The sequence below is a fragment of the Ambystoma mexicanum genome, chromosome 7p, assembly GCF_040938575.1.
Source record: "Ambystoma mexicanum isolate Mex_15411 chromosome 7p, UKY_AmexF1_1, whole genome shotgun sequence".
Taxonomy (NCBI): Eukaryota; Metazoa; Chordata; class Amphibia; order Caudata; family Ambystomatidae; genus Ambystoma; species Ambystoma mexicanum.
The window spans coordinates 374584868-374656956 of record NC_090939.1 but is presented as its reverse complement, the minus strand read 5'-3'; positions in this window follow the sequence as shown (position 1 = coordinate 374656956).

The window sequence follows — 72089 nt, the reverse complement described above, 5'->3', positions numbered from 1 at the left end:
ATATTTGTAACTGCAATGTTACAATTTAGGTCTATTACTAGTACCTACAATTATTGTCCCAAAGTCGACCGCCAAACTGGAGATCTTTTTGACACTGAGTGTTCCATTATGAAAATAAACAATGGTTTATAACTCTCCAGATTTCGCAAACCCAGTCTGCCATCTGGTACCAATCAGTGGGAAAGCGAAGCGCACCCACAGAACAGGATAATTGAGCATTAGGGTGAGTATGGTCTTATAGTACTGTAGGCTATAGGGATAGCCTTACTGTGTATGCCAATCATCCCTATTTTGAATGATAGACTCTCAATGTGTGCCTCGTCCTCCTACTCAATACGCATTCAATGCAAGTCAAGTGCACATTAGGTTCTCGCAGTTTCACCTACATCTCAACATTTCAAAAAAGTGTTGATGCTTCCGTGCACAAATAAACCTGCATGTTAATCATGTTACTTGTTTGCAGTTCTTTTAGTTACCGGTGTGATATCACTGACTCCTTTCCTAAGGGAGATGATGAGAAAACTGTGACCTAACTCAAATCTCTCCTGTCCTTTCTTCATGGGATCAACGTTACAAACTCAGTCCTCCACTGTTCTCGACTAGTTTCCCGATAGAAATGCAGGACTGCGACGTGAGTCATGGGCTGAGGGTGGGTGGGTGTTGAAGGCTTGGTTTGTCCCGGCGTTTGTCAAGTGTTTCGAAAGTACAGATTTAGACTAGTACTCTGCTTGCCAGCATATTCCATTTCAATCAGTAGATGCGTATCGAGTCCAGGTTTGTGCGGTGCATTCTAGGACTTAGTCTATAGTGGCAAAAAGCCGGCTGGATCTGATTTCATAATGGGAAAGATCATAATGGACCTGCCATTTATGGTATCACCCTCCAAAAGCATTGATTGGTGAGTTTATCACCACAGGAGGTAAAAGAGTAATGACTTGCATTGTGTACACTTTTGATATGCATTGTGTGTCTGTTGTGTGTACATCCAGTAAGTGTGTGTTTCTGTTATTTCTAGTCTGTAAACTATTATCTGGGACATTAACAAAGAGAAGCAGGCGCTGCATACAACGACCTATAACAGTTGCATGCAGTTTGAAAATGCTTGTGCTTCAATGGTGAATATTTAAAGAATATTGCTTGCGTATAAGGAGGTCACTTGGTAAAGAGCCATTGGTAAAGAGGACTGGTCTGGTAGAATACCTAGAGTATAAATTCCATAGAAAGCAGGTCCTGCATCACACACTACAGGCTGATGGAAAAGAAACCTACGGCAGGAGAGACCGATCCTTCAGCAAATAACATATTCATACTGAAGCAGTGGTGTTTTAGAATAGGCAGCCAGATGAGAAGATCAGTTATCCCATGTGTCCATTTAAGACCAGTGGGAAAGTCTTGGAGCCAATGATGTTGATGTTGCAGCATCTTATTTGTCAGTTCCCAGGCGCCTCATAGATCTGGAGAAGGCCTCTGTGGTTTTGGGATCTTCATCTTACAGCTTTGATGTCTTGAGTGTCTGTGCATCCATGAAACTCAAACTCACTTAAAATGTGGTTGATGCTGGTCACAAATAATTCCCACATCCTGCACATCACATTGTATCCCACAGCCACTAATGACCACACATTTACCATGTTATTGTCCTGGTGGCTGATCTCTCAGCTGCATCATCGATAGAAGCGTGAATCTTGAAGGAGAGATGACTAAGAAAATATTGCAAAAGGAAAATGCTTTCCTCCAACTACCTTACACGTAACTGTCCAGGCTCCTTACTTCTCACACTGGGAGGGAGGCAAAGCACGACTCACAACCACTCTACACTCATTTCTGGAGTCAACAAAACAACATGCAGCAGGATGACTCGAAAGACTGCAGACGTTTGATTATGTGACCAAAATCCTGATCAGGCTGAATGTAACTCTTTGTAGGCCTGTGGCATCTTCAGGCCTGCTGCATTACCTGTGCGGCTGTGATGGCAAACCCAGCAGCCTACGTGGTAGAGTTACCCACTTTATTTTGCAGTCAGCGCAAAACAAGGAGCCAATCCATTACTTCATTAACTGCTGGGCTATTATGCATGTCTATGCAAATAGGTCGAGCATACTCATCCTCACCACTTACAAGGTTAAGCAGAGTGCCAAAACTCCAAATGAAATAGCATTTAGAGAATATCCTGTTCTATATTTACATTTACTCTTATTCATGTATGAGCTCTGACTTATTTAATAATCATTTTAATGTTTCTAATTAAATAAAGGAAAACAAATTTTTCATAAATGTTTTTTGTGAATTATGTGCAGTGATCTGAGGAGTTTATAGAGGGACCGCTCCCGACTGCTGGTGGGATTGTGCTTCTTTCAGTAGACTTATTTACATATCCGCTGGCTTGATTTTTGTGCTTTGTTGCTGGTTGCTTCCCCTTTTGCCAGCGGTACCCATCTATTGCATTGTTGTAATCTGCCCTTGAGCACAGGCACCTGTGTATGCCATGTGGTCCCTGCTTTTATGTCCTGTTGTCTAGGCACTGATGGCAACAATTAGGCCGTCACATACCTTCCTTTTTCACAAGCAACATTTAATACATTTTGTAATCTTGTTTCTTGTATGGACGCTTCTTGATTCTCATGCTTCCCTTGGAACTGGTACTGCAACTGGGTTGTGTGCACTTCTTCTCGTTCTCCTGCATGGATCTATGTGATCACGGCGCCACTGAAAATGCCGCCTAAAAAAATGCAGAGTGCAATAACGGCGAGGCGCAGTGATCACATAGATCACCTATTCCCTTATCCCCACACCTGCTTACCATTAGCTTTTCTTGTTCCCTTTCAGCGGCACACTGCTGTGTGTGCCGCTGACTCCCCTCTATCCCTGCAATGTCGAGCTGGTGCTGCAGGGTCCTTCTTTTTCTTTACTTTTGGTTTTTACCCTGTAATGGAGCGGGGGACACCCCCGACTCCCATCACACTGAACAAGGGGAGCGGGGCACACTCCTGCAACCCTTGCTACTCTTGGTGGCTGTAATGGGAGTAGTTTTTAGTTTGGGCTATTAGTGGCGCTGAAAGTGCTACCTTTAAACCGAAACTATTGTCATTAAAATAAGAGCTTCAACTATGGGCTTTGAATAAGGGTCTGTAATGCTTCTCAATGGAGATGACATTTGAGGAGGGATACACAGTGTATTTGGTGTTGTTTGGTTTTGGATGCCCTCCCATTTCCTGCCCCTAGCCATGCTAATCCCTATGGCTAATCCCCCCCATTCCTGCCCATCTCAGAACTCTTTGAGCTCTGAGCACTTCCATTGAGGCAGCCTTCTTGGATGACTGTCTCTAAGGAACCTTCCTGGAAACAAGGCAAAACTAGCAGCCATCTTTGAATGAGAAAGATACCATGCATCTTCCTATACTTTTGTTACTCCTAGGTACCACAACCTGACCTGTGTCTTCCACACAGATCAGAGGGGCGCCTTCTCCCATTTCTTTTTTTTTTTTTAAACTTCCGTTTTTATTGGCATTTTAAATTTTACAAATAAGCAAACAAGGAAAAAGAACAGTGGATCCCCCTCCCGCCCCACCCCTGGATTCCCCCCCCCCCTTCCCCGTGTCCAGTTCAGTGTATTCATCTTGGGAGACTCGCGGAGATGCCTCCGTCTCCCTTGTCATAGAGTTGTTGCGATGCATAACCACTACATCAGTTGGCTGGCTTCTGCCATTCCCTAGGTCCTGGGGCCCCAAGTTTGGTTGACCTTCAAAAGGGGGTCAATCCCCTCATCTCCAGGGTGGGGGGTCTCTCAATGGCTACTGCCACGTGACCCATTACAACATCCTGGGAGCCACCATGCTCCCAGGAGGGGTTACCATGCAACACTGTGCATCTGGACGCTTTGACCCGCAATACTGATTAGATGTGCTGTTAAATGCTCTATTTTCAACTTGTTTTAACACACACGTGGCCTGAAATATGTACTCAGTTTATTACTAAAAGTGATATATTGAAATGTAGAATTGTGGCCTCTTTTGTATTTGTAGGTGGACCTGTTTCATGACCCTGTGTGTGTGCCATGCGTGTTCATTCACCTCGAAGATGGCTTGATGGGTGTGTGTGTGAACGTTGGCTCCTAGGTGACTGCGTGTCACTGGGACACCCTGGCCTTACGTTGCGGCTGATCGTTGACGCTCAAGCTACTTTGGCCAATTTACATTTTTCAGCACTACAATTCCCATACTGCACTGTTCTCTTAAATGCGGCTATGCTGGTGAAGTAAGAGTAACCGGCGCTGCTCACGTGCATTCGGTACCAACTTACTACTCGAGTAAAATAGATGTGGCAGCTGCCTGCTGTCTGTGATGCGCCCAATTTGTGCCCGCCACTTCCCGAATTTCCTGCTGTGTGTACCGTGCAGTTACTTAATCGGAGAATGAGAGCTTGGTAGCTGAATGCACCTGCTGAAGATATACTTTTGTAACGTGAAGGTCAGAGATTCCAATCCTAGTGAAGTAGCTCTGTGTGTAAGTGCGCCTACTGTAAAGGAGTATGTAGTTTGCAAGTGAAAGGCGCTGCTCCGTTAATGCTTCTGCTCCGGAGAAGTGGCGCTTACCTGCAATCAGGTGTTGAATCTTGGCGGGCTAGCTCTTTTCATTAAAAGTAGCCTACTGAAATGGCTAACTTTTGAACTGGGTATGGTAGATGCGAGAGCAGCCTAAGTCTGGTTTTAGAGCCATTTAACTGAGCACTGTGCTATGCCAGGTATTCCATACCAGGTCCTTGATTTGGTCACTCGACTGGGCATGACACTGAGCTGCTACAATTTTGTCTGTGGCACTCAGAAGCCTATCCGCCAATGGTGTGTTGTAGGTTTCTGAACACGGGTCCCCTCGCACCAGTGCATGGGTCGCCTCTATAGACATGTACGTATTCAGAAAGGAGTTTTCTATTTTAATGACCATTAATCCACTGACCAATGTATTGACCTTTAACAAATGAAAGGCTGAGTCAGCACTGCTGGCATCCTATCCGTTGCCCTTCACGTTTCAGGAATGTCTGCCTTTTGGAAGCTCATCAAGTTAGTGCACCTGCAGCAGAGATCTACTTAACTTGCCAGAATCCAGAAGTGAGGTTCTCGTCTTTCCATATGCAGGTGGGCTTGCCGCTTGCATATGAGTACCCTTGAGTTTGCTAATGGTAGCAGTTTTTTTCTGTGACATCAGTTGTCAACCCCAAAACCATGCCCTGTTGTTGGCAATGGTCCCTGGACATGATGCACTCTTCTTTTGTGGCATTGTCTTCTTATACAAAAGAACAAAAAGCGATACATGGAAAAGTTGTTGGCAGCTCAGGGCGATTGTTTCCTGTCCATCGTGTTTTTGTCTGTCCGTGCCATTAAAGACCCAGAACGAAAGTAATCTAGAAAGGAATATAAAACCGTGTTAAACGACTACTGACTGGCAACATGGGGGCAGTTGCTGCCTTACCCTTAACCCACCAGGCTTGGGCACCTTTCAACTGAGGAGGTTGAAAGGCCGGGCCCCTGAAACTGTCCCTGCCCAAAGTTACACCTGCAATTAACTAGGTAGCTTATAGTGTCTGGACACACGCCCAGAAGTAGATTCAATGCCCTATAGATTAACATGGGTGGAAAAGTTAGCCTCTTCAAAGCAGAGATGCATCCCCCCGAAAAATGTTAAAGGTTTAAAAAGACATAATTTGCTATCTGTTTTGTATGGTAGCACATTAAACATATCTAATAAATTCAAGTCACCAACAGTGCTTGGAAGCATTGACATGAATACTTTCTTGATGTAGGCTTCACCAATATATGCCAGTATTACCATATATGAACTTACTCCTGCTGGCTTTGCCAGCCAGTAATACATTCCAGCCACAGAAAGAAAATATATTGAGAATGGCTGCACCAATGCAGTAAAAAAAAACATATGCAGACTGACTGCACCTGTGTAGGCCAATCTAGCCATGTAAGCACACTTATTACATTTCTGTTATCCTTGATGCCCAGTAAAAAATGTGATCCCACGATAAGAAAGTATATGTAGACTGGAGCCACCAATGAAGGACAGGCTAACTGCTTAATCATGCTCATCATGTACGTTATTTCCTTATGCGTAGTAAAAAATACCATGACACAGTAAGAAAGTATATGCAGACTGGCTGTACTAGTGTAGACCAGTCTAGCCATGTAATGACAGTCACACTTCCATTAACCTTGAGGCCAATTACAATATGCCATGCGACAGTAAGAAAGTATATGCATACTGGCACCACCAATATAGGCCAGAATAAACACATAATTTGGAATTGTTACTACTCATTCAAATGACGCTTGCTTACATCATGAATCTTATAACGGCCAAATAGTAAAGCTTAAACGCACAAGGAATCACGACCTAAAAGCACTTACGCGGCTTGACATTTCTCATGAGGAATATTTACTACAGAAACAGCATATTTTGCGTTTTGCCTAAAAAGCGCTCAAATTGGTGAAACATCAAATTCACTGTGCTGAAAACCAGAGAGTACTTAATGTGCTCTGTAAAAGAGATGTGCGTAACATCTGGTCTATTTTTAGAGGGGATGCTTATTCTGGAACAATGGGGCTGAGTACATGAATCTCTGCTGAGAAATGGCAATCCTATATCTCAAACAAATTTCAATTTCCCAATTCTTCTAAAAGGCTCCAATTGCAAATTGAACACACTAGGTACATAGACGATAATGTGTTTTCCATTGAGTACATTGTGTGGGCGATCGGACGTTTGAAATATTCTAAGGCTGCTGGGCCCGATGGTATCCCACCCTGCATTTTTAATTCTGATCCTAATTTTTGGGCTGTGATTCTCTATACCAAATTTGAACATATATTACGTACTAATGACATCCCTTCGTCATGGCGCAATGCAATAATCATCCCCGTATATAAGAACGGTGATCCTCCTGACCCTGCGAATTTTCGTCTGATCGCCCTCATGGATTCTGCAGCAAAAATATTTTCTATTTTACTGCTCAAACAATTGGAAAATCACATTATTGCAAATGACATATATTCAAGATTTCAGGTTGGCTTTAGAAAGCACATGAGTACCGCACTCAATGCTATGGTTATGGCGCATTTGTGTTCACTTTCTCACACTGCTCAACGAGGCCCTGTCTATATGGCAGCTTTAGATATGTCCTCTGCTTTTGATGCAGTGATTAGGGAGACATTGTGGCTGAAAATGTTGAAGATGGGCTTTCCCTGGAGACTGGTGTAGCTCATTTCCCTATTGCACACCAAAACATCCTTCAGGTATGTGTGAATCAGGAAGGAGCTCTTACAGATCTTATTCCTACCTGTATCGTGGTTAAGCGGGCTGCACTTTAGCAGCCACGATGTTCAACTTATATATGTGCAACATTGATGCCCTTTGGACAAATCCTGCCATGTATCCTGTGAGATTAGGCTCTCTTCACCTGCATTGGTTATGCTTTACAGACAACATTATTCTTATGAATAAAACTCCTTATGGGTTACAGCTAAAACTTAACACATTCTCTACTTTTGCATGTGCTCATAATTTACAAGCCAACCCGACGAAATCAAATATCATCATTTTTAATAATAAAAGGCACTGTAAGTGTTACCTTTGGAACATCTCCGGAAAAACGATCCCTCAGGTGAAATCATTGCGCTATTTTGGGGTACCACCTAGCTGATTCTAACTCGTTGAAATCTTGGAAACTCGGTTTAGCAGGGAAGGTACGTCCGTTACTCTCTCAGATGAAGATCATTTTTTAGAAAATATGCTAAATTCTCTTTAGTTCCGCTTTTGGGCTTCTATCTGCTTAAGGTGGAACCCATGCTACTCTATGGTTGGACATCTGTATTACAAACTTAGATGAGGTCCTAAACAAAATCCAAGGCCATATGTGGAAATCCACCCTGAGGCTTGCCCCAGCGGTACCCAATTCTATTTTCAGGCAAGAGCTTGGGCTCCTCTCTTTGTCAATAAGTAACCTGGCGGAAGCTTTCCATGTATGCCAAATTATTGACTCTGGCACAAAATTCATTATATAAAGATCTTAATGACCTCTTGAAAGATGAAAACGTACCCTCAGTGGTTTTGTACGGCACTCAAATGAAGGAAATATTGGCACTTAAAATGTATCTCAAAATGATATAGTGCTTGGCTTACCAATTGTAAAACGAAAGGTATATGTAATGGATTGGATCCACATCTTTGATGCCAACCATGCATATAAAACTTACACCAAATTTGTGCAATTTGGTAGAAAAAGATCTTTGCGGTCCTTATACCTAATAAAATGTCCCTGCCCGGAAATCCGAACGATTTACATGAGGTTTAAATTGAACCAGTTGCCGACATTGGAGCGTGTCCAATACAAACTTGCCCCTGCAGCCTAAACAAAAGAACTTGTTGTTTTTTGCTCAAGCGACACCCAAGACGAAATACTTAAGCACTTAGTTGTATTTTGTATGTCTTTAGAAACAATCAGACAGAATCTCTTGGCAGACTTTCATCCTGAGTTAACCTTGATTGCGCGCCAGTCATTCTGGGAAAGGGCAATGTTGGTCACTAGTACACGCCTATGACTAGCATAACATTTTTGATAAAAACTTAAGGCAATGCTAACAGCGCTGAACAATTCCAAATTTGCATGATATGGTCCTCACATAGTCATATCATCTTAATCGGAACATTAAGTTACTGTTTATTGATGATATGGCTCATTAGAGTTGCATGATTTATGGTATCAACACAGGCCTCTCCCTGGCCTCGACCCTTTAGTTAGAGGTTTTTTAGATGTGCATATGAAATGACTTCTTTTCGATTGTGTCCACTTGTTTGGTATCTGCTCAAAATCCGGATGTTAGCACTTCTATAGTGCGTTTATACTTATCCTGTAATGGCAGTACTTTTTATAAGCTCTCCCATAATTTGAAGGAAAGTCTAATGAATGTTTTGAGTTCATGTTTGATGTTTATGGGTAAAATAGTGAAATTGCTGTTGACCTGTATATATGGTGAAACAGAAGTATTGTTATATTTTGCGTGTTCACGTATGTAAATTGTTATTCTGTGTTTTTATTTGATGTTTTTTAACTCATGTAAACTTGTAAAGGTTACCATACTTGTTAACCATATACAAATTTTGTCTTAATTTAAAAAAAATAATAATAAACACATAATAACACTTATTGTGTTTGCTTGACCCTTTATTCCCTCTTTGCACAGTAGAAATGCCATGCGCCAGCAGCCCTCACTTCCACTTAAAAATTAGAGGCACCCTCCCCTCCCCTTCACACAGGCAGGCACATACACACTCTCATTCACCTGTGCATTCGAACAGCATTCAGACAACTCCTTGCATGCACACATACATTTACTTGCATTCAGACACCGCATCTTGCATGCATCCATACCTACAAACACATTACATATATATTAATACTACACTTAACTGCGCACACCCTCTAAATATCACTGCAGCCAACCAGGACTGGATGGGCTGCCTCTTTTCTATGCAGATCACATTGAGCCAAAGACCCTCTCCTGTCACTTAGTGCATTTATTCTGTTAACGAAAAAATGTGAGGCGACAGGACAGACTTCCTGTAACGACTGGAGGGGGTATCTGTACTCCTGCTCTCTATACTGCAGAGGAGAGGCACAGAGGACCCCAGCCAAGATTCTCCATTCGGTAGCTATGGTCGAGCAATCAAGGCTTAGCTCTCAGGAGGTGATGCAGGCTGGTTCTTAAGTACAGTGTAGTCCCCCAAGCACCCACAAAGGAATGTCCACACACCCTATTAGTGAAAACACAGTTCTTTATATAATTAAGGTTCAAGTTTATATACACAATCACAGTAACTCACTTTGTGCTCAGTTAATCTACAATGGCAAATATATACACAGTTGTACGTGGTACCGCAATTATTATTCGATTTCATTAAAGTGCATCAACTGTACTTAGTTTAAATGTCACACAAAACAAGTAATAAGAGAAACCAACAATAGACATAGGAGGAAAGCAGTTGGTTAGAACCATTGGCAGAATACTGGTCCTGTTACCTAGACACAGTTCTGTATGGGGATCCCTCCACCTGGGCAACCTGTAAATAAAGATATATCGTACAAGCCCAATCCATATATTGTTCACAAGAGTCTTATTTCCTTCTAAATAGTTCTACAACCCCAATGTACCTGGAATAGCAGAGTTCGATGTTGGGTAGTCGACGGATCCTTCTTGAGTGGCTCCCTTTAAGGCAGGAGCCACGGATTGTCGAGATCCCACGAGGAAAAGCGGTGAACACTGTCGGTGCGGCAGCAGCTTCGGTTCTTGTGGTGCTCGTTGACGATTGGTCGAAAACGTCCTGCAAGCTGAGGCATGCGGTGCACCTCGACGATGAGTATTTGTTGCCGCAAGGAGTCAATGAAGAACTTTGGCCCAGCAAGGGCGTAGAGTCGTTAGCTTCTCTGCGGTCTTTGGGTGGCGGCAACCCCACCGGTGGATTCTCCTTGGCCGTCGGCCGCCTTGACTTTCTCCAGCAGGACGAAAGCGGTCGACGAGGACGAGCAAGGGAGTCCTTGTTTCAATGTTCTCAGGCAAAGGAGCACTGCGGCTCCGATCGTCGTCGTCGACGGCGGTCGTCGACGCGGATGGATTTCAATGTCCGGGCGCTTCTCTTCATGATTCACTGACGTCCAAGGAGCTTTGGCAAACATCAGCTTGCGCATGATGGTCCCTCGTAGCTCAGGAAGAGGTCTCCTAGCCAGGTCCTCGCTTGGATCAGTTCCTTGAAGGCACAGCAGCTTTCCGATTAGCAAAGGACAGCAGCAGCGGTTCTTCTTCTTCCAGTGGGCTTCAAAGTTAAGCATCAGTTTCAACTTCAGCTTCTGAACAGCGTCAGTTTCGATGTCAGTTTCTCAGTTTCTGAACTATTTCTAGCCGTGAGAGGCCCCCAGATATAGTGTTGATCTCCCAATCACTCTGCTGGGTCACACTCAAGCAACCAATCAATCAGAAAGGCAGTCAGGCAGCCAATCGGGCACACAGTGCATTCAGGCCATTCTTCTCCATCCAGACACTCACAACACAGAATGTGAATTCAGACAAGCACTCTGCCATTCAGCACTACACACTGCATTCATACCAGTTTCGGGCAGTGCGGTCTCAGTCATTGTGTCAAACACCAGATACGAGACACCCACAACACGGAATGAGTATTAGTCATACACTCCATTCACCCAGGTCCCACCCCACAGGCGTACCCACAACATACAGTAATTGGGAAGGCTCCCGCCAGTCTGGCTTGGACTTCCCTGCAACACCATATATTGAACTTTCACCCAACAGCCAGTCAGGGGGAAGGGACAGAGGCGGGGCTTCCCAGGACTTTGGGAAAAGTAAGGTAACAGGCGATAGAAAGCAAGAGACCACAGGGGCCATGTTGTTTCCTATCAGGAATCCACTGATTCCAATGACAGGTCCTGGGCATCCCCAAATAGAGGATGCACAGGGCACCTGCAATTTAGCACAAAGCTGCCACCAGCCCTTACCTTGCTCTGTGGGTCAGACACAGGTGTCCAAAAACATACACTAGGACTACAGGGTCGTACTCCCACCCATGGGTACCATTAGGGTATCCCAAGGGTCTGTTCACCACGACCAAAAAGAAGAAGAACCAAAACAAGTCAGAACATACATGATAAGGCATTAAAGGACAGGGATACGGAAGCCCTGCTCCTCCAATGCATTTCCAGCATCGCACTTGCTATGCCCACTGACCTCTCATTATTATGTTCTAAGTGTTTTGTAGAGTCCCAAGGGCTCCTCATTTCAAAATGAAAAAATTACGTTCGGACGGCGGACGCCCCTGCTCAGAGGCAGGCAGCACAGTTCCCAGTGCAAATGAAGCACCTAGGTGGATTGTGTGGCATGGCATCCTGTCAGAGATTTACATTTAAGTTAACATTATAAACGTAAAGTAGAATATTATTCTAAAGTGTACATCTCGCACCAAAAGCCAGGTGAGGTGCCCCACTGCCTTAATGCCACTCCTGTTCTTTCTACATTTAGTACACAGCCCTCCTTGGCAGCAGCAAGTCTTTTTACCAGTGTGAGTACTTTTATGTTAGAGCCGTACTTGTAAACGATTCGTGTGAGAAGTTGGGGTGGTGCTCAGGTTGTCAAGGAGCTACTGGAATTGGACATGCTTCACAATTGGGTCAAATACAGCAACCTCACCGAAGCACTCCTGTTTAATGACAATGGATTTAGTCCTTGCGCTGCAATACATGTATTACTGTCTTAAAGAGGTAATTCATCTTCTAGTATTCAGTTAACTCCAGAGACCAGTATCTAACACAGGACCAGGATTTGAAATGGTATCGACCCAAAAGATTGTATTTAGAGGGTCGTAGATACGGTTTGGCTGCATTTGGCATAGATCGAAAATACTGAATCCGAAAATACTGAGGTAGATGAGCGGGGGTGACCCCCGGCACTACTACTTTGGTATTTGCGGGTTCGGGGCTGCGGGGGTGTCCCCTGTATGCAATAATCAATGCGGGGGACGAAAAAAAGCAAAGCTCGCATTACAAAATGCAGAAGAGTGGGCCTCGGTATTTTGCAATTCGAGCTTTTCGTCTACGTTCTTTTAACATACATCCATTTGAACCTGTGTAGAAATGTTTAAGAATTTGATTTTCATTCAATGTTTACTTAGCTAAATGCTGCATCTTATGTTACATGGTGTAATGTATACTTTTGTGCTTGCTCTGTCTCCGGGGGTCCAAAAGTGCACAAGATTTCAGGAATATATCCCTTCTCAATGTAGCACTACACAAACTACAGAAATGAACCGACAATAGAAACAACCTTTTAGGATACACGGTTCTTTGTCCAACTTGTATATTTCAAAACATTAAGTAAGGCCACAAGCAGATGAGCAATGTGTGACCTTGAGTCGAGACCTGAAGGAGCGGAAGATTGTAATGGCATGTGCTTTGTCACGTGTTCTTAAATAGTGAAGCGACCAAAATGAAACAAATGTTTTAAAAAAAATTATTGGTATTCATCTAAAGACACACATCTGTGGATACATCTAAACAAGTTGCCACTAGTAAATGTATCATAAGAAAACGCCCCATTTGAATTGTCATTTTCATCTGTGTGGTGATTTCTTTCTCAAATGCTTTTTCTTTAATTCTTATACATTTTTCTTTCTTTAAAGCGCTGTTTCTGTTCTGAATGTACAGGTATGTGTTCCAACATTCGGTATCTTAGTTGATCTGTCGTGTATCCGTACCAGGCCACTGAAGATTTGACATTTTTGTTTCGGATATCAGATTTATGTTTGTTCTTTGATTCAGGTTTTCAGGAGTGCATACTTGGAGTTTGTTCGCTTGTTTTTGTGAAACATTGTCATTTTGACAATGGCACCAACTTGTACAGTGAGAGCTTTCACAGCCTTCCATTTGTCGTATATGGATTTCATTTTTGCTTGAGCTTTATTGGCTGTGTAAATTGTGTCTCGAATGTCTCTTGGTTCATTTTTCACCAGCTGGTGAAGGCAGGGTGGGCTAGGAACAAAGTGACCCATAAAATGCCCCACAAATTAAAAAGGGCTAATGCCTGTCTGTCATGGGGATTGGCACAAGGCCATCTGTTCTAACTGCTGTCAGAGATATATTCTTACCATCTCCTTTAGATGCGCCAATTAGTTGGTCTTATAAAAAAGAATTGGCTCTTTCCACTTGACCATTGGCCTGGTGATGGTATAACACTGCCTTGGTAGGTATGATGTTGCACACTTGCAAGAAATCAGACATTTTCCTTGAGATCATTTGCATCCAGTTGCCTGTTACTCATTCAACTGGGTATCCCTCCCTTCTGCAAATCTCCTGTAGAGTGCAGATTGTAATATCCGTGGAACCGTCTGACACAAAACAGAGCCCAACCTACTTTGATAGTTGACAACAGCAACTCTGTCTTCGATTGTCATGCTGCCCAGTGGTCCAATAAAAACAAGGCCTGCTTTATCCAAAACAGCATCTGGCCGTTCCACCTTATGCAGGGCCTCCTGCATAGTGTGCTGCCTCTTATCACTGTTGATACGCCTGCGCACTGCATGGCCCACATTAGCGTCCATATGGTGCCACCAGTGCACCATGCACACACTACTTTTTTTGAGGCTGCTGCCCACAGCGCATGCTACACATCACTAGTGATCTTGATCTCCTGGAAAGGTATCACTCTATTGTTGTGGGCTGTTGCTCCTTCATGTGCAAACACGTATTCTGCCACTTTGCAGTAAAGTTGAAGATTGAGAGGGAGTTCCCTCTGAAAGGCCGTCCTCCTCTGCATGTTCAGTGATTGTAATCATCACTTCATCTGTGCACGCGTTGCAATCCATGCTGCTTGGGAGAAGCATTTCCTGAATGGGGCAATCAGTGGTGGCAACCGCACATTCATCCTTGCGGAACGGTTCAACACCTCTTTTCCTGGTGGGCAATCTAAAAAGACGACTGTTTTGGCAGTTTTGTCTTCCGGCGATGCACTGACAACGAAGGTGAACTGCTGTTATTTTGCCACCAGACAGGGTTACATGATTTTGTGCCGCCTCGGATTAACATGTGCGGTAAATATCGAGGGACATCTTTCCATCCATATGTATGACTTAAAGTGGGCTGAGGCCTAAGTGCAGGCAACATCTACTCCTCCACAATGGAGCACTTCAGTGTAAGGCAGTCAGATATTTGAAGCAAATTCTAGGACAATGTTTCCTGACCTCCGTTCCTGCGTCAGGTTGGCACCAATTCAATGTGTGCTGGCTTGGACAGCAGTGGTAGCAGGTAGTCTGAGGTCAAATGTCTTGAGGCACTGAAAACCATTTGGGCAACCTTATTCCAATTCTACTGCAGCCTGCTCAAAGTTACGGTTTTGTTGGACAGGCTTTGGAAAAGGTAGCATGTTAACCTGCTAGCCCCATCCATTACCATGTGTACTTCATTCTCAGGATGGGGGCTTTGCACATCAGATTTGGGTGGGATAACGTCTGCTGACACACTGTACATAAAGTATTGGATATCTTTAGTTGTGAAAAAATCCCAGGTATGCCAGAGGGCCACAAGGAGTTTGCAGACTCTCGGAAGGCCCAACACCTTCCACAGGACAGACGGAGGATTCAGTCAACGGCAAGTTCAAACTGTGGTTTATTACAGACAGAACCAACCGGGATCAGCACAGGGACAGAAGAATTCCGTAGACGTCTCAACTTCTCCTGGCTCGCAGGCCAGTTTCGATACAAAATTGCATCACTGCTCCATCACTACTTAGGCCTCTCTCCAAAAACCTATTGACGTGTGGGATTGGCTATCAGGAGCCAATATTTGTTATTCTACTGGCTCTCCCATGTCCGGTGGCTGGCCAGGTCCATCCCCAAGTCACTATCTGTACCAATGTTGCAGTGTGAGGGTCTTGCCATTGGTTCTTGCCCGTTGCTACCCACCCTTAGGATACTGAACTGTGGTTGGCTAGAGCTGACCTCCCCAGGTCTGGGATCTGCAAAGGTTCTTCGCTCTTGGTGTACCTTTTCAAAGTAATAAGAAGGACTATGTGTCTGCATTCTAACTTGTGTGTACCACCTTAGTCTATGAGAGTGCTCTTTTTGCTCGGTGCACCACTTGTGTCATATTGTAGCATCTTTGTTGCAGTCTTCTGTCTGGTAGACTGAGATTGGTGCTGTTTCCCTGCACTGGTCGCTGTCCAATGTCTGCATCGGCCGGGTTGCGTGTTCGGAGACCATGATTTTGAACTGTGCAGCTCTGAATTATGAGGTATTATTCATATTTGCTGCAGCTGGTGCTTTTGTCATTCTGGGAATTTAATGTCATCCGTATCTTGTGGCCTTGGGAGCGGGTCCTGTCTCATACATTTTGCTCTCTGTCCAGCCTGAATTCAGCTCAGCTCGACTCTTACTGAGAGGCCTGTGGCCTGCTGTAATTTTCCTAAACAATTATGATGCAGCTTCAACAGTGTCTGTGCTATACTACATTCTCCATAGGTTAGTCACACTTTGTTCTGTCAGGTCCCATAGATGCTCCTGCAGTTCCCTAAGGTTATTTGCATTTAAGCATCTGCAAGCTTTGCTCAGAATCTCTTGCTTCTTGTGGTTTCTGCGTTGCTGTGTTTGGGTAATGGCAAAAATAATAAAAGCAATGACAGTATGTATATGTGTCTGTTCTCTAACCATAGAACTGTATGCTCGTGTTCTTCATCTATTCGTGGCTGTTTATGTCCAGGAGTGCGGATGGCACGTGTGTTTTATGTCTAATGCTGCTAAATCATGGGGTCTTTAACGACGTCAGCAACATGGCTTCTTGGCGTTTTAATCGAGACTGTTGATTGAGGTATCTTTAGTTGTAGCAAGGTGATCCTCATCCACACTGGGGTAAATTTGTACCACAACTGGTCTGTAGAGCTGGCTGAAATGGTACCTCTCGACCTACTTGCCAACCATCGGTCCGTTGGGGATTTGTCCAAAATAGAATGGGTGATTGCAATGTTTCTGGCCTTCTTCTGTGTTATGAATTTCGTAGGAGGGGGAGGAGTTCATAGCATTCCACATCCCTCTTCATTCCCCCCTCTGGTTGACCTGTCGATCACATCCTTATATGACATCCTGTTGCCCTGGGCTGCCATATCTTCGTTATTCATCCAAGGTGTCCATAGCAGTTTGTGTGGTTGTCGAATGACCAGTGCATGTAATAGCACACTCCTTCAGGTTTACACTAAACCCACCTTCCTTCATAATACTTTGGATTGTGCGGGTTGTCCAGTTCATGGATTCAGTTGGGAATAGTTGACACTGTGCAATTCTTCTAAGCTTGTCCCTGTGGGATGTTCTTACCCATGCATCCAAGCCCTACCATAAAACTGAGCAGTACTGGCATGGAAAACATCATGATGGCCAGAACTCCCCAGAGAGTGCACAGGGAAAACATGAAGAATAGGCTGCCACCCATTTTTGCCTATGTTATGAGCACAGGAGGGCACTGCCTAAAACCACCATTGGGCTACACACACAGTAGCCTGAAACCATTGGGAATGGCAATGCTGATTGCCAAAAAGCAACTCAGAACTGTGGGGAATTCATTTTCTTAATCCCAAAAATGGTTGCAATACCGGTACTCACCACTATCAGAAAGCCAGCGTTTTAAAACCACCAGACTTTTGTGTAAAACTGAACAAATGAAACAAAACCAGGCCAAGGAAAGACTTACTAAGAGGTGGATACAATGTAAAACTATATTCTGAAATGACTTGAAGGAAGTAATTATTTAATGTATATGTAAAAATTGTCAGTTTGATTTGAATGTAGAAAACTGGGAACAAAAAGTGACATTTAGCTGAAACCTGGCTTAATGAAACTGAATTCTGCCTGACAACTACCCCCGACAGGAGTTGAAACTGGATCAACAGCTGTGTTCCCAGGCCTGGCTGCCAGGCCTGGCTGCATCCTGAGGTCACATGGCCCTGTTGATTGAAAGGGGAGTGGCAGCTGGGGACTACAGGGAGTTGAACAAAGGCCTGTCCTGGACTCAGGCAAATGTTATATTGGGGAGGGGGGCGTAAAGTGGGTTCCTCTTAGGGGAAACTGGGAGGGGCAGTGCCTCTGCAAGCCAGCTGAGCTTGGGGGAAGTGGATAAACCAGTTATTCCACGCTGTGATGTGGGAAGCCACACCCCTTTTTGACCAGGGCATAATTTTAAAAAGATAGATAACTCATTGTGCGGACTTGTCAGAATTATATAAGTAATATCATTATTTTTGTGATTTTTCTGTGAACATTTTAAGAGGCGTTAGGACCCTGTGGTGTATTCTGGGGGGTTTCTAGCGGAAAATAGGGTCTCACTCCAAATGTATGCATGTTAAAAATCTGACACTTTATCATCTGTAACCCATATCCCTGGTGCACATTTGTGTAAAATCTGGAAAGGTTTAGAGGTTGTTATCTGGATGAAAAGGGGAGAATTCTGTCATCAGTGGACACGACATCGTACAAAGACAGGGATCGGATGGTTTGGTGCTACAGAAAATATGTTAACTGGACCTATAATATTAGAAAAATGGTTCCTAGGTAAATATGTATTTGGGTCAGAAATAGATTTGTGTGCAATATGACAGGGGAGGGCCCTCTGGCCATAAAATCTACCTCATCACTCTGACTCACAACTCAGTTCCCCCAATCATGGGAGAGGGGAGAATTGGGCCAATGACAAGTAGAGAGGGGCAGGCTTAGCTAGGCCCAGGCACACACCCATTTTCAAAACACATAAAAAGAGACTGCTGGGACAGGTAGAGACATTCAATTCCATTTGCTGCGGAGCATGCTGACCGATGACTTCACATCCAGAGATCCAGACTTCAAATCCATCAATCTCCAGAACCTGTAGCAGAAATTAACTCCAGAATTTGTAGCAGAGAGGCCTGAATCCACCAGCGGAATCCTCTTCAGCAGGCTTCAAAACTAACCAAACTATTCAACAGCCGGGCGAGCTGTTTGAAGTTTTGCCGAGAATTTTTGCAAGAACCTGTAGCAGTACCCAGAAAGCAGTGTTACATCCAGAATCCAGAGAGGCTAGACCAGCAGAGCAGAGCTGACCCAGATCGCTGTGAGCAGAACCGGTGCCTGATTGACCCGCCGAGCAGACAGAACCGCAGCCGGACGTGTTGACCAGATCCGTGACGAGGCCTAGTTCAAATTTATATTGTGAGTACCTAGCAGAACTGTGCAGAACCAATCTCTTAGTTAAAATAATCTAATCCAAACTATGGATTCAGGGGGATTCTAAGAGGGGGGTGTTATACAAGGGTTGTCATCCAGAGTACTGAACTGGATATAAAATACATCAATAAGGGTTTTCCTCAGCATCCCAGACTAGGCATTGACTTAGCTGTAGTGTTGATTGAATATCGCTTACATCCCGTTCTGCAAAAATCTCATCCTTGGTTCCCCCTTTGTTTACATCCATCAGTATCTGCATTCCGATAGCCTCTTCTGCTGTTTTCTTCCATCTCACCATGCAGATCTTCATTCCACACGTGGATCCTGCTCCCAACACGAGAGCGCCTGCTATCACCTTCAGTCCTTCTGACAGCCATGATGGCATCCATGACCATATGTATGCCAAACAGCTCTTGTCCTTCCCCGTTCCTCGGTCTTCATCTTTCATTTTGGCATGCATCTGTGCCAGTTGTGCCACTGCATCTGATAGGGTTCCGTTATCTTCGTTGTTGGCAGGAGTGCCACCAACCTTATTGCTCTGAGCTCTTCCTTTATCACATTAACCCCATTCAGCATAGAGTTAATCATCATCATCAGCTCCCAGCAAGTGATCTGTAACCACTTGGCATTTGTGTATGTCTGCACCGATGGTATTATTGATGTGACGAACATCTGTGTCCTCCCGAACAGCCTGTGCTCTGCTGGGATCTCATCCAGTGCCATTTCTGATGCTTCTGAGAAGTAATTCCCCCCTCTCTTCACTCTGCTTAATCTTTCCTGTTCCTCCATCTTCTCTGCCTTGGCCATTGGTGCCACCTCGACCGATCTCTTCCTTCTGTTATTATTGCTAATTTTTGGGAATTCATCAAGCTTTACATCCTTCTTTAGTACGACCAACGAACGCATGTTGATATGTACTGTTAGGAAATATTTCATAATTGTATGTAATTTTCCCTCCATGTGTACACCCCCAAACTTACTGCTGCTGTTTAGACACCATTGACTGACTTTGCCAGAGAAGCACAGCCTTCAGCTGCACTCCTCTGGGCTTTCGCTCACTTTTTATGCCCTTAAGACAGTCAGTACTGAGAGACTTTGTTTCCCTTAGTCCTTTTCCCGTGTTGCAACTTTTGTGCAACATGTAACAAGTGTGCAATGTATCTTACCATACAGCACACTTGGGTCTACAGTCATTTTCCAAAGGCCCTAGATACTCTCGCTGGACTTTTTATGAACTGTCCAGATGTGCCATTGACAGGACTGGTGGCAGCTATCTTTTTGCATTATTTTTAACCTTTTCCTACCATGTTAACCGCATTAACCGCGTTTGGCACAAATAGGTGGCCTGGCTCCAAAAATGGCCATGCCATGAGGTTCTTTGTCCTGTCCTTTGGCCATCTTGCCTCTTCACCTTCCCAAAGGTCGAGTCGACCTGGAGCTGTCCTTATTTGGTCATGCATTTTCCTGTGAAACCCAATGCTTTCACGGGCTTCTGCATGCCTTGTGTGTGTGCCTCCAGGATGTGGGCTGGAACGTCTGAGTCCAATACACATCCTGGGTGCCAGAGAGTCTGGAGTGCCATGAATGACTGGGACCTCCGTGGTCCGTGATTGGTCCACGTATGGAGTGTGTGTTTATGAGCAGATCTCCCATTGGGTCCTCTTTGTTTTGGCGCAAAGGGAACTTTGGATAAGAGGAGGCCAAAAACACCCATACCATGTCAACCTCCTGAGTTCTCACTGAACAACGGATAGGATCCAAGTATCCTGCAACTGCAAAGCTGAGTCGAGGAATCGCTGGTGACCTGCTGAAAGGTTTGGCACCCTGAGCCCGCTGTCGTCACGAGGGACCCCTCTGCATCTGGTCATCCTAGAAGGTCTGCGAAGACGCTTCGACCCATTGGACTAGTGGGACCAAGTATTCTCGTCACCTTCATCAAACCCTGCAAGTAAGCTTTCTTGGAAGTGTCCCTGAGCCAACCAGTGGGCTGACCAGCTTACCTAGTTGCTTTGCTCTGTCACCCCTGCCGTTTTGAGGAGGACCTCGAAACTTGGTATACTGGTAACTCTGTGTCCCCGGCACCCTCACACTGAATTTCATACACTTGGCATTCCCAGGTCTGAAGTGAGACGAGTGTGCCAGGACCGGAGTGAACGCGGTTACCATGTTGCCCTGCTGCAGCAACGTCTTTTGCAAGTATGCTGCATTTGTGACCCTCTTGTCCCTGAAGCCTGCTGCAGTGAAACTGGGTCCATTCATCCACCCAGAGCGGAGAAATCGCCACTGTCCCATTTGGGAATCATCGCTGTATCTCAGGAACTGAAAGCCACAGAGACGTCCTTTTTGTTGTGTTCGAACCCGCAACCAGAGTGGACTTAATGGCTGAAGTTCGGGTCCGAGTGCACCTGGGACCGGTGAGTACTTCCAACACAAACCGGTGGACCCTGGTGCCAAGGGCCCCTTTTACGCACGAGTGGCCCCTGGGGGTCCCTCTCCCCTCCACTGCTAGTGCAAACTAGTGACTCCATCCGACTCTCTGGAACTGCCTCTGCCTTCAAGTGGATGTCCTCCCTGAATAGTGGGAACTTGTTCTGCATCGCCACATCCACCTTCCCGAGTTGCTAGAGACCCCTGAAGAGACCCTATTTTGCCCATTGGAACAACCGTGTGCGCTTGCATTGCATGTGCTATTGAGCACGAGGCTCCTCTCTTCTTAGGGCTTGGACTGCCTCTTAGTTTGGTGCGTTGTCATTGTCGAAGGGGCCTAAAAGACTATCTGCACTGCCTGTTCCCTTCCCATCTAGGTTGTCGACATATTTCGTACATTTAACCCTTTAGACCACAATGGTCTTGTATATACATTGTATTGATAGTGGTGTGTTGGTTTACTTAGTGTTACTGTGATTCTTTTGCTATGGTCTATGTTACAAAGGCCTTCTAATAAATGTGTCTATATTTTTAATATAACACGTTTCTGGAGTAATTTGTAAGTGTCCTTGTTTTGTGTGCTCATTGAGGTCCTTCAGTCACCCTCACCCCTCCTGAGACTTAGGGCCTCATCACGAGTTGGGCGGTAATGCTGGCGCTATTAGCGCCGGCGTTAATAGCCCTACCGCCAAACCCCCCAGCGTTAATAGCGCCTGATCACGGGTTTGGCAGAACAGGTATTGCCCGTTCCCCACTGAGCCCATTTGGGAATTCCCCATTGGGCTCAATGGGGAATTTTTGCGATCTTACCGCAAACGGATTTCCCGCCGGCGGTAATAGTGTGAAATTTTGGCAGATTTCCCCCCAGCTCAGAGTTGGGGGAAATCTGCCAAACCCGTGATTTGGCGGACCCTTAAATGCAGCGGTAATAGCGCTACCACCGCGTTTAAGGGTTACCGCCAAACTCGTGATGAGGCCCTTAGTCTTGACCGCCTGCCATAGCTACCCTGATTGGTCTGGCTTGTCCATGGGTTACCCTTTTCCAAGAAACTAGGCTGGCCTTCTGAACCTCTGCCCCTCCAAATCAGAGTTCAGAAACCCATCTTAACATGTACCAGTGAGCAAACTCCAATGATGTCAGCAACATGGCTTCTTGGCGCTTTAATCGAGACTGTCGATTGAGGTGTCTTTAGTTGTATCCAGGGGCTCCTAGTCCACTCCTGGGTAAATTTGTACAGCACCTCGTCTGTAGGGCTGGCTGAGGGGATACCTCTCAACATACTTGTCAACCATCGGTCCGTTGGGATTTGTCCGAAATAGAATGGGTGATTCCGATGTTTCCAGGCTTTCCGTGTCATGAATTTCATAGGAGAGAGAGGGGGTAGTAGCATTCTCCATCCTTCTTCACTTGGTTGGGGTATCATTATACAAGTAAGTCCGGAACCTCAGGTACTTTTTCTAAGTTGCTTTTTGTCTCTGGCAAGTTAGGGTGTCAGATGCATGATCAGAATAGGTGGGTCAACGGGTTACATGGAAGATTGCATTGCATTCAACTCCTAGGCACTATGAATTCTCACCGGACATGCATAACTTTGGCAAATAGTGCAGAAAGTAAGGGCCTGATTCACAGAAGCTTTTTATAATGGTAAAACCCCATTGGAAAACACTCTCTGAATTAGGCCCTAAAAGTAGCAATTGTCTGGAGCGCCAAGGATTGGGCTGACTCTTGCTCAATTTCCCTCTCTAATCTGTCCTCCCACAATCAGGAGCACAGAGTGTTCTCTCTGCGCCTGGCATCTATTGTGTAAGTGAACTGCAACAACTAGACTGCTGCACAGATCCTGTGTGCTCTTGTTCACTCTGCGATGCTATACACATAGGCATGCCCAAGGAGTGTCCTCGGGGGCACGTGCTGCCCCTGGAATCTGATTGGCCAGCCCAGGTGCCACCCCATTATCCTAAAGAGAGAGAGAGAGAGAGAGAGAGAGAGAGCGCGCGCGCATGCACTCGTACTTCATGCCACGCCTGCATACGTCAGTGCCCCACTTGGGACACACCACTGGCTGTATACCATAGTAGATTGATTTTATATACTAGATGCATGATTTTGAAATAACATAGATATTGACACACTGTCACTGATTACCGTATGTACGGATTTAACTGCAGGGGAGTAATGATGGTAGATTGTTTTCCCACCCATATATAACCATTTGACTCACCCCAGAAACCTCCTTCTGGGAGGTGCAGTTTTGTCTGGTCTTGTTCCCCTCCAAGTAAAAACCATGTGAGGTGTGTTGTGTCTCTAGGGGTAGCCCCTTTTGTGGGGATGTTTTTCATATTTCTTAAATCTGTACAGAAAGACTGACTTGCTGACAATAGAAATCTCTCTTGGCTGCGCAGCATCCTTGGCAATGTATTGCTTACTAATGCACGAGGGTAGGCCGGGGTCCCTTCTTGAACCCTCGAGACGGGTGACATTTCTGTGAACTCTCAGCAGCTGCAGTCCCCCTGACCTCGACGCACGCCGACCCCTGCCGCACTGCACGTCACGCTCGAGCCTGAAATGCTGTCAGCGAGGGCTGCATGCACTGTTCCACACCACCAGCACCCTGGACTCTTGGCTCTTCAGATCCGATGCAGCTCGATGATAGTGAGCGATCCGTTGGCTCGCTGCGATCCTGTTGAAAAGCATTCATGGCGTTGCACTGTAATCTGCGAAGCGAGGCCCCAGCGGTTTGACATTATCAGAATGGCAAGATTAGGTTTCAGCTTCTGCCATCCGTCTGCCCTGACGCTTTCTATGCAAAACGCTACCGCAGCGCTGCACATCTTGTAATCTAGCACCCTTTTACATGTCCTGGGTCACGTGGTTAAAAAAATGGTTGACACCATGGCCAGATTGCGAATTCTTTTTAAGCGCTGCACAGTGCTTTTTGCATGCTCGTTGTCTTTAGTTCAGGTTAATGCTGCCCCGGAAATAATATCCTAATTGGACCTTCTCTCGGTCCAAAACATTTATTTATAAATATGAAAAAAAGAAATAAAAAAGTTAAAATCTATGACCTTTGCTAGCACCAACTTTTAAATGTTGCATATTATTAAACTGTAAACATAACATAAAATGGAACCAACGTCGGTGAAACCTGAAATCGTCGTGTTGTTTTTGATTGTTGTTAATGTGTTGATATGTTAATCGTATTTTTCTTTAGCTTGCATATTGATGTTGTGTGCGTGCTTGTTTGTACTTAGGAATGTTCACTGTTCGCTGTGAAACGCGTTAAGAAGCGTATTTGTTGTGAGGTATTAATTCGAGTAAGTGTTGTCGTATGTTTTGAAGTCATTTAATGTGAGATGCATATAGTTCCTTTGCATTTAAAGGGTAAAGGGCATATTAAGACTATATAGTTCGTTTAGCATGTATGTTGTTGGTTGACATTCTTTCATAGTCAGATACATAAGTGTTGATCAGACTTTTTTAGTAGACATTTCTGTGTGTAAATTAAGGTTCCAACAATGTTGTTTATATGTTCTGTTTGGATTTTAATAATGTGTTAAAAATGAAGCGTGGTAGTCCCAATGTTTCTGGATTTTAACTCTATTGATAGTAAACATACCTGTTTTATAATTCTTTTCGCGAGTGATTTCATGTTTTTTAGGCAGTTTTTGCTTACATTTTGTGTGAATCATATAGCCATATTTGTTTGATGTAGTAAGGTTTTATTTATGCGCACGTTTTCCCCGTCTAATGTCTCGGTATCATATCTTTAAAGCGTGTGGATTATTGAGCAAATTTCCCCTAACGACCTGGTTGATCACATGTGCTGTGTAAGGCGTTGGACGTTCGATGATTGATGAATGTAGCCAGTAAAAGAGGATTCACGATGTCTTCTATTTCCATGGTGCTGTTATTGAATGATTCGGTGGAGTGTTCTAGAATTTAGCCTAAGCTAAAGTGAACGTATTGTAATGTGACCTAGTTGGGTTCAATAATAAGGATTCAATGTGTTTTTGTTTGGTACATTATCACTTTAAAAACTTTATACCTACACCCTTATTCATGGGGTGTGTGGATTTCTTAGGACATTGTTGTTTTTCTTTCATGTCTGTTTTAAGTAGTTACTTTAAACGTACATGTTTATTTGTTAAGTCGTTCTGCCTGTAGTGTTCAATTATTTTGAATGCGTTTTATTTTTTTTAATGATTGAATGTATTTTTGGAAGCACACCCGGGCGTTGATGTGAAAGGTGGCATTAGGGCAAGTGAGTAGTGGTGTATGGGCACAATATAAAATTTAAATATATCAAGTTTCAATTGTGCTAAAAATAGTTCAACCTATTTATCGTGGGTCATAGGAATCATTGAGTTGGTTCTGTTTTAGGTATGTTGGGTAGATAGTTGTGGGGGTGCGGGGCCATTGTGTTTTTCAGCAGTTTTTATTTTATCCTGTTGGAATGCAAAATGTCTTCTCTTGAAGGCATCAATCCATGATTTGGTGCGACTTTTGCCATTAAATGAATTTATTACACCATATTATTTGTTTGGCGTGACTTGTTTTTAAGTGCATTTGTGTAATCTGTGTTATTTGGTAGGCTAGGGATGAATTTTACTCATGAGTACTCGCAACCTCTTTATTACCATATTATTTTATCTTTTGGCACGTTGTTTTGTGTAGAAGTATGATTTGCAGTAAGCACACACATTTTTGATTTTTTTTTAGAATTGTGTACGCTTTATACAAACCTTTAAAAAAAGACACCATAAAATGTATCACAACATAATATTTATCATATCCGACCCTTCATCGTTACATCCCTTAAATTGGAAGCGTCGTATCTTTGTCTGCAGTTCTTTCTTAATCTCTATTTCTCGATAGCTATGCGGCAACCATGTGGTTCCTGATTTTGTTTATTCAAGTCAACTGCTTGTGGTTGATATCAAGTCCCTTATATCTTCCAAGAAAAATGACAGGCCATAAGTTAGTTTGCAATCAGATCCGCTGAACATCCTTAGCCACCAGATCGAAGCGTTCAGTGAATAAAGCTTTTTCAGGATTGGTCCCATATGTTTTGTCCTTTGAGCTCGAACAGCAGTGGAGAATAATATAAGATGTTTTAGAGTTTCCTCATGTTGAGTAGAAAATCTGCAAGTTAAATCCATCTCACAATGTGTTGCCCAAAGGTTTAATCTTTCTTTGGTTTTGAAAGCATTCAATCGAAAACTCAGATATAGGGATCTTCGATAGAGATCTGGAAAAAGTTCCACAAAGTTTTGGAGTTTATTGAATGCTCTGACTACGCAGGGCACGTCCTTCATTATTCTGTGTCGTGTTCTTTGTTCTCCAGTTGATATCCAATCGAGCCTCCAGAGTTTGATCTTTGCTAAGTTCGGATTACAATGTAAGGTTGTGATGTCAATTTCTAGATCTTCAAGCAAAGCCTCACATCGTCGGGACCATAGAACTAGTAGACTCTTTGCATTGCCATTACCGGGATTATGCAAGATTGGAATTGAGGAGCAACGCCTTTCATCGTTGTTTTACGATAGAGTGCTAGCATATTCCACCATACACGTGCATTAATAGATATAAGCCCTAGCTCATATCGTATGCACGCCATCGGGGTGCCCTTAGGGAACTGTAGCACCTTTGCCCAGTAGATGTTTTCTAACGTCGCCCATAGTTGAACATTCAAAGGTACTTTCAGCTCCAAATATCAAGGTCGGGACAGCTTTTTGGTTGTAAACATTTATCACAGGTCTTAATGAGAATTTCCAATATTTTTTATTAAGGATAGTTGCTTGGCATGCTAGCTGTCGACACTTGATTTTGGCCATTTCAACCCAAGGACCATCATCAATGTGGGAACTGATCTTCATTCCCACGTATCTGGTGTTGGTTACAGTTTTCAATTTTCCATTTCCCAGACACCATTCTGTCGAACGGGAAATCATATTATACCCTCTAGATCGTATGTATATATTGGCCTAGGCCAAGTCGCTCTGCGAGGGAATCTGCGTTGCAAGGTCCTGACCTTAGATCTGTGTTAGCCGCCATTTTAGGTTAATCTGCCATTTTAGATTCTCACTCTAAAGTCACACTGTGTTCTAAGATGGTGGACAGTATCGTTTTGAATGTAACATGGTCGTCTTGACCTCTGTGTACAAGTTAATGTGTAAACTGCCCGCAGGCCAAATGTTAGGGTCATGTACTGAGACCTTGTCCTTCGTTGACCTGTGTATAGAGGAATACCTGTGCCAACGATACTAATCCATGAACATATATTGTGCACAATACTGTTCGAGCATCTAATGTGAACACTTGTTTGACTATATTGTACAAGATATGTGCGAAGGCTCAACATGAAATCCAAAGACACATTGTTGCTATTGTAACTTGTTGGCAAATGTATTAAGGATAACCCCTAAATGTATAGATGCATAAATTAGGAACGAACTCGGCACGAACCCTAGATCCGAGATTCATTAACTTACAAGTGGGTTGGACATCATGTTTTGGATTCTATAAAAGGTGCGACTATTCTGATGTACAGTCCCACTCACTGAACACACCGAACAGGGCTGGTATTCGCTGTGTTGTACTGAGGGCCTGATAGCTATCTGTTTCTTTGTCCTTTGAAACTGTTCAGTTGTAGAATAAAGATCTGTGTATCTTTTGAACCCGTGTTTGGTGTATTTCCTTTTGGGGTACTCAGCCTTGATATCTTCTTTTTGCTTTCACAGATGGCGCCCGAAAAGGGACCCTCAAGATTGATGCCAGCTCATTGAAGGTTGACGCGGCTATCGAACCGGGATCGGACGGTGTAAAAAGGGCCCCTTTCCTGAATGAGAAGCGACACCTCAGCAGCGCTGCACGTCCCGATCCCTGGACGGTGAGCACGCGGTCCGAGTCGGGATCTTAACAAGGGTCCACTTATCGAGGCGTGCAGATTTGCCGAAATCACCAAACACGAAGTCAAATTTGTTAGAAAACTTTGAAATCCGATCAGACCTCCTTAGGCTTGATCAGGTGAGTCGTGACCCGATTCTTAAGTATCCTGATAATTTGTTTTGGGGTATTGTGCTTGCAAGTACAATTATTGACCAGGTAACACCAGTATTCTGATATGCCTGGGAAATTGTCTGCCTGCTTCAGGGTGTTATTCCGCGGTGACAGACAATCTTTGGAATTTAGCCGTCCGGAGCCACAGGAGGGGTCGCTGGCTTGTACTATGTACTGTAAGCATGACATTGGTAGTATAGTGTTTAATGATATGTGGCACAGACAAACTAGACATGTTTCCGAAATTCAGTGGCCAATCAATGGTAGTTTTGAAATCCCTCGTATTGAGTATTTAGAATTAATATTAAAGAAAAAGGCTAGACCTGCAGCATTTGACGTGTTACAGAATTGGAAGAAAGAAGCTTTACAGCAGCTTAAGAGTAGAGAAAAACATGTGCGCCGTCATAAGACGAACACCGAAAAAGCGTTGTTATATGACCAAGATAAACAGTCTGAGTCAGCTAGGAATATGGATAGGGCTTTCTCACTTGGTATCCAGAAAATGTATCCTTCTAAAGACTTTCATGTTTCCGATGAACTTATCAATAAATTGTTAAATGAACAAAGGCCTGGTGCCACTGCGCCACCTCCGTATGTCCCTCTTCCTGCTGCTTTTCCTCCTCTTGCTCCTCCAGTTGTTGGTCCTCCTTTTGTCGCTGCTCCTCCACCTGCTCCTCCACTTTTGCCTGCCGTACAGTGATAGCACTTCCGTTGAACAGGTCTACTCTCCCTCTTTCAAGTGGTTTTATACCGCTTGTAGTAGATCAGGAAACGGGATTGAGGGTTGTCACTCGTAATACTGTACCTCCAGAGAAGAAACGTGAGTTGATTGCGTGGGCTAAGCATTGTATGAAGAAGGGTGATCAAGCCAATGTTTTTGCCACACTTTCTAATATGGACAATTTTCCTGAGAAAAATGTTTTTATTGAGGGATTAGGGATTCATTTGTGTGCAATGTGGGACAGGTTAAACGATACAGATCTCCCACAAGGGTGCAGGGATCTGAACACCTTAGCATTCTGTAGAGACATTGCGGAGAAAGTACAAGAGCATGTTGAGATGGTACTTGAGTATAGAAAGGAGTTGGAATGGTTACAAAATGAGGATGAAGATGGAGATAGTTTGGACATTATGTATGTGCAGAAACGGTTCCTCCCTTGTCATAAATCGATATCTGAGGAAATGCGAATCTGCACGACAGACGCAATTAGATGGATCTGAGACACATCGATAACTCCTGTTGAAGTATAGGACACATATAGTCAGTATACACCAGAAATGCAGAGGAAAGTGATACAGGTAATGTTAGAATACCTACAGGATGAGTGTGTAAAAAGAAAGATTTGTTGTCCCGCAGAGTTATTGAGTATTTACAAGAGAGCTTTTTCATTTGACACTTCTTTGGCTGCTTTAGCGCTCGATTTAGCTCTGTTGCTTAGTAAGCGTTCAGAGTTGCCTATTTCTCAGTTGCCTATGAGAGAGGTTCCTCCGACATTTGTCCCGAAAGTAGAGATTCCTGCTAATGCTGTAGCAGGTACGCCAGCTCAGGATATTCCTGCACATTATGTGTCACAGTTTGTTCACGTCCCGTTCGCAAGACAGGAAGTGAACACCATTAGACAATCTATTCCCGACATTAGGAAAAATCCAACAGGGTTCTATGAAGAAATGGAGTCTGTTTTGCAATCCTCAGTATTCACTTTGAGGGATATTGATGTGTTATTTCCTGTACTCCTGCCCATAGATTTGGGGAAACATGTTAGAACTATAGACGATGTAGCAGGGTTAGGAGATACATGGGCTAACATAATTAGACTCAATGGAGAAAGGCCAGCTGGCGAAAGATCGCCTCAGTTGATACTAACTTTGCCTGACAGAATAGTTGCGAAATTGAAAACTATAATTCCCGAAAAGAGAATTATTTGGGACAAGCTTGCCGCCTGTGTCCAAGGGACGTCTGAGGGTGCAACCAAGTTCTTTAATCGGTTCGAACAGGTATTCTCGGATTTCAGTGGACAAGATTTGGGCACAGAGTCTGGGAAAAGATTATTTGTAGACATATTTGTGCGTGGATTGCTGCCTGACATCCAGTCGCAAATCATGTCTTCCGAGAGCGCTTGGCAAGAGAAGTCTCAATCAGAAGTACTCCACATGGCTCAGTACTATGAGAATCGTGTCAATAATGAAAAGGAAAGAGTCGAAAAGAGAAAAGGTGATTTGAAAACAAAATTATTGTTACAGAAAATTGTTAGAGGCCGTAGGGGGGTAATTCACAGTTTAGAGGTCAACATGTTCCACAAGGAAATGTGCCCTTGGGTCCTGTAAACATTAACCAGTGTGCCTATTGTAGGCAAGAGGGTCATTGGCGTGCACAATGCCCGATCCTCCGACAGAGGTCAAATAACAAATTTGGGAATATGGGTAGACGATCCAGAGGTCGCCCGGGTGTAGGGGGGCCCTGGTAGAGGTCAGTTTGCACAAGATTCACAGCAACCTTTTTCACAGGATAATCAGGCACCAAGTGTGGATACTAGAAACATTTTTGACCATCCTTCCGCCGCTTACCTCTCTGAAGAACTCCCTATCGGCGACATTCTGTTCCGTTTGGATTGCCCGAAGCAGGGTTTGGAACCGAAGCCTATTCCCGTTAATCAGAAAGGACCCTACGTTGAAATAATATTGGGAAATAGGAAATATCTATTCTTAATAGATACAGGGGCACAAAAGTGTTCCATTGATCATTCTCGGGTTCCAAACATTCCACTGTCAGGGCAAACTAACGTTTCTGTGGGGTTTTCTGGCACTCCAGTTGTCTGCCCGGTTTCTTCGTCAGTACCCATTTCTTTGGGTGCCTTTATGGACCACTGTCCATTCCTTTTGACTTCAAATTGTGGAGAGAATTTGCTGGGGTTGAATCTGTTGAAGGAATTAAATGCAGTAATTCATTGTTCCTCTGATGGAGTGCGTTTGACGATTTCACCACAGCAACTTTCTGTCTCTCATTTCTTGACTAGACTTTTGCCGCCGGAATTTAGTGATGTTCCGGAGTGTTTGTGGGCAATTGACAACAATGATGTCGGTGTTTTGAAAATTGAGCCTGTTAAAATCGTTTTGAAACATGGAGTAAAGCTGCCACGTATTCCACAGTATAAGATCTCGATCGATGGTGAGCAAGCTTTGAAATGCATCGTCTCCGATTTTGTGCATCGAGGGGTGATTGAGGAAATTGCAGGTAGTTTGTGCAATAGTCCGATTTTGCCCGTGTACAAAAAAGGTGATAATGCAATTTCTTTTCATTTCATAATTGATTTGCGTGCCATCAATAAGATTGTCGCTCCACAATTTCCAATTGTGCCTGATGTGACGACAATATTGACTATGATTCCGGCTTCAGCTACTCACTTTAGTGTTGTGGATCTAAAGAATGCTTTCTTTAATATTCCTATACACAAGGACAGTAGATACTTGTTCGCGTTCACCTTAGGGGGACGCTCCTTCACATTTACCCGTGCACCACAAGGTTACACGGAAAGTCCAAGCATCTACAGTAGGGCTTTGAAAGAGCAGCTTGATACCCTTGAGTTGCCCTCTACTTGTACGCTGCTTCAATATGTTGATGACTTGCTTTTAGCTGCCGACTCAGAGAGTGCTTGTAAGGAAGGCACTGTGTTGTTACTTATTCACATGGCTAAACACGGACATAAACCTTCACTTAAAAAATGTCAATATTTTTGCCAGGAGGCCGCCTATTTAGGCTATCTCCTGTCAAAGGAGGGAAGAAGATTGACGCCTGAATGGATAAAACTCATTTCTAGCATGTATGTTCCAAATACACAGAAAGAAGTTAGAGCCTTGATAGGAATGGCTTCTTACTGTAGGCAATGGATCCCCAACTTTTCACTAGTGATTAAGCCGATGTTGGCTCTGACGAAAAAGGGCATTTCTTCGCCATTGCCATGGAACATGAAGCACCAGCGTGCATTTGATTTGGTCAAGACTGCATTGTGCTTGGCACCGGTTTTGGGCACACCAAATTATGAAAAGGCCTTTGTGTTGTTTGTGCATGACTGTGATGGATGTGCTTTGGCTGTATTAACGCAGGAACATGGAGGGAAGAATAGGCCATGCAGTTACTTTTCTTCTGCCCTCAATCCTGTAGCATGCGATTTGCCAAGATGTTTGCGAGCTGTCGCTGCTGCTGCTGCGTCTGTAAAACGGAGTGAGGGAATGGTCCTAGGCCATGCTTTAACCCTTATGGTACCTCACTCTGTAGATGTTCTACTGAACAGAACTCAAACGCAACACCTCACTTCCGCATGGTTGACGAGATATGAATTGATCCTGTTTGCGCCACACATTCAAATTAAGAGGTGTTGTGTCTTAATCCAGCTGAACTCTTACCTTTCCCGCAAGGTACTGCTTGAAGTGATGAAGAGTCACATGACTGCCTTTACACTACCGAACAAGAGACAAAGGGTAGAACTGATCTAAAAGATACTCCTTTGAACATTTCACAAGGGGAGCTATTTTGCGATGGCTCCTGCTTCAAACTTCCGGATGGTACATCCACAGCTGCTTATGCAATCACTAGATTGAGCACGATCATGGAAACCAAGAGAATCACGCATAACTCCGCGCAGGCTGCAGAGATTATAGCATTGACCCGAGCTTGCGAACTTTCCGAAGGGCTTACCGTGAATATATACACTTACAGTCAGTATGCCTTTGGGGTGGTTCACAACTTTGGGAGACTTTGGTCAGAAAGAGGGTTCTTGAATTCACATGGTACAAAAATCCGGCATGGCTCCCTGATAGTATGGCTACTCTCAGCGCTTGCACTCCCTACTCAGCTGGCTATCGTAAAATTCACAGCACATCAAAAGATTGTAGGTAATGTATGAAAAGGGAACGCTTTTGCTGATCAGATAGCTAAACAGACTGCCGCTGATCTCTCTTCAGACATCTATACTTCAAGGTAAGCCACAAATGCCTGTACAATGGATGAGGGTATTGATTCCGTAAGGGATTCCAAGCCGATGCCACATTAGAAGAGTCTAAGAAATGGGCTGAGGGCTTGGGGAAACTTGATGAGGATGGGTGTTCGGTTGACAGAGTTAAAGGGAAATGGCTACTTCCCGACGCGTACATTATGATGATGGTTGTTATGGCCCATGGTCCCACACATATATGTGCCTGTGAAATCACAAAAATGTTGGAAAAAGTATGGGTAAACGACAAAAACTCTAAGGTGGCTGAACGCTTTGTTCAAGACTGCATAATTTGTTTACAGCATAATGTGGGAAAGGGCACGTCAACTCCTAGGGGAAGTTTTGGTCCACCTTCTGTCCCCTTTGAGGTTATACACTTTGATTTTATTGAGATGGTACAGTGTAATAATTTGAAGTATGTGTTAGTCATTATCTGTGCTTTCAGCAAATGGGTTGAGGCTTTTCCTGTTAAAGACTCTACAGCCATGACTACTGCTAAGACTATGTTAAAAGAGTACTTCCCAAGGTTCGGGCTACCAAGAGTCATCTGGTCGGACCATGGTCCACATTTTTTCGCTGCTGTAATTCAGCAGATATGCGCGGGATTGCAGATCGATAAATGGTTCCATTCGGCCAGACATGCTCAGAGAGCCGGACTAGTGGAAAGACACAACGGCATCATCAAGAACAAGCTCGCTAAGACGTGTGTCGGCACCTAACTAAAATGGCTGAACGCCTTACCGATCGTGTTGTTATCAATGCGTACAACCCCTCAAACTAAGACTGGGCTCTCTCCCTTTGAGGTGGTAATGGGGAGGCCTGCTAATATCTGGAACATTCCAAAATGTCGTTCCTTGAGAAATGTTGAAAATGTACTTCTTTCAGATTACTGTAGCCAGTTGACTAAACACTTGTATTGATTTATCACCAGGTGCGAGAGGCTTCACCTGTAAAATACGAGGGCCCCGGTCACAGCATACAACCTGGGGAGTGGGTCCTCGTAAAATCCTTTGAACGATCGTCTTGCCTCGCACCTCATTGGCGGGGCCCCTTTCAAGTCCTACTGGTCACACAGACAGCGGTGCGAGTGTCAGGCCAGAAAAATTGGATCCATGTAACACACACCAAGAAAATTCCACACCCAGTGCCATACGATACAGAAGAAGCAGAACCCTCATCAGTACTGCAACCAACGATCCCGAAGCAGTAACTAGCATCGAAAGTGTGTCGGGGTTTCTCCCTGATCCTGTGAAGTCTGGGGAAACAGCCATTCCATCCCCACACTCTCCAACCATTTTGTTTTCAGAAGCAATCCCCAATTGTGCCTCTAACCTTTCTTCCGTTCATTTGTCGCTTCCAGTGGGAAGTGACGACACGTTGTTCACGGATCAATCAGAACCAGGGATCGCAAGGTACGATCTGCGTCCAAGGAAATAGACTTACGGCACGGTTCGGCTGTGCGCTCGGAGAAGAAGAAAGTCATCAAGCATCAAGGGCTTTCTCTTGGCCCGATTAATTGTTGAAAAAAAAGGGGATTCTGTTGGCTAGGGTTTGTGGAAGGACTAAGAAGACGCTCGGCCTGGAGGCCGCCAGCTAAAAACATTGGCGTTTTTCGTTTGAAGACTACAATGCCTGCAACCGCTTCCGCTCGTATGGAAAAGGGAAAAGACTGTGTGACCAGCTACGGGAATGAACATTTAACTATGTGGGCCCCGAAAACGTACTGCTGCTTTGTACTAATGTTAATTGGTTTTATAAGAGTCATTGTTTTGGGCTTCTGGTACCTAGAAGAAGTACATCCGCTTGAGGATTTGTTGCCGACTGAAAATGTACCTACTTTTTCTACTCCTTTCGTGCATCTGCATCCTAGGGACTCTCAGCATAGACAGAGATATCATAACAACACATTATTACTCATCATGAATGCTACACATGCCATCTTTAATAAGTCCAACTGTTGGGTCTGCTCACATTTACCGCAGCATGGGGATAAGGGGCTAGGTTGGTATATTCATCCTTTACCTTTGACAACTGCATGCTATGCTTCTCTTAGAGCACTATCCTTTGGTCGCTGGAATGACAGCATCTCAGGGAACTTTGATGGGACTAATTTGAATCAGTTTGAAAAACGTGTTCTGACTCCCTTGGGGTGCTCGCTCTTTGCGAATAGGAGTAAGCCTAATGTTGCTTATATTAGGCCTTCTGCTAGACTGTCTCATCCTTTTCAATCTTTGATTTCTTTTAAAATGGCTCCTATAGGCAATAAGGATACCACACCTCCTTCCTACACTGTCAATCATAGCCCCGATTCAGTTTCTTTCTGCATACAGAGGAATGGTACTCAGTCAATGGGTGATTTTAAAGGTTGCGCCAACGTTGTGAATTTGACTAGGGAAGACAGACCTTTGTGTGTAGGCGAACCTGTCTACTTTGTTTGCGGTAATGTAGCATTTCCATGGTTACCCAGGGATTGGCAGGGGACTTGTTATTTAGGGATCCTGTTACCTGGGGTATTCATAGCCAGTACAATAGAGGTTTCAAAAGCTCGTTCACGGCGGGACGAGGATGGTGACACTTCAGCTCAAATTCTGGATGATGTAGCTAAATCGTTTGTGCCATTTTGCGGACAAATAATGAACTCTGAAGATATCAGGAGACTAGCGAGAGTACTGGAGAGAACCATCAACCGGACCACTGACATACACTATAATATGACTCTAGAACAGAAAGCAATAAGGTTAGTAGCACTTCAGAACCGAATGGCATTAGATGTCATCCTGGCTGAACGTGGAGGGGTATGTAAATTAGTGGGGTCCGCTTGCTGTGTTTTTGTGCCAGCTTCCTCCCCAACTATCTTCAAGGCAATACAGAATCTGCATGTCCTAAGTTCAGAAGTGCATGTTCCCGAGGGAAACTGGGATCTTAGCGCTTGGTTCTGGGACTTGTTGCGATCTTGGGGTTGGAAGCTACTTTCGGTCTTACTGATCATTTTAGGAGTTCTGCTGTTTCTTTGTTGCTGTATACAATGCCTTCCTGGTATATGTTCGATGTTAGGAGGATGTTGTGCACAGGCGATGGGTACATTGGGACGCAAGGTATACGCCCCAGACAAGAACTCCAATGAATATGCGCTGAAAGAAATTCTGGTAACCGATCTAATGTTGATTGATATCTCCGATGGTGATTCATGGTGGACAATGAGACGTGGAGTTATTCGTAAAGTTATTAGAAGTAGTTTAGCGCTTGGCATAGGCCAAATGGAGGGTTTGTCGAACGGGAAATCATATTATACCCTCTAGATCGTATGTATATATATTGGCCTAGGCCAAGTTGCTCTGCGAGGAAATCTGCGTTGCAAGGTCCTGACCTTAGATCTGTGTTAGCCGCCATTTTAGGTTCATCCGCCATTTTAAATTCTCACTCTAAAGTCACCCTGTGTTCTAAGATGGTGGACAGTGTCATTTTGAATGTAACGTGGCCGTCTTGACCTCTGTGTACAAGTTAATGTTTAAACTGCCCGCAGGCCAAATGTTAGGGTCATGTACTGAGACCTTGTCCTTCGTTGACCTGTGTATAGAGGATTACCTGTGCCAACGATACTAATCCATGAACATATATTGTGCACAATACTGTTCGAGCATCTAATGTGAACACTTGTTTGACTATATTGCACAAGATATGTGCGAATGCTCAACATCAAATCCAAAGACAAATTGTTGCTATTGTAACTTGTTGGCAAATGTATTAAGGATAACCCCTAAATGTATAGATGCATATATTAGGAACGAACTCGGCACGAACCCTAGATCCGAGATTCATTAACTTACAAGTGGGTTGGACATCATGTTTTGGATTGTATAAAAGGTGCAACTATTCTGATGTACAGTTCCACTCACTGAACACAACGAACAGGGCTGGTATTCGATGTGTTGTACTGAGGGCCTGATAGCTATCTGTTGCTTTGTCCTTTGAAACTGTTCAGTTGTAGAATAAAGATCTGTGTATCTTTTGAACCTGCGTTTGCTGTGTTTCCTTTTGGGGTACTCAGCCTCGATGTCTTCTTTTTGCTTTCACAATTCAAGCTTTTTCCCGTTTCTTCTCTTAAGGGTCCTTAGATTTTCTAGAACCAATATCTCACATTTATTTTTTGCTGAATTGTAGTCCATTATTTTTGACGTATGTTTCTACAGCGTCCAACTTCCGCTGTAGTCCAATCGGAGTTACATCAAGAAGAATTAGTTTGTTGGCGTATAAAAGCCAGCTAACCTGAGACCCATGTACTTTTGGTGGAAATGAGGAAACATCCTCAAGAGCGTGTCCAATGTCAGAAAGGAACGTGTTAAAAATAATGGAAGCCAGGGGACAACCTTGTTTGACACCACAATAGGTACTAATAGCAGCCGAGAGTGTGCCTGCCCGTTCTAAACAAATATTAACATTGGTCCCATTATGTAGTTCCTTGATTGCCGCCAATAGGCTTGGTGGACACTCCCACTTTTTCATCTTGGACCACAAGATTTCTCTATCGATGCTGTCAAATGCATGTAAGAAGTCTATGAAGGCGAGGTAAACTTTACCCCCATTTCTTATTGCCTATATTTTTCATAAGATTTAATATTAACAAATTCAAACCACATCTGACGCCCTTCACGAAACCTGGCTGTCTTGGGTCTACGTGCTGAGATGCTGTGATCCAGTTGAGAAGCTTTTGTTGTAAGATTGTGGCATAGATTTTTCCTAAAACGCACAGAAGCGCTATTGGCCTGTAATTGATTTATTGATTGATTTATTTATTTATAGAGCGCTTTATGCCAAAGCGCATTGGGATAATCCTTGGGATTTGCTCTGTTTCATTTTTTAAATATATGTACTAGAACAGCACTTTTCCAAGATGTTAGGATTGTACGTTTGATGTTGATTCTATGAAAAAGGACATTACATATCTCAGCTCACCCTTCAGGGTTCTTTTTTAAGTTGCAGTTAGTTAGGCCGCCGGGCCCCGAGGCCCTGGACGAGCTCACACTTTTGATGTCTAGAATATCATTTTTCTCAAACTCTAAATTCCAACGGGTTAGGATGGGCAAAGCCTGTTCTTTAATATCACCTTTTTTCGCTGTATAGCTCATTATAGTACGTTATCCAAGCCGCTTCAATTACAATGCTGGTCTGAAGGACTGTTTGTGACGCGCTCTCATTGTTAATTATTTTCCAAAATTCACGAGAGTTTTTATTTTTTAGTTTTGTCATCATGAGTTCTGAGTCTCTCTGCAACATTAGCGCTTTGTGGGCTTTGACCCAGTTCTTGTATTTTTATTTTGCAAGTCTTTTTATCTTTGCAGCCCAATTCTGACCTCGCTTTGTGAGTTTCTGATTTCACTGCGCATTTGCCGTAAATGGTCGGTGATCAAATTGTCGTTGTTTCCTGAAGAAGATTGAGAAGCAGAAGCAATATCGATCGACGGTGAAGAAGAAAATTAAGAAGCAGCAATCTCCCCAGGCCCCACGGGCTCGGGAAGTACTTTCGTGACACCCTCAGTGTCGATCAGAGCAGGCTCATTGTGAGCATCAAGATCACCAATTCCCTTCTCCCCCCCTTTGTCGTAGGGCAGAGGAAAAGGAATCCTCCTCATGTGTGTCGCGTGGATCCAATGCTTCTTCCCAGCCACTCTTGAGGCGGTCTGTGTGGCCAAAAGGATTTGTTGTGGTCCTTTCCAACGAGATGTAAGACAAGAACCCCTCTCAAAGTTCTTCAGAAGGACCCAGTGGCCAGATCGGAGTCGATGGCCTGGACCCTCGTATTTTACAGGGAGGGCTGCTTGCACCTGTTGATGAATCAAATATGAGTTTTGAGTCAATTGGTCACAATAATCGGACAAAAGTGGATTACTGAATTTCTTTCCACTGCTTGGGTTTTGAACATTCCATATATTGACCGGTCTTCCCATTAACAATTTCATAGGGGGAGAGCCCTGTTTTTGATTGTGCGGTTGTCCGCATTGATAATAAGGCTATTGGCAACTTTGGACAAAACGTTCAGCAGTTTTCTGAATATTAGTATTATACCAGACAGGATCTAACTGTTGACACATCCTTTTAGCACATATATGCATTGGACCATGAGCCATTGTAACCATAGCAGTAGCATAGGCATTGGGTAGCATCCATCTTTGTTTTTCACTATCCACCCAACAACCCTCATAATCTAGACCCGCTGGACCCTCAGCCCACTGTTTGATCTCCTCTGGAGTAGCATCCGCCTGAATTTCTTTTATACAGCTAACCCCTTCATCTAGCATACAAGTGTCAGTGACCCCCTTTGTTGGATCTAATACATACATCTTTGAATGCAAATCAGTGGCAATCTGTTTGGCTATTCTTTCAGCAAAAGCGTTTCCTTTTCCTACTTCATCCGTCACTTTCTGGTGTGCGGCACTCTTCATTATTGCTAACTGTGCAGGAAGCGCATGCGCTGAAAGTAACTGAACTATTAAGGTACCATGCTGAATCTTCGTTCCATGTGAGGTCAAGAAACCTCTTTTAGCCCATAGTCAACCAAAGTTGTGAACCACCCCGAACGCATACTGGCTATCTGTATATATATTCACACTAAGCCCTTCAGAAAGTTCACAAGCTCTGGTTAAAGTAACAATCTCTGTGGCCTGCACAGAATTATGCGGAATTCGTTTGGTTTCCACAATAGTGCTTAATGTGGTGATTTGCGTAAGCAGCAGTGGATGTACCATCTGGAAGTTTAAAGCAGGAGCCATCGCAAAACAGCTCTCCTTGTGGATGTATGGGTGTATCACTTAAATCAATTCTGCCTTTAGTTTCTTCTTCTGTGGTGTAGAGACAATCATGTGACATTCCATCACGACAGTCTGTTTCTTGCGGAAGAGGCAATCGTTCAGCCGGATTAATGAGCAAGATCTCTTAATTTGGATATGCGGAGCAAATAGAATCAGCTCGTACCTTGTTAGCCGAGCCGATGTGAACATCTATGGAGTGGGGTACCGTCATGGTTAAAGAATGACCTAAAACTGTACCCTCACTTTGTTTCATGGATGCAGCGGCAGCAGTTACAGCTCTCAAACATCTCAGTAAAGCGCATAGAACAGGGTCTAACGTGGAGGAAAAATAACCGCACAGTCTATTCTTGCCCCCATGTTTCTGTGTCAAAACAGCCAAAGCACATCCATCACATTCATGCACATAACACTTGTGTATAGGCGCGTTACAAATACCATATCATATCATATCATATCATACAAAACAAAGATCTTTTCGTAATTTGGTGTGCCCAAAACAGGTGCTGAACACAACGCAGCCTTGAGCAGATCAAAAGCATTCTGACAATCCATGTTCCTAAGAAATACCCTTATTTGTCAATGCCAACAAAGGTTTCATTATCAAAGAAAAATTCGGGATCCACTGTCTACAGTATGAAGCCATGCCTATAAAAGCTCTGACCTCTTTCTGTGTATTTGGGACAGACATGCTAGAGATGCTTTGTATCCGTTCAGGTGTCAGCCTTCTTCCCTACTTCGACAGGAGATAGCCCAAATAAGCGACCTCTTGTTGACTATACTGAAACTTTTTCAATTGTCTTATGCCCATGTTCAGCTAAATGAATAAGCAGCAACACAGTGCCTTCTTTGCAAGCAACTTCAGAATCAGCAACTAGAAGTAGATCATCGACATACTGCAACAACATACAAGTGGAAGGCAACTCAAGTGTATGAAGCTGTTCTTTCAACGCTCTACTATAAATGATTGGACTCTCAGTGTACCCTTGTGGCACACGAGTGAATGTAAACAAGTGTCCCCCTAGGGTGAACGCAAACAAATATCTGCTTTCAACATGCACAGGAATTCTGAAAAAAGCGTTTTTCAAATCCACAACACTAAAATGTGTAGCCGTAGCTGGAACCATAGTCAATATTGTAGTAACATCAGGTACAATCAGAAACTGTGGAGCAACAACCTTATTAATGGCACGCAAGTCAATAATGAAACAAAAAAGAATCGCATTATCCCCTTTCTTATAAACTGGTAGAATCGGACTATTACACATGCTCCCTGCAATTTCCTCAATCACACCTATGTGTACAAAATCAGAAATAATACTCTTCAAAGCCTGGTCACCTTCAACCGAAATCTTATATTGCAGAATACGTGGCAATTTAATACCTGGTTTCAAATTATAAAATGCCAACCTCATTATCATTAATTGGCCATAGAAATGTTGGAACCTTATTCAATTCAGTCGGTAAAGGCCTAGGCAAAAATTGTGGGACGGAGGTTTGTTGAGGCAAAATCGTTAAATGCACTCCATCCGGAGAACAATAGATCACAGCATTCAATTTCATCAGTAAATTTAATCGCCACACTTTGTCGTCAACAGAAATGTACACGAATCAGTGAATGGTCCCAGTGAAATCGGTACCGGCCGAGAGACCGGACTAACCACTGGCGTACCAGAGAACCCTACAGAAATGTTGTTCTGCCCTGACAGTGGAATATCTGGAACCCGTGAATGATCAATAGAACACTTCTGTGCACCTGTATATATAAAGAATAGATGTTCCCTATTCCCCACCTACATTTCAACGTAGGGCCATTTCTGATTGACGGAAATAGGTACCGGTTCCAGACTCTGCTTCGGGCTGTCCTAGCAGAACAGTATATCGTCAAATGCAAGATCCTCAGAAAAATAGACAGTCAAAGGATTATCAAAAATGTTCCCACCAGTAACACTCTGTTGCTGACTATCTTGTGATGGTGCCTGTTGATTCGTGTAAACTGACTTCTACCAGGAGCCCCTATCCCAGGACGGCCTCTGGATCGTCTACCCATGGCACCATATGTTCTATTTGATCTCTGCTGAAGAATCGGGCATTGTGCTCGCCAATGACCCTCCTGTCTACAGTATGCACATTGGTTCATATGTACAGGACCCAGTTGTGCATTACTCTGTGGTGTAAATTGGCTTCCAAACTGTGTATTCCCACCACTAGCTCCTCTTGCTATTTGCTGAAATAAAACTCTAGTCTTCAAGCCTCCCTTCTTCTCGTCCACCTTCTCCTTCTCTGTATTAACCCCATTCTCATAGTACTGAGCCATATGTAATACTTCAGATTGTGATTTCGCTTGCCAAGCACTCTCAGAAATCAGAATTGTGATTGGATTTCAGGCAACAATCTACGCACAAATTTGTCTACAAAGAGCCTATTTCCTGACTCTGTTCTTAAGTCTTGACCACTAAAATCTGATAACACTTGTTGGAACCTATTAAAATACTCAGTTGCACCTTCAGACTTTAATTGTATGCAAGCTGTATGTTTATCCCATATAATTATTTTCTCAGGAACCAGTGTTTTAAATGTAGCTACTATTCTGTCTGGCAACACTAGTGTCACTTGTGGCGGTTTCTCACCAGCATTCCTTTCCCCATCTATTCTTACTAAAGCATCCCATGTATCACCCATCCCTGCCTGATTGTCTACAGTTCTAATCTGCTTCCACAAATCAGCAGGAAGGATCACGGGAAACAACAAATCTATATCACCCAGTCTGAAAACTGACGAATGCAAGACAGATTCAATTTCTTTATAAAATCCTGTTGTATTCTTTCTAATATCTGGAATTGTTTGTCTGATAGTCACTTCCTGTATAGAGAATGGAACATGAACAAACTGTGAGACATAATGTGCTTCAATAGTAGTAGCTGGTGTTCCTGCTGCAGCATCAGATGGAATTTCTACTTTCAGAACAAATGTCGGAGGAACCTCCCTCATCGGCAATTATAAAGTAGGCCAATCTGAGCGTCTATTAAGCAACAAGGCTAAATCAAGTGACAAAGTAGTCAAAGCAGTATCGGGAGAAAATGCTCTCTTATAAATGACCATCAAATCGGGACAACAAACCTTTTTATTCATAAACTCATCTTCTAGATACACTACCATCACTTGTAACACTTTCCTTTGCTTGCCGGAGCAATACTGACTAAACGTGTCATGCACTTCAATGGGAGAAACTGAAACATCCTAAAGCCATCTAAGAGCGTCGCTTGTGCAAATGCGCATTTCTTCGCTCATTGGTTTCAATGGAGGAAGAAATAGTTTCTGCACATATAAAGCTTCCCGTCCATTACCATCCATTTCATCTTTCTGTAACCGATCTAGCTCCCTTTTAAACTCAAATACCTTCTCTACATGATCATATACTTTCTCCGCAGTGTCCCTTGAGCGGGCACGGACATTCAAATCCCTCAACCCCTGTGGGACATTCATGTCCGTCAAATCACTACATATCTCAACTAGATATGTTCCCATCCGTTCTATCAAAATATTCTGTTCAGGAATACCCCTTTGGTCAGAAATCGCAACTAGAACAGCTGATTGATCACCCTTTTTGTTATACATTTTAGCACATGCATATAATTCTCTTTTCCTGTCCTTAGATACTGTACCACGAGTCACTATTCTAGGATCAGCTCCCGCCCATTCAACCACTGCTGGTGAAGCAGAACCACCTGGCAAAGAGACAATAAGTAGCAGAGGCAATACAGCTAGCGGTGCAGACGGAATTATGGGGACGGCAACTGTCGGCAAGGGTGGAGGTGCAGGAGGAGGAACAACAACAGGAAGAGGAACAACAACGGGAAGAGGAGAAACTACAACAGGAGGAGGCACATAAGGAGGTGGTGCAGTGGAAACAGTTTTATGTTCATTCAGCAATTAATTAATTCATCTGATGTATGAAAATCCTGAGACGGATATATCTTTTGCACATCAAGTTGGAAAGCCCTATCCATACCTCTAACAGACTGTTTCTGCTGATCATGCAATAGTGCTTTCTAAGCATTCATCATATGTCTACGTGCATGCTTTTCTTTACTTCTGAGTTGCTGCATAGCTTCCTTTCTCCAATCATTAACTGCATCAAATGCTGCAGGCCTAGCCTTTTTCCTCAGCAATACAGATTCTAAATGCTCTAGGTTGGCAATTTTGAAACTGCCATAAACTGGCCACTGAAGTTCAGAAACATGTCTAGTGTCTGTGTCAAATTTCATTGAATACAATAACTCCTAGGCCGTACTTACAATACATTAAAAAAGCAGGCGACCCATCAGGTGGCGCCGGTTGGCCTTGTCCCAAAGATTGTCTATCTCTGAAAAATAATACCCTGAAACAGGATGACAATTTCACAGGCATATCAGATCACTGGTGTTACATGATGTTGTTTGTTTCTGCAAAAACAAATCTGCAACCAATATCAGGATTCTTAGGAATCGGGGTGCGACTCGCCTGATTTCAAAATACAAAGGGTCCGATCGGATTAAAAATCATTGTGGCTGGTGTTTTCGCAAAACAGGCCTCGATACTGGGACCCTCGTTGTGATGTCTCACTAAACGCTGCTCACAGTCCAGGGATCGTGCGTGCATTGCTGTGGTGGAATCGTGTCTCACTTTGCAGGGGCCCCCTTCACTCTCTGATCCCGGTCCGGCAGCCTCGTCTTCGTCTTAGCGGTATGACATCGATTCTGAAGGTCCCTATTCGAAAAGATAAAAGAAATATCAAGGCTTAATACCGCTTAACAATGGTACAAGTACATTTTTATTTTGCAGAACAGCTGTCTGGTCTCCCAACACCTCGCAATGTGTGGTAACGGACACCGTTAGATGAGACAGTGCTGGACATTACAAAGCAAGCATATTTATACTTTTCTTTCCCAATCCCGGACACATCATCGAGCCCATCTTTGAGTTACATATTCATTAGGGTTCACAGCCCGTTCACATACTAATGCAGATTCAAAAAACTATACATTGTTCAATGTTTTCCGCAACCACAAGACATGTTTTTCCTGCACATATGATAAAATGGTAACATTTGTTTTCAAGCTTAAAGTTAATCCAGTTTCAAGGAACGTACACACAGATTTCTGCAAAGGCACATGGTTTCAGCTATTCAGCATTCTATTCCACTGTTTGAACGAGGATGACGCTATTGGTACAGACAACATCTAAGACTACATCTAAATTACTGTTCAGTTCAACTCTAGTTTAGCTCCAAGGTTTCTTAGTGCAGGACAAACAATCCACTCTCAGCAGCCACAACATGTTTATCTGTGTTGACACAGTGCAAAGTAAATTTTTCTCTGCTGGAGCTGAAAACACAAAGTTTAACATGAGGCAGAAACAGGAGTTGATCAAAATGGCGGATTATTCTAAAATGGCGGCGTAGTCAGCCTTATTCAGGTTCATTCAAATGCAATTTTCAGTGCGATCCGAATGCATTTAGGCCAATGTTTGTTATCAGGCGGTATTAAGTGAAATATACTTTAACAAAGTTGGCAGGTATGTCACCTCTGGTATTTCCATTTAACATCCGCATATTTCTTAGATCGATTTCGAGGCACTACCTAGCTGCTATCTGATCATTCTTTCCTTGAGTTGGGTTTAGACAATTGGCATTTAAGTCTCCAAAGATTATAAGACCCGATGTACTCGATTCTTCATATATGTCATTTTTAATGACAGCACTTGATCAATGAAGGAAGATGACCCTGCTGCTTCATGATGCCAGTATAAGTTGATGACATTAATTAATTCATATTTCGATGTTTCAATCGCGGAGAACTGTATATATGGTGGTATGTTCCATGATTTGGTGATTCTGAAGCCAGAGATTTTTCTGACAAAGGTTAGAAGGCCGGCCATAGGCCATCCCTTTGGTCTCCCTATTGCCGGGTTAATGGCGATCTCAAATTCACCAGACAGAGGGCAATCCTAAAGCCAGGTCTCCTGCAGACACATTAAGTCTGTGTCGGTTAGCCAGCTGTTCTGAAAAAGATGCCGAAAGCCTCTGGTATTCCAGGAGCCAACCACAATCGTGGTCTTCTCCATTTGGGCCTGGCATTAATTAGTACTGTTCTGTTGAGTATTTGCCGATAGAGCTCCAGCCAACCAATGCCAGTCGTTGGCCGTCTCGGTTGTGTTCAGGATTTCATTGTGGTCTTTACTATAAGCACACAAACTGAGTGATGATCCGTGTGTATTACGATGACAGTTTTCATTCATTTATTTGTATTGACTGGTTGATTTCACTGTCTGTATTTATTAGATGCAGTGTTCCTGTCTCAATGTAGTGTTCGCATTGGATATCCGAAGACTGGCTGTAGTTCCAAGTTAGATAATTGGACTTTAAAGTGACATAATAAGCTCATGGTTCAGCGCCAGGAATGAGCTGTTGGTGCTGAAGCAATTGACCTGCCACTGTAAGTTTATTAATCCTGAAAATCCATGGGTTATCTGGAACGTGGTGCAAAGGGATGGAGCAAGGGCGCAAAAAGCACTGTCATCAATTCTGTTCTGCCATATTCAGGTAACGTACAGCTGTCCAAAGATTGAGGAACAGAGCAGGTGTGTGGGCTAGTATCTCTTCACTCTCTGGATCGGAATCGATTAAGTATACACAAGATCTTGACAGTAGTGTGCCCCTCAATTGCCAGCCAGCATAGTACCTCAAATTAGGGGCTATGTGACTGAATTTTAGAAGATAAACATTTTTTAGTGAGTTCTGCAGTCTCTTAAGTCTTCTAAATAGAAAACTTGGGAAAGCCAAGTTAAATGCCATTTCCATAATTAAGGAGAGAATACCATGCCCAAATGTTGGGATGCATGTTCAAGTTAGCGTCCCTCCCAAACAATTTAGATTGCGGAAAATATATTAAAACATGGAGAATGCATAAAGGATGGTGTAGGGGGAAGCAGGGAGCTTTACGGGTAGAATCAACCGGCAGGAGTGGGAAGTTATATAGGAGGAACTAACCATTTGCTTGGTGGTAGTGTTTTTATTATTTTTTATTTTTTTTTTATTTTTGACAAACCACGCACCAAACATTACAGCACTTTCAGACGATCATAGTCCGAATCAAAACATCACTTTATACAATGTCATCCCTCGTCTCCCTCCCTCCCCACAAACTTGAGTCGTCTCCTCCACGCCATCTACCTGGGATCTATCGGGTTTCTCAGTATTTGTCCACTCATGTGTGTCTTCCGTTTCAAGATTGACCTGGTGGGGTTTTGTCATTATGGTCACTAGTTGCCTCCTGGCTATCAGAGAGCCCACTTCCTCTTCTCCTCCTCTAGTAACAGCTTCATACCACACCACGGTTTCCGCTTCTGCCCATTTCAAGAGGTCTGCCCACCATGTCTCCACCCTGGGCCTCTGGGACGCCTTCCATCCCATGGCAATTCTACGCTTGGCTAGGATATAGGCCAGGTCCTTCATCTTACTGACGTATTTTGAATTACGTGGTCTAGGGAAACACCCGAGCATGCATGTCCAGGCAGACCCCACGTTGAGCACCACCCCTCCCCTGGCCATTTTCATCTTTATTTCTTCCCAGAATCTCTGCACCTCAGGGCAAGCCCAGAACATATGCAACAATCCTGCTTCTACCTCCTCACATTTGGGGCATTTCTGTGTGGTCGAGCCTCCGAACCTGGCTATTCTCTCGGGGGTCAGATAAGCTCTGTGGAAGATATATAGCTGTATCTGCTGGAGTCCAGCATTCCGGGATACCTTCTTGTGGTATCTCTGGACTCTATCCCACTATCCCTCTGTCATGGGTTCCCCCATCTCTTCTTCCCAGTCATGCTTCAGTTGCAGCAGCTCCTTCCCTGCTTTAGCACTCAGGAGCTCATATATCCGGGATATTTCGTGCCCTCCCTCTGAGATATCATACATTGATTCTAGGGTGGCATCAGGTTCTTCCGCTAACACAGTCTCAGGCCACCTCTCCCTCACTCGTTTCATGAGCCTTGTGTAAGTAATATATTGGCCTTTATGCACCCCTGTCTCCTCATGCAGCCTCTGGAATTCTAGTGCCTCCCCCTCCTGCCACATATCTCCGGGGATGGCTAGACCCACTGGTTCCCAATATCTACAGACCCCTTTGAACAGTTGAGAATCTTCCCCACATAGCGCCGCCAGTGGGACCTGTTGAGAGTGCGGGTCTGGGTCGCCCACAGTCCTCCATGCTCTGCGCCAGACTTCCCAGCCCAACACCAAAAGACTCCCCACCCTTACCATTTTATTTTTATGCAACCACACTGACTCTCCAAGGAAGTATGGGGCTGTGTCACCTCGCAGGAGCCTTGCCTCAGCCGAGTCCTCTGCAGCGAGCCACCTAGCTACATACATCAGCTGTCCCGCTAAATAGTACAGTTCAAAGTTCGGCAGGTTTATGCCCCCCCTATCACACGCATTTTGTAGTTTCCACAGGGCCACCCTATTTCTGGAGCTGTGCCATATGAAGCCCCTGCACAGGCCGTGAAGTCTCACAAAAAAGCACCTGGGGATCAAATACGGGACATTCACAAAAAAATGCAGGAGTCTGGGCAATACCACCATTTTGAGCAGTGCTGCTCTTCCCATCATGGCGAGAGGTAATCTAGACCAGAACACCATACTGTTTTTGATTCCATCCACTGCCTTTTCTGTATTATGTTTGTGCTCTTCCTCAACGCTATGGTAGATGTGTACGCCCAGATATCTGAACGTCTCAGTCTGCCAAGGTATCTGCAGAATAGGAAGCTTTTCCAATGGGATCCCCTTATATCTGCCCAGGGGGAACAAGCTGGACTTTCCAGGGTTCACCAATATGCCCGAGGGAGTGGCATACCGATCCATCACCTCCAGCACATATTGCAGGTTTGCCTCCGGGTAGCGCAAATAAAGGAGCATATCATCTGCATATAGTGATATTAGGTGTATTCCTCCTGTCGTACTGATCCCCACCTCCCCGTATTGGTGCCTCAGGTAAATTGCCAGGGGCTCCAATGCCAGAATATATAACATGGGTGACCAGGGATATGGGTGACCATGGGTGACTGTTCCTGTTTTCACTCTCGCTATCGGGGAACTATATAACAACCGGGCCCACCTAATGTTTCCAGGTCCCCTCCTGTATCCTTTTAGAGTTGCCAGCAACCACAGCCACCGCACTGAATCAAAGGCTTTAACCGCGTACAGGGACACAATAGCTAGCTCGCCCGTGTCTCCATTGGCCTGATCATTGATATGGTGCAGCCTCCTGTGATTGTCTGTTATATTTCTACCGGGGACGTAGCCTGTTTGATCTGGATGTATCAACTTGCCTATTACTCTCTTATGTCTGTTGGCCAGCGCCACCGTGAGAATCTTACTATCCTGGTTGAGCATAGACAAGGGCCTGTAAGACCCACACTCCACTTCCGATTTGCCCGGTTTTAGGAGCGGGATGATCACAGCCTCCCGGAGGGACGCCGGTAATTACCCTCGCTCATAAGCTTCATTGAACATAGCAGCGGCTGGAGTAACTCCTGCTTGTATGTTTTGTAAAACTCACTGGGTAGCCCGTCCGATCCGGGTGCTTTACATGTGGGCAAGTGTTAAATCACCGGTTCCAATTCGTCCACAGTGATTGGGGCCTCTAGCTCTGCTCGTTCCAGGTCATCCAAGGTGGGCAAACCCATGTCATCTATTGTTTCCTGTATTTCTTGGCTCATGTCCTTTCCTATATCCTCGTATAGTCGTTTGTAATATTTGAGGAACTCCTTGTTTACCCCTTCCTGTGTGTTACGTATTTGGCCTTCCACATCTCTTACCTCTCTGATCACTGCACGTGAGTTCTCGTTCTTGTATAGCCATGCCAGTAACCTACCTGGCCTATCCCCCCCCAGCGTGAAGCTTCTATGTATATTTCTTATAATTAAGCTTGCACAATCTATCCCAGAGCCCACTGCAGGTCGTCTGTAGATCCCTTATTTTAGCGCTGTCCTCTCAGGTGGTCCCCCCCACTCTGCAACAGGTCCTCTATCTCTCTTTCTGTTTCCTGTAATTCCTGTTCGATACCCCCTTGGAGCCCTTTGGATTTGGATATAGCTACCCCACGCACCACCACCTTAAATGCCTCCCAGACTGTTCCCACGGAGCTTACGCTGCCCGTGTTGATTTTGAAGTATTCTTCGATAGCCTCCCTCAGATCCTCACGAAATCCCGCATCCTGTAGAGCCTCAGCTCTAAACCTCCACGTCGGGATTCGTGCTTTGGGAGGTTGGTGTTGCCAATCTATGACCAAAGGTGAATGGTCGGAGAGTACCCGGGCCTTGTATTCCGATCCCACCATCTCTCCCACTATCTCGGTGGCAACAAACGCATAATCCAGTCTCGTATGAAGGTCATGTGGGGATGCATAATGCGAGTACTGCCTGTATTGTGGGTGCAACCGTCTCCACACATCTTCTAGACCGAAGTCTGCTAGCAAAGTCGTTAGCGCCTTTGCCGTCAGTGTTTGTTTAACTGCCTTGTCATCTGACCTATCTATCCTGGGGTTCAGGGTACAATTAAAGTCCCCTCCCCATATCATTGCGGCACCTGCCCAGGGGCTAATTTTATTATATAGGGACCTAAAGTATGCTGCTGCATCGTGGTTGGGCATACAAGTTTACGATGTTCACTTCTCTACTTTCCAGGAGACCCTCTACCACCACCATTCTACCTTTAGGGTCTGTTGTTGATTTAAGCAACCGGAACGGCACATGCGGTGCCACCCATGTGATGACTCCCCTAGCGTATGCTGAGTATGTGGATCCTATGACATGACCCTTCCATTTACGCCTAACCACCTCTAACTTCTTCCTGGTGTGGTGGGTCTCCTGTAGCAGGGCTATGCCAATCCACATCCTCTTCAGGTACAGAATCACCTTATTGTGTTTTAGGTAACTGTTGAGGCCCGCACATTCCAGGTCACAACTCTGAGATTACCCGAAGCCATTGGTCTGATTCTCTTCCCTCCTCCACTCCCTCTGATGTCTATACCGATGGCCCATTTCCTGACTCTCAACTTCCTCAACCTCACCCTCTCCCCCCGCCCCCCTTTCCCAAACCCTTCCCCAGTGCACACAACCCTCCCCCCTCCCTACCCAACCCCAACAAATGCCTAGCTCCATCCCTGGATCTCAGGCCCACCCGCGTTTGGTCCTGTCCTGTCCTGTGAACCAAGGGCTAGGACCCCGCAGGGCATCACCAAACTATCAGTGACCTAACTAAGCTCAATGTTATGGGGTTCGGGGGATTTCACCCAGGAGCTCCCTTTTGTCTAATTGGGAGTGTCTGCTATTCTCAAATCTTTCAAGCGTATGTTAACTGTAACACATTTCCCTACAAACTTTATTTAATACTATAAGCCAGTCCCAGTGTTTTGCGCTATGGCATTTGGGATGACCCAGTGCGCGTTACTTATCTTCATCGGCTTTTTCCTGGATACCAGGTTCTTGGGGACGACCCTGCATGTCCAGCCAGCCCATAGCATCCTCCGGCGTCTCATAAAACAGAGTTTTGTTCCTATAAAACACTTTCAGTTTGGCCGGATAAAGCAACATATATCTGTGGCCAGCCTCTCACAATCTCCTCTTCACCGACCCAAAGTTCATCCTGCTGCACTGCACATGCAAGGTGTAATCTGGGTATGCTGTGATTTTCGCCGGTCCTCTTTCGATCGCGCCTCCCTTCCGGAAGAATTTGAGAATCTTCTCTCAATCCCGGTAGTTTAGGATCTTTGCAATCAGCGGCCGCGGAGGGGATGCAGGGCATGGTCTCCTTGTCAAAGCCCTGTGTGCCCTCTCTCTGGGTCAGTGCACCGCCAGTGATGTCCTGAAGAAGCATGGTTTCCACATATTCCGTCGGGTTCGGCCCTTCCATTCCCTCTGGCAGTCCCACGATACGAATGTTATTGCATCTAGCGCGTCCTTCTGCTTCCTCGGCCCTGTTCTCTAAGTTGCCCACACGCTGTACTAGAGCATGAAGTTCCGATTCGTGGGAGGCACATGCTGCAGTATTTGGGGCCATCTCCTTTTCCAGGGTCCCTGTACGCTCTGCTAGCATCCTCACGTCCTGTCTCAGCAGGGTGACTTCTTCCTGGACCGCTCCAATCTTGAGGTCTAGTCCCACTTTAAGGTCGTTCATTGCTAGGCCCAGTTTAGTCTCCCATGCAACTTTCAGGTCCGCAATTGCTTCCAGCACCTCCTGGATCGTGCCCGGTGTTTCCGCCACTACCGTGGTAGGGTTGTCCTTGCTTTTGCCCCTTCCGCTCCTGGGGGTGTTTTGGCATAGGCGTCTAGTGTGGGCTGCCTGTACTTGGTCTGACTGTTTTGGTAGACATCGTGTTGTGCTGTACGGGCGCGAGCCAGCAGTTTCACCTCACTCGCGACCGTCAGCGTTGCACCAGGACACTCTCCGTGCTCAAGAGTCACCTAGCCGTATTTGGGTGTGTTCTTCTCACCCCACACTTCCAGAATGGGCTGTGTCCTCCCACGTATCCGTATGCCTGCGGTATTGCTCCACCAACCTCCACCGTGGCACTACCAGAGGTCGGTGGTTAAATGACCACCTTGAGTCTTCTAATATCTCCTACAGCTCTCTGCTGGCCCCAGGACTTGGTCTTGTGTGGGATGCTTTCCTCTGGCCTCTTGGCCTTTGTGAGCGTGTCCAACAGCATGTAGCCCCCATCCATCCTCAGGTCGCCTTATTCGGGCCTCCTTCTACCACCATTTTCATGTCTACTACTGCTGGTGTGCTCCACCAGGGCTTCAGCTCGCTTGTGGTCTTTTGGGCCCACTGTGTCTGTTTTAGGCACTATATGCCCTCAGTGGTTTCGGTGCGCTGCTTATTGATCCTTTTGGTCCGTATCTGGTGCCCTCGCTCTTTCCTGCGCTGGGGCCATGAAATGCACACGACGTCTCACATCCAGCAGTCGCTCCCCCCCGGCTGCACAAGAGGGACCTCCCCAGGCCCCACCGCACTCAGCTGGGGCCAGGTGTTCATCGCTGCTTCGGGCTCTGCAGGGGCCGCCCGCTCGTGAACACTTCCAGCTGCGGTCCTGGCCCGTTGGTGCTCCGGGCAACTGCAGGGGTTGGCGCGTTATACCGCGCGACCTTCAGGTCTCTTGTGGTGCTAGGCACCCGATCTGCCGGGGGCCTGTCCCCGTGGTGCGGCACCCACCTGGCTCCTGCACCGCCTGCGTCCTATGGTGCCGGCAGCGCCTCGACTTCCTTACTCCGCTGGCTTCCTCAGTGCGCCGTGGCTGGGGGCAGCACATACGACCTGGTCCGCTCGAGCAGGCAGTTGGTGCGTCTTCAACAGCACTGGTGCACTTGGCTGCTGTAGCGCTGCTTATGGTTCTTTCCGGCAGGCTGTGTCCTGTCCCCCTTGGTTTATCCTCGGCAAGCAGTGCGGCGCAGCGGCAACCCGGGCCCAGCCACAGCCAAGAGTCTTCTTATTCGTATTGCCTCAGTCAGTTTATGGCCCTTTGTCCTCCTTCGGCCATTTTGTCTGCCGTCACGGTCTGGGTCCTTATTTTCTTCCGAGTCGCCATATCTCGCTCATCCTGCTACAGCCTGCGCTTCCACGGCGTCCAAAACGCGCACCAACTCTTACGACATCCGTGGGTATGGTGCCAGCAGATTTATTATTCTGCAAACCTCCTTTTTATGCTTCAGATCGATTTCGGATCACGGGAGCTCCTGCAGGGCTCGTCTCTCTACCCAGCCATCAAGCCACGCCCTCTGCTTGGTGGTAGTGTTATGTACAATACATTGCATGTGAGTGATAGTTATAACATGAACTAACGCTGCATTTACAAGTATGTATGAATGCTCGCAGGCCGTGTTGGCGATACAGAACAACAAGGCCTCATCTCTTGCTTGATCATCACATTCCGATTCTCGGGCACAGCAAGGAATATGCACATACACCCCCATATAAATGTATTTAGTTAGGCCTTTGAACAATTAGATAGGAATGCACGCAGCCAAATAAGGGAAGGGCCCCGGCCCAGCACAAAGGCCATACTCGTGGGAGCCATGGCAGAAGTCTTGGGTTGCCAAAACTTGAACTAAGATTTAAGACACTAGCGCCCCCCAGACAATGGTCACTCTATTTGAACTACCAGATGTGCAGGAATATGAGTTTCAAATCCTCCATGAATTGGATTGATTCGTGGGACATCAGGCCTACCACTTGCGAGGGGAACTTATACAGGGGGAGCAAAGAACAACACGATTTGTGATTTTCACCAGGAAGAGCCAAGGGTGAGGCCCATACAGTGGGGAAGCATGATGGGGGGGGGGCCTGCGTGTCTGGGATGAGAAAAGAGTTGCTTTGTTTGCAAGGACTAGGCTGTCCTCAAAGTTAACTGCCGTGTTCATATTGATCACCAGGTGCACATCACTTTGTTAGGAGTAAAGATCGGGTGGTACCATTTGAGACTAACCAATTGATTTGCAGCGTTTCAAGATGGAAGAGGCTGTTACTCACGTGTGGTGAAGATGAAGGAGAAGACAAAGTGACCGATTGGAAAAGGGGCCATATGTAACAATTTTTTTAATTCTTTTTTTAAATTTAATATGAATCAGCCACTTATCTGACTTTTCATATAATACAAAACAATCCAATGTCATTTAAAATCAGTCACTACAAGTCTTTGCATTCATAGATAAAACTTTACATTATAAATAAAAATACATACCTTACACCCAGTCCTCGGGGATAAAAAGTATACAGTTCCAGCATTTTCCACACTTTAATCAATTCCATTGTCAAGAATGTTTCATGGCCTGAGGACAAACATTGCCAGAAATCCATATTCTATAACCAACTAGGCTTGCAAACAAAACGTATGAATGACTGTGTTATTATTCTCTCTCGACCCTTGGCATTCGATCAAAAGGTTGTACAAAGACAGTCAGATTGCTAATTTATAGATGGAGCATACATGTTTCCACAGACCTACTGGAAGTTACTTCTCCAGTTGGGAGCACATTTAACAGAAATCTCAGCATGACATCTTGACTTCTTCCATCTGGAAATCTTATCAAGTAATTTGGTAAAACCCCCATCGGTTTGTCTACGTTAAGATGAACACCCGTGCAGTGTTAGTGAACTCATACAATCAACAGTTCTTATCCAGTCATATTCATTTAGAGCTCTCTTTACAATGCTCAGATTTGATAGTCAATCCTTCATTGTTCTACCAATATTTGCTAAGATGGAAGTCAGACTGTTCGTTAGACCTTTCAAGAGGGGATTCATTTGCTATAAATATTCCTTGAAGAAATCCACATAGTGAATCTTCTCTTGGCGACTTAATAAGCCTATACAATTGCAGGAGTTTCCACTCCAGGCCAGCCTTTGGAGACATAAGATCCAGTTTGTATCAAAGCGCCACAAAAAACTAGAGAACGGGGACACCAGGTGTGTCAAACTCCAGTCATGCCTGGTTAGAACCGGTATATATAGGGGTACAAAAGAGGCTTGAGTTAATATGCTTCTGAAAGGTGAAAAGGAAGGTAATAAGACAGTCTATTGACTGCACACAGTCAAGTATCCAAACGAGAACCAAGTACTAATTTGATAGAACATAAAAGAATTAAATTCACATTTTATGAGTAATTCATACAATACATTTATTATTTTCATAAAAGATCCATCAATGGAATCTAACATTTCATACTTCCAATGTAGTTTGTCAAATACAACACGAAATAACCAACAGACGATTATTGTGAACAATAAATGTGATACAATAAATGTCACAAGTGTACTGAAAAGCAGAAACACTGTAAACACCCCAAAACAAGACTCTCACGCACTCACCTTTTAAAAAAAAAAAAGATTAATTTTTACCATACAAAACACAACCATCACACCCGACAAATTCGATTTCAATCTTTTTCAGCATACATTTGCATGTAATTATTACTGTCTGCCCCCCTCCCACCCATTCCAACTCGAGCCTTCACCTTTGTTTATCAGCTCTCCCTCCTTCTGGGGCTAATCCACTTCGTTGTTCTCGGACATGTCATGTGCACTAGAATTGGCTTGGGAGGATCTCGACAATGTGGCTACCAGTTGTCTCCATGCCTTCGGAGTTCCCACTTCTCCATCCTCCCCTCTGCTGGCTGTTTCGTACCATACTACTGTCTCGGCCTCTCCCCATTTCAGGAGGTTGTTCCACTATACTTCTAATCTGGGTCTGTGGGCTGCTTTCCAGCTCATGGATATTCTCCTTTTAGCTAGGATATAGGCTAGGTCCTTGAGTTTGGATACATGTTTTAAGTTGTGTGGTCGGGTAAAACCCCCCCATCATGCATGCCCATATGGATTCCACCTCTAGCTTGATCCCCTTTTCTAATAGTCGAAGTTTAGATTCCTCCCAGAATTTATTTTCTCACCTGCGGGCACGACCAGAACAGATGGATCATCCCCGCATCCACCTCCCTGCACTTGGGACATTTTTCTTCTTCTTTACTTCCAAATCTGGCAACCCTTTTGGGGGTCATGTATGCCCTATGAGTGACGTGCAGCTGTATCTGCTGCAGCCTAGCATTCCTAGACACCTCTTTGTGGTATCTCTGAGCTCTTTCCCACTGCCCGTCTAGCAAAGGTTTGCCCGCCTCCTCTTCCCAGTCACGTCTCAGTTGGAGCAGCTCCTTATCCACTCTCGACATAACCAGTTCATAAATCCGGGATGTTTCATGCCCTCCCTCTGAGATATCATACATCGTTTTTACGGCAGTATCAGGTTGCTCTGATAACTATTTCAGACCACGTTTCTTTCAGCCATCTGATTATTCTAGTATATGTGATATATTGCACATGTACCCCTGTCTCGTCTACTATCGTTTGGAAGTCCAGTGCCTTCCCTTCTTGCCATATATCTCCCAGTGTCGCCAGGCCTACCGGCTCCCAGTGTTTGCGGATCACTTTCCGCAGTTGCTCATCCACCCCGCATAGCGTCACGAGTGGCGCCTGCGGGCAGCTTGGGGTCGGATTTCCCATGACTCGGCACGCTTTGTGCCATGTTTTCCTCCCCAGTCCCAGCAGTATTTGGGTAGCCAAATCACTTCTTTTAGGAAATAGGGGTCACATTCACCCTTCAGCAGTCTAGATTCTGCTTTCTCATCTTCTGACAGCCACCTAGCGACATATTGTAACTGCCCTGCCAGGAGTATATCTCAAAGTTCGGCAGGTTTATGCCCCCTCTGTCATATGTGTTCTGTAACTTCCATAGGGCCACTCTGTTTCTAGAATTGTGCCATAAAAAACCTCTGCATAAACTCTCGAACTTTGCTAAAAAAACATCTGGGCAGCATGTGTGGAATGTTTACAAAGAAGTGTAGTAGCCTGACCACCATCTTCAGCGAAGCCACCCTCCCCACCATGGCCAGGGGGAGCTTTGTCCAGAACCCCATGCTATTCTTGATTCCATCCACTGCTCTCTCCGTATTATATTTATGCTCATCTTCAATCGTGTGGTATATGTTTATCCCCAGGTATCTGAATGTCGTGGTCTCCCAGGCTATCTGCAAAATAGGCAAGTTCTCCCGTGGGACTCCCCTGTACCTCCCCAAGGGGAACATGCACGATTTTTGGGGGTTCACTGCTATGCCCGACCGGGTCACTTACTGCTCCATCACCTCCAGGATGTATTGTAAGTTTTCCTCTGGGAATCGCAAGTATAGCAGCACGTCGTCCGCATACAATGATATCAGGTGCGGTCCCCCTTTAGTGTGGGCCCCTATTTCTTCGTACCGCTGTCTTAGGCTAATCACTAATGGTTCTAATGCCAGGATGTACAACATCGGGGACCATGGGCATCCCTGTCTCGTGCCTCTGCTCACTTGACATTTGTCTGAGATGATCGCTCCCGTTTTTACCCTAACTGTCGGGGAGCTGTACACCATTTTCACCCACTGCAGGTACCCTGGACCCATCCCGTATTCTTTCATGACGGCCATCAGACATGGCCACCTTACAGAGTCGAAGGCCTTTACCGCATCCAGCGAGACTATTGCTATTTCGATTGGGTCGACCTTCGCCTGTTTTATAATGTGGTGGAGCCTCCTGTGATTATCGGATATACTTCTGCCTGGGACATATCCAGCTTGGTCGGGGTGTATAAGTTTGTTCATTACTCTCTTCAGTCTATTCGCCAGTACTGCAGTAAGGATTTTACTATCCTTGTTTAGCATGGATAAGGGTCTGTACAACCCGCAGTCTGTGCTTGGCTTCTCGGGTTTGAGAAACGGTATTATCATCGCTTCCCTCAGGGATTCGGGCAGTCTCCCTTTCTCGAAGGCCTCGTTTAGCATTGCCAGCAATGGGGGGAGCACTTCTTGTCTATACGTTTTATAGAATTCACTGGGGAGGCCGTCTGTCCCAGGGGCTTTGCTCATGGCCAGATGGATTACCACTGTCTCTAGTTCCTCTAATGTGATCGGAGCATCCAGGTTTTCTCTGTCTTCCTCATTCAATTTAGGTAATCCTATGTCTTCTAGCGTCTCCTGAGTTTCCTGCTCTGCGGACTCCCCTGCATCTTCATAGAGGCGCTTATAGAATCTAAGGAATCCATCGTTCACGCTCTCCTGGGTGTTGCAGACTTGGCCCGCTTCTCCCGTTATCTCCCTAATCGCTGGCCTTGGCGTCTCGTTCTTGTTTAGCCATGCTAGCAGCCTCCCCGGTTTGTCTCCTCCTGCATGTTGTCTTTCAATGTATTTTTTATAATTCAGGTTGCTTAGCCTCTCCCAGAGCCCACTACAAGTCTGTTGTAATTGGCTCACCTGTTCGGCATCCGCCAGTGAGGTACCCCCTCTTTTCATAATGGCTTCTAGTCTCTTTTCTGTCTCCTGAAGCACACACTCTATTCCCCCTGGGAGCCCTCTGGATTTAGATATGGCTGCCCTCTCACTACCACTTTGAAGGCCTCCCACAGGGTTCCCTCTGACTCCACACTTCCTGTGTTATTCTCAAAGTACCCGATTATCTCCTCCCTTAAGTCCTCTCGGAATGCGGTATCCTTCAGTGCTTCCAATCTAAGCTTCCATGTGGGGATCCTGGCTCTAGGGGGCTGATGTCGCCACGCCACTCCAGGACCAGAGGGGAGTGATCTGATAGTATTCTTGCCTTATATTCTGAGCTTGTCATTTCCCTGGCAGGTTCCGAAGTGGCAAACATGTAGTCCAGTCTCGTGTACAGGCTGTGTGGGGTGTCATAATGCGAGTAATGCCGATCATTCGGGTGTTGCTACCTCCATATATCTTCCAGCCCAAAGTCTCTCAACAGAGCCTGTAGCCTTTTCGCTGCGGGAGTGGGTTTGTGTAGTTTGGTATCTGACCTGTCCATTTTGGGGTTCAGTGTGCAATTGAAGTCCCCACCCCATAGGACCACACTTCCCATGTAGTGGACGATTTTGCTATGTAGTGTCTTAAAGTAGGCCGCTGTGTCTTGGTTAGGGGCATAGGTATTTATGATGCATAGTTCTCTGTTCTCTAACAGCCCTCAGATCACTACCATCCTCCCATCCGGTTCCTCCATGGCCTGTAGCAACTGAAAGGGCACATGTGGTGCCACCCAAATCATTACCCCCCTAGCGAATGGTGAGTACATTGCTCCTATTGTGGTCCCTCTCCCCTTTTTCTTTACCACCTCTTGTTTCTCTTTGGTGAGGTGGGTTTCTTGCAATAGAGCTATATCCACTTTTTGCCTTCTCAGGTACATCATCACCTTATTTCTCGTAAGGTAGCTGTTGAGACCTCTGACATTCCAGGTTACTATTATAAGGTCTCCCATTGTCATCCGTGTTCTGTTCCTTCTCCTTCCCTCCTTGTCCTTCCCACACCAGCTTGGCGTGGTTGTGTGCTTGCTCCCTATCTAATTCCAACATAAACCCCCCCAACTGCCCCGCCCCCCAATCTTCCCAACTAAATACACTGCACACCTCCCAACTTCCCCCCCGCCCACCGCCTGTCCCGTACCCAATTGTTGCCCAGCTCCATCCCTGGATCTCAGGCTATGCCGCATTTGGTCCTTTCTCTGTGTTGCCGATTTTAGGAACCCAGCAGAAGGCTGCCAATCTATTAGCAGCCTAGCTAAGCTATCTGTGGGGGGTGTAAGAGTGAGTCTATCGAGGTTCTTGCAATTTTGTACTTTGCACCATGCTCGGTCAACTCCTTCTATTTAACCCACCTTTAGTCTATCTCAGCTGACCTCTCCCTAGCTTATATTCTATTTTACAGCACCTCGGTTACTGCAGTCGCCGTCTTACTTATTTGGTCCCTCTTCTTTTCTTTCTGGTTGTCTATTTCCTATGGGCATTTCTGGGCGTCTAACCACTCCATTGCGTCCTCCGGGGTATCAAAGAACAGAGCTCTACTCCTGTGATACACCTTCAATTTCGCCGGATACGTCAACATATATTTGTATCCCGCCTCTCATAATCTTTTCTTCACTGACCCATAGTTCATTCGTTGTCTTTACACCAGGAGTGTGTAGTCCGGGTACGCTGTAATATTCGCAGAAGCCCTCTGTATCGGACCACCTTTCCGGAAGTGTTCCAGGATCTTCTCCATATCTCGATAATTCAGAATTTTGGCTATTATTGGTCTTGGGGGGCGGGGGGCTCCTGGCGGTGGCTTCCTTGTTAGAGCTCTGTGCGCCCTTTCCACCGCAAATCCTTGGGTGAGCACCCCTCCTCCTATTTCTTGTAGCAGCATCGTCTCCACATAATCCGTTGGATTTGATCCCTCTGCGCCTTCTGGTAGTCCCACAATACGCATGTTATTTCTCTGAGTGCGTCCTTCCGCTTCCTCCGCTCTATTATCCAGGTTACTCACTTGTTGTTTCAGAGTATGGATCTCTGATGTATGGGACGCACATGCGGCAGTGTTTGAGGTCACTTCTTTTTCCAGTTCGCCTGGGCTTTCTGCTAGCGCTCTGACATCTTGTCCGAGTAGATTGACCTGCTCCTGGACTGTGCCGACTCCTAGTTCCAGTGCTGCCTTAAGTTCAACCATGGCTGACTCCAGTTTAGTTTCCCACGTTAGTTTCAGGTCTGCAATCGCTTCCAGGATCTGCTGGTCCATACGCTCCGGGGTGGCGTTCATGGGGGGGTTCTCTCCTTGCTCCTTACCCCTTCTGTTGGCTGGGGTGTTCTTGTGTATTCCTCCATCGTGGGTTGTTTCCCTTTTGTCTTCGTCTGTTTGCTCGCCATCTCTGAATTGTTATGTGCCTCAATCGGAGTTGTCGGAAGTGTGGTCTTCAGGTTTGTTGTGTGGTTAGCTGTGGTTTGTGGGGGAGACTAGATCAGGCCCACTTGTGCTGTTAGTGTTCTCCTACGAATGGGTTGTGCTCTCCCACGTCTCCCAACTGCTGGCGCTGCTGTTGCCCTTGTAGACCAGCCCTCTTTGGGCCTTGTCACCGCTTCCACTCTTTGGGAATCTTGGTCCTATGCTAGCCCCGTGTCTGTCCTGTCGATTCTTCGGATGCCACTGGGCCTCTTTGCTGTGCTCCCCATTCAGGCTGTGATGTGCCTGCCCGTCCCTGGCATTCACACTTGTATGTGTGTGCTCATGATTTCGCTTCCAGCCTCGGCACCCTGCATTCCTTAGCTGTTGCTCCTTCCAGTATATGCGCATTTGCAGTCTGTTCTCTCTCGGCTAACCAAGTTGCATGTGTGGGGTGCCCCAGCTACACCTTATTTGGTGTTTATAGTGGGTCTCCGGGCAGCGGGCGCTTTGGCTGTGCCCAATTCTAGTTCAAGCAGCGCGGTCTTCCAGGGCTTGTACTTCCTTTGAGCACCTGGGTTGTGCGCTCTGCTTCCCCGTCTGCCTTCTGGTCAGGCTGTGGTTTTAGGGCACAGCCGTATGCGGATTTTCTCCCATTTGCAAGGTGTTGCTATGCGCCCCTCATTAGTGTGGCATGCGGGCTTGCGTGTTGTGCTTGTTGTTATTTCTTGCATCCCAGTGTTTGTGGGTCCTCCTTGCCCATTGAAAGGAGGTCTTGGGGAGTTTGTGTGTGGTTTTCCCCTCGGTTGGGGTTGCGTTCAAATCAGCCCGTCCGGGAAGCAAAGGGGTTCCCCGGGTTGTTTACATGCTGTGGCCAGGTGCGCTCATAGATTGGTGGGCCGCTTTAGTGAGCGGCTGCACTGTATATTCTTATTCCATGTCTCGCTGGGAGCCGGGGGTTCCTCAATGAAGTTGGCTGCTGCAGTGTCCGTATGATCCGTGCAGCACGTGGTGTACGCGCACATTGCAGCAGACTCTGTGCGGCCCCCGCTGCTCAATATCCCATATGCCCTCTGCTCTGAACCTCCTGCGGGGCGTTTGTAGACGCTCCCGCTGGCCCGCCAGAGTCGCTGAGGCTGGTTGGTGTTCCGGTGCTCCACTCCTCTAACGTCAGGGTGGCACGTGCTGCGATCCCCAACGTCCTCCTCTGCTGGGGCCAGCGATTCACGCTCCTCGCGAACAGCTGTTCTCCCTTGGGTTGCTTCTTCGGCTGACACTGAAGCACCTTTTCACATTAGTGCGTCCGCCTCTGTGGCAGGCGGACGCAGGCGGTCGTTGGCACCTTCGTCTCAGCTGGCCCCTCTTCGTTCCTCGGCCAGGGTCCGCCTCCATTTGGGCTACAGTGCAGTGTTTTTGTTTGTTTCTCCCGTGGCATCCAGCAGTCTCACAGTGCGTTCCTTTGTTCCCCGGCGGCCACCATTTTATTTTCCTCCTTCATCTGGTGTTCAGATCTTCTTCGGGCCGCAGTTCACTGCCCGTGCTTCGGTCTGCCCCAGGACCTCGACCGCTGTGTGCCGGCACCTTTATGTTACTGTGGGTATCTGTTTCCTTGTCTCCAATGCCTCCAGGCATGTGCATATTCACGGATCAGGAGCGGATCGGCAGGAGCTCCTCGGGACCACGTCTTGCTACGTGGCCATGTAGCCAAGCCCCCCTCACGCACTCCTCTTTCACAAGGCATATCCATACCAAACAAACACCTCAATAGCATTAAACAAAATAAATGACAGTTAAGCAATCAAACAGAGTAAGATGTGAACTGTGAATATGATTGTTTACAGAGGCTAAACATAATGCCCCAAAAGAGCATGACGCAGTTAGATACAATGATTCATGTGACCAAACAATCCAGGTCAGTAACAATTAATAGCGAATCAAAGTTTCTACAATCAAACAAAAATAAAAACCCAACATGTTTCTTTCCATCTTCATCATTATTTTCAATTATATGGAAATTCATCAGGGGTTGGGTGACATAAAAATCTCCAAGTGGTGGCAATGTTTAACAATTGCTGTACACCATTATCATGTACCTTGGAATTCACCTGTATGTGTAACAGAAGCATATCATTACTGTACTGTGTTTATTGGAAAGTTCAGACTGCTCAACATAACAATGTAAATGAGTCATGGGTAGATAGTCAAGAGACCAATTCACAAAATTCACAATCACCCTATGGACAATTAATTGGTCAAATTGGGTGAACTAGTAATAATATTAATTTCTTCCTATTACTGTCATCATGTCATTTAAGCCACCATAGGGAGGGACACGGGTAGGTTCAAAGCCTTTTTCCATATCCTTCCCTCTAAGCGAACCCAATTCAGATTCCACGCCTGGGATTCAATATCCATGTGGTAGAGCAGGGTGGGAATTACTATACCCGTATACAATTTTATCAGGGGAACCAGTGAGAAACAACAATAATTAGATTAAAGGTTCTTCATTTGAGCTGCCAGTTGATACATTTTGCTCTAATCCCACCTTCCACCAAGCCCACATTTGGATGCGCTGCTAGTCTAAAACCCAAATATGTCATTTTCTAAAAATAGTGTAATATTTTTTGATTCCATAAACCAACTGTATGCCACACGTTTCCTTTTCCCATCACACAATCTCATTATACTTGTCTTCTCAGGATTAATCACCACGTCATTTGCCGATCATCGCTACCAGCAATTGCTGTAATCCCCTAGGAGAAAAATCAATGAGTAGTACGTCATCGCCATAAGTTATCCAAATAATTCACCATCCACCAATTTTAGGACTTGCCAGGGCATGCTTATCTAATATGTCCTTTAAATCAGCCAGATACAAAATAAAGAGAAAAGGTGCGAGGGTATACCCCTGCCTCACCCCTCTCTCTGTTAGAATTACCCTAGTAAGATCCCCTTGGCAGTTCAATCAAACTTGACTCTTGGTATTCTGATGTAAATAAATCAAGATTTCCAACAGTCCATCAGGAATACCCCTGGCCCTCAACCTTTGCCACAATCGGTTCCTATTTACTGTGTCAAAGGCCTTTCTAAGGTCCACCAGGCCACATAAACTGGGGAGTGTCCTGCCTGCCACTCAGTGTCCCTAAGTGCATTCACAACCAGCCCATTAAGGGTTGTAGATATGCCTCACCGGAATCCAGTCTGTGCTCTGTTCAAAATACCCCTGCTCACTGCCCAGCTCTCCAGTTCCAACAACACTAACCCTGAGAAGATTTTAATGTCCGCATCAAGAAGGGCGATCGGCCGGTAATTGTTTGGATCCACGCGATCGCCCCTCTTGTGTATGGGAATTATAACTGCCAACTTCCAGCCCTCATGGCATTGCCCCCTTTCAATACAGGTTTTAAAAAAAGTTGCAATGTCATAGACCAGGACTCCAAGTCGGCTTTTAGAATAGAATTAGACAGTCCATTTGGGCCTACAGCTCTCAAGCCTATGCAACAATTAGCATGTAAATAGGCGGCAGCCAATGAGGGTGGGGGGGTGAATACTGTATATCGAGTACGTCATGAATGACAAGTTGTACTTCTATAAGACACACACCATTTTGAGGATGAGAGAGAGCTCTGTGGCAGCAGATCTGTAATACCCTGTCACCCATTCCTTTTTGCATACAAAATAAATCTCTTGCACTTCTAAAAAAAAAAGGGTGCACCTAGCTATTTTCCCTAGCGGGTTCATTTTTCATGATCTAGTTTTTGTGGAGTTATTCTACACAATGTTAATGGAGAAAGGAAATTGTCCAAGGATTTGGGCCACATAGCTTTAACTCAGAACAGGGGATTCCTCCATAATTATCTGTTTTTGGGGTGTTGTGCCGAAGAAAATGATAGCTCATCCAGTTATCCAAGACAAAGAGCAGATTATCACAATGAGTGGCCACAGATCCTGATGAAGGAGGGTGTTCTCTCTAGAATTATCTGGGTATCATCAGCGTAGTTGAAAAATCAGCAATCCAGAAGGGGCAGAAGATGGATATTTACAGGATGGTGCAAAAGGCTAATGTCTGATACACCTTATTTTACTGCTTTCGGTTCAAACATGTAGGGGGCAGACTAATCGTGTAGTGGTAATCCAAGAGGAAATATGTAAACCAACCCAATGCTGTGCCTTTGACAGCAGTGTAGCTAAGCAGAGAAGTCAAGACTGAGTGAATGCCTTGTTTCAAGACATTAAAAAATCAAGTAACAATAATAAGGCTACGCCCTCTTCATCAGTGAAGGAACATACATTTTCGAGAGCTGATGATTCGTGCCCCTGTCTGGGTTGAAACCGGACAGTAATGGTTCCAGAGTATGATTGCTTTCTTGGTATGACAGAAATTGAGTGACCACACTAGATTCCAAAATCTTAGCCAAATAGGGCAGATTGGATGTATGTCAACATTTGCCCAGGTCTTTAAGTTTAAAGACAGCTTCTTAAAAAGCAGAATCTGGATGGCCTCCTTAAATGTATTAGTGACAACACCCTCAAAACTGCTTTAAGATCTTTGGTTCACTCCAGATCATCCAAACACTTGGGGGTAAAACACATATACAAGAAAACCAGGAATCCCTTCCTGAGTACTGGGGAAACCCAAGTGGTTAACATCACTACCTTTACCATACAAGTACATCCAAGATAATTAAATAAATACTGCATCCAAAATAATCACACAATCTTTATAAATAAAATCCACAATAGTCTTATTTGAATGTAGAGACAGATGAGAATTCCAAAGCATTTTGGATGCAACGACCTTCCTCAAGGAAATAATCTGTAAACAATACTGATACCTATTAGAACCTCTCAAAATAATGCCTGATGTATTTAACACATAAGAAAATGGACCACTCTTAGACCAAACATAATCCTGAAATGAAAGTGTAAAGAAAACCTCATTCAAAATGTAATTGATCCTCCTTACTCACTCTACATTTGTTTGTAAAGTTCTGTGATGTCTGTAGGAGGATTAAAAAGCATTTCCCATTCAAATTCTCAAAGAAATGCTGCTCTCACAAAGAGAAACACAGACTTACTAAAGAAATGAAGGATAAGTTGGCATCAGGCCTAACAGAGAATCTTCACTTGGTTTAATGAAAATCCATTCAGTGGTTCCAACCTAGGGATATAATATGAATTTTGTTATCCCATACCCAGCTTCATTTAAATACAAATTCAAGACTGTGTTCAGTGGCTGGCAGGCTGAACAGTTTGTGTGTCGGCTATCTGGTCTGAATTTGTGAACTTCGCACTGCAAAATCATTTTGAATGGGCATTTAGCAGTCCTCTGCAGCAGGTCCTAGCCTTGGGGGCATAGGAAGGGCATGCCAAAGAGTAGTGGAATGGGTTACTTTAAAGGAAAGAAGCAGTACAACGTGACCAATTGATCACTGAATCTAGTGAATAATGTGCTGACCTATGGAAATTGTTGAATAGTTTGCCAAATGTTTTTTGGCAGTTTTGGAAGGCTTATAATTTCCGCCTTCCTCAACCATAGTTGCAACTCTCTGAAACTTTGCAAAAACAATATACAGCCCTAAAACGTGACCTTAGCACTCATGAGGTTCCTAGAAAAGCTACAAATGAAGATGGAGATAGAGCATCTGAAATGAAATGAACTGACATGCTCATTTTAATTGAGATTAGTAGAGATCTACAGTGTGCAATTTTATTTGTCTGTCAGTTCATAGTTTTTTTTTGTTTCCTTTTCACTTGGTTTTGACCTTAGTTTACTTTAATACTTCTTAAGGTATTATGCATTGTTTATTTAAGGTATTTATATTTGAAAAGTTTGTTTAAACTGTATGAAATTAAAAAAATAAAAAATAAATAAATATACAGCCCTTATTGAATATCTTTGGAAAGTTATATGTGGTTGGAGGGTTCAAAACCATGTTGTGTCGCAAAAACAAATTTGCACTTTACTTTGACCCACCACCCCTTTGAAAGGAAACGCGTGTAGCCATCCATCATGAATATATGGTCTATTTGATTTTTTATGGGCAGTTTGACGGATCTGTTGGCGGGATTCAGTGCTGGATTTTATTAAGCAGGTGGGAGCCCCCGATATTCAAATTAATTTCTTCTGAAATAAGACAACAATCTAAAATGTCATTGTAAATCGTTATGAATAGGCATCATCCCATATAAAAGATTGTTTGACCATATTTATTGTCAGCAGAGAGCTCTAAAACTTCCAAAAATGTTGAGGCACTTCTGGTTTCATCAAGTTATTAAGAGTAATCCAGGTGTTGATATGTCTCTCTCTAGGTTGTGACAAAGTTGACTGCCTGGCCTGGTGGATGGATGCAATCTTCAAGGGGACCGGGTGCTGCCACAAAGCAAATGATTCTGGACACAGGGTCTGCATGGGGAGGATCCGCTGGGTACCTCCACCATGCTACACACAGGAGGCGGGTACTCATCGCATTGCCACAGTAGTAGCTCCAGCCTGTTTAGGAGAATGAAGAAGCTCTGATCCCGTAGGGCCAAAAGCATCAACGCACTTGGGCCCCCTCACACAGGAAAATAAATCCAATATAAACATGAATGAGTAAATATTAAGAGCTACACCAGGAGATAGAAAGAAAATAATCCATCAGTCACCTCCAAAGTGCTCCACATGCATACACCCAAGACCGGTTTGGCTAAGGAAGTCCACTTCGAGGGCAGGACCAGGGTGTAGCAGACAGTGTACCATGCAGGTTATGGGGTGAGTCAACACAAAGTCCAACATCAGAACTGGAAGTCAACCCCAGAAGTGGGACCTATAGGCCAGTCCTAATACCCGCTACCAAAGGAAGCACACCCGCACTTTCTTAACCAGTGAGGGGCTGCAATTAGAGGCTTTCCTAGGGGGTACTTGAGGGGGTTATAACCCTGTGTCTTTTGGTTGTAGCCCTAGATAGAAACTTAGGGGCTAAAACTAAAAGGCTAGCTAGCCCTGAGTCCTGACATTAGCGTAGCCACAGATCTTTTCCCGACCTAGCAACAGCCCTGGCTGGAAGGCAGCCCAATGTCCTATAAAAAGGCAGGACCTATGCTAGAAGACATTGCGAGTAAAAGGGAAGAGCTTACTTTAAGGTGGTTGGTGAGGTAAACAGAAGGAGCTGGAGAAGAAAACTGGAGGAGTCCTGGGTTCTCTGAGAACAGGGATTTGGAAGAGAGGCACCGAATTCTGGGGTACGAAGGAGAAATACGGCTTGAAGGGAGGACAGGTAGGCTGGAAAAGAAAGGCCCAAAGGGCTGGAAAGGGAGAAAAGATCAGAGATTTCAGCGCGGAGTGACTCAGAGAGCTGGTAGCAGACAGATCCAGAAGGAGTGGAGGAGAAAAGCCAGTGGTTTCCGAAGCGAGTGTGTCTAGGAGAGATTTGACGAGTCAGACTACGAGAGGTGGACACGAAAAGAGAAAGTAGTAGTAGTGGAGAAATGTTCTATAACATTGAGGGGGGAAGGAGTAGGAGGTTAGAAGGAAGTAAAAAGGAGAAGGGAGGAACATTTGGAGGTAAAGATGGAGCAGATAGAGAGAAATGAGGAGAAGGAGTGGAATATTGCTAAAGTAGGGGAGGGAGACTTCACATCAGTAAAGAGTGGGAAGAAGTGTAGTGAGGAAGAGAAGGTGCTGAACGCTGGGATACCAAGGGCTATACCTTGGAGGGTTAGAGGGTCCAGCTCCCAGGCCCCTTGACCAAAGATAGGATACCACCCTTTGAACATTATGAATAGCCAAAGAGACTTCCCTGCCCCTCCTCCAGCACCCTTCCTAATGCTAAGAGCCCTTTGGATGACATGTATCCACTCTTTATCCCCTTTTCACCTGCGCCAATAGCAACTCTTTTCCTCAGGCTGATTCGAAGTTAACATCTCTCCTATCTGCTCTTTCATTATTTGTCATGGTCCCTCCAGCTAAATGTAGATCCGGTAGGTGCCGGTGATGAAAGCTTTTAACCCCCCACCCACCCCTTGCCAAGATATCACCCACCTTACCTACATTTGGAAATACTAATAAATACATTCAATGCAGGACTTTATGAGCAGCCCTCTGTCTAGGCTATCTGATGAGTTTAAGGTCTTACCATTGAATGTCTAGTTTAAAGTAAAACTGCTATCTTAACCTCGAGTTTACACACGTGTCTCGCAAAATACTGTTTTCTTAGGACATGGCAGTAATATATTTTATGATTCTAAAAACTTTATTTGGGTGTCAGAGATTTGCCACAATTCAACCTAGTCTGCCTTTTATCAAAGGTTCACATCTCTTCTCTTGTATTCAAAGATACTGTTGGGGGTGCTACTGAGCTGCAGGCAAGATGGAGCTCTAGCACCTAACGGACATCAGGTTCTAATATCTGTGCTCACGTTAGCTTACTTATGATCCAATGCTTTGGTGGCACTTGGGGAGTCACAGGCTCCGGCCTGGTCTATCTGCAATCTCCTTATAATACTGTGGGGAGCCATGGCGGCGGGGGAGAGAACCAGTGGGAGCCATGCAGCCTTCTGTCAGGATCTCGTGGAAATTGTGTTGTTGTTCCAGCCGCAATCTCCCACTGCTGTGGGCATTTATTCTCGCACTCCGCTGGCCGGCAACGATGTGGATCGAGGACGTAGATGCTGCACCAAGATCCCTACCTTGGTGGGAGAAGAACGGTGACCCACGGTGTTGGACTATTCTGTTGATTTGGCAGGGCATGCAGATGTGGCACGTCTCCTTTCTTCCTTCCACTCCAGTGAGTGAAACAGCGGCCTGAGCAGCAGGAGCCTGGTGGCGGCCATAGCAGGGAGAATACTGCTGGGCCCCTGGCCTTCACGGCTGTTAGGAAAGATTTCTTAATTGTGGGTAATTTTCCTTTCATGTGGCAACCCCTAAACTTTTTGCTGTTGTTTTCACCGTGATCTAGTCTTTGCCAGAGAAGTGCAGCCTTCTTCTGCACTCCTCTGGGTTTTTGCTCCATTCTTACGGGGAAACTGACATGCCCTTAAGACAGTCAGTACTGGGAAACGTTGTTTTCCGTACTTCTTTTATCATGTTGCAGCTTTCGCGCAACATGACACAAGAGGGCACTGTAAGCTAAGTTACTGCTCTCTTGGTTCTCTTTGGATTGTTAACGAACGGTGCAAGTGAATCACGGACAGGATTGGTGGCAGCAAACGTTTCTTTGTGTTTTGAGCTCCTTTTGACTGTCTAAGCGCGTTTCTCGCACTTAGCCCAAAATGATGGCCTGGCGTCCAAAATGGCCAGATCACAAGGCTCTTTGTCCTGCCCGCTGACCGTCTTGCCCCCTTCACCTTCCCCGGGTCGAGCCGACCTGGGGCCTTCCTTATTTACGCATGTACTTTCCCGCGAAACACAGATGCTTTCGCGGGCTTCTACAGGGCTTGTGTGTGCCTCCAGGATGTGGGCTGGGATGTCTGGTCCCAATACACATCCTGGGTGCCAGAGAGTCTAGTGTGTCATGAATGCCTGGGACCACCATGGTCCGTGATAGGTCCACGTATGGTGTGAGTATTTTGTGAGCAGATCTCCCATTGGGTCCTCTCTGTTTTGGCGCGAAGGGAACTCTGGATAAGAGGAGGCTAGAAACACCACTACCATGTCGATCTCCTGAGTTCTCATGAACAAAGGGATACAGGAGCCAAGTATCCTGCAACTACGAGGCTGAACCGAGGAATCGCTGGTGACCCGCTGAAGGACTGCTCCTCTGCACTGCTGTCGGTCTGCGAAACCATTTTGCCTCTGATCGAACGGATAGGCCTGTACTGGTACTTCGACCCTTTGGAATAATGGGAACAACTATTCTAGGCATCTTCACCATCTCCTGCACGTAAGCCTTCAGAAGTGTCTCTGGGCCATCCAGTGGACTGACCAGCCTACCCAGGAGTCTTGCTCTGTAACCGCCGTCAGGTTGTGTTGTATTCCGAGTCCTTGACACTCTCTCACAATTCGTACACTTGGCGTTCCCAGGTCTGAAGTGAGAAGTGTACTTTGGGCTGAAATACACGCGGCTGCTCCGTTGCCCTGCTGTGGTAACAATCTGTGCGGGTTCACTGCGTTTGGGACATCCTCAACTCTAACTTCTGCTGCCGCGGAATCTACACGACGCCGAGACATCCCCTGCTCGTATCTGAACCTGCCAGCACTGAAACTGACGCGGAGAAGAATGGGTCTGCCTGCATCGGTAGGAACTGGTCGCCCTCCTGCAGTAGCCCGTAGCTTTTCCTCGCTGTGTTAAACAGCACACCTTTTTCGCACTCACGCTCTGCTTCTGCCCACAAGTGGAGGCCGCGCTTGAGTAGCGGAGATCTGTTCGCCCTCCTTTGTTCGCTGCTCTGAACTGCCTGACTTCCTTGAAGAGACTCCCCTTGGCCCACTGGCACCAGCGTGTGCAGGTACTTTTGAGCACAAGGCTCCACTCTTCATAGGGCTCGCACTTCCTTCTAGTTAGGTGGCCTCTGAAGGCGAACTGGGTCTAAACGATTACTTGCACTGCCTGTTATCCTCCCCATCTAGGTGGTCTGCATATTTCGTGCTTCTAACTCGTTAGACCCTTCGGTAATTGTATATATATGGTATTTGATTGTAATGTGTTGGTTTACTTGAGTTTTATCGTGATTCTTTGCTATGGTCAATATTACAAAGGCCTTGTAATAAATGTGTCTATATTTT